The 70,781-nt window shown below is 47.2% G+C and overlaps 3 protein-coding genes, 1 long non-coding RNA gene and 1 pseudogene across 5 annotated transcripts in view; 3 read left to right on the top strand and 2 right to left on the bottom strand.

Moving 5' to 3' along the window:
* The first annotated feature begins 19,958 nt into the window (after positions 1-19,958).
* On the top strand, positions 19,959-47,967 carry LOC136405159 (zinc finger protein 343-like). Of its 2 annotated transcripts, none has more exons than XM_066384246.1 (5): positions 19,959-20,123; positions 20,551-20,804; positions 20,985-21,043; positions 23,263-23,389; positions 45,291-47,967. In XM_066384246.1, exons 2-5 carry the CDS (start codon positions 20,702-20,704, stop codon positions 46,745-46,747), a joined length of 1,746 nt encoding a protein of 581 aa, XP_066240343.1. In that variant the 5' UTR covers positions 19,959-20,123; positions 20,551-20,701; the 3' UTR covers positions 46,748-47,967. The 2 variants fall into 2 exon arrangements, with proteins under 2 accessions (XP_066240343.1, XP_066240344.1); XM_066384247.1 differs by lacking the exons at positions 19,959-20,123; positions 20,551-20,804; positions 20,985-21,043; positions 23,263-23,389 and adding exons at positions 39,431-39,507; positions 40,164-40,416; positions 40,597-40,655; positions 44,040-44,166.
* LOC136405700 (histone-lysine N-methyltransferase PRDM9-like) lies at positions 27,278-28,492 on the top strand. Its single transcript, XM_066385176.1, has one exon. It carries the CDS (start codon positions 27,278-27,280, stop codon positions 28,214-28,216), a length of 939 nt encoding a protein of 312 aa, XP_066241273.1. The 3' UTR covers positions 28,217-28,492.
* A 1,616-nt stretch (positions 47,968-49,583) lies between the features above and the next one.
* LOC136405177 (uncharacterized) lies at positions 49,584-59,993 on the top strand. The gene is made up of 3 exons (XR_010751477.1): positions 49,584-49,643; positions 59,234-59,464; positions 59,562-59,993. It is a non-coding gene; the product is annotated as an uncharacterized lncRNA (long non-coding RNA).
* Positions 56,716-67,126, bottom strand: LOC136405151 (zinc finger protein 343-like; annotated as a pseudogene).
* Positions 67,127-69,917: 2,791 nt separating this feature from the next.
* Positions 69,918-70,781, bottom strand: part of LOC136405166 (zinc finger protein 343-like) — a 17,681-nt gene continuing 16,817 nt past the window's right edge. The window contains exon 6 of the mRNA XM_066384257.1: positions 69,918-70,781. This exon is cut by the window's right edge and continues 2,039 nt beyond it. The gene's annotated coding sequence lies outside the window, so the exon portion shown is untranslated.

The following is a 70,781-nucleotide window of genomic DNA, read 5'->3' as shown; positions in this document are numbered from 1 at the left end:
TCTGAGGACTTCTTTTGTGGTTGGGTCTCTTCCCTCTGAAAGCCCCCTCCCCTCCCTTCTCAAAAACCTGTTTCTTATTCACCACTACCACTCTCTCTCTTCTCCCGTGCTGGCCAGGGGCTCCTTCCTTCTCCACTGTGTTTTTAAGCCTCTCCTCCATCATGCCATTCTCAGCCTGGCATTGGCTCTTACACCGGTTTTCAGAACGTCCAACCCTAATTTTCTTGCAAGAAGTTCTGGCCCTGTCCTGCCTTTGGCTCCAGCATTTCCTGCAGGATCTGGGTGCCGGGCTCCCCACGAGCCCTCCTCCTCTTATTCCCAATCCCCGAACCCCCTATCCAGAACCTGTGAACACAGCACTTAAAGTTTTTAACGGTCCCAACTAGTAAAAACAGGCCAAGATTCTTTGGCAAGCCCACATGCAGCAGAAGGTAACGCTCCAAACCCTGGTTCTTGTGGCAACCCTGAGACCAGCAGAGCCACCAGCAGCTTGCTTTAAGTGTGGCAAGCAGGTTCATTGGTCCCAGCAGGGCCCCTGCAGTGGCTGTCCACTGAGCCCTGCCCTGACTGCAAGCAGCCCAGTCACTGGCAGAACAATTGCCCCTTTGAGCAACAGGCTTTTCCTTGGCGCCTCTACGTGGAGGACAAGCTGCCCAAATGGGAGGCCAATTCAGCCAGGTGGGTGTATCTCTCAAACTCCTAGGACACAACCTGGACTCAGAGAATCCAGGGTATGCTGCAACGAGTGGGTAAGTCCATCTCATTTCTTGTGGACACAGGGGCTACCTTCTGTTTTGCCATCATACTCTGGACCTCTAGTTCCCTCACAGGTCTCGGTTATGGGAATGGATGGGACCCCTTCCTTTCTCCTTCTTACACCACTCCTGACATGCAGTTTTGCCTCAAGCTTGCCTCCTTACAGGACCACTGGCAGTCAGAACCACTGGACCCCATTCATCTTCAGCTTACCAAAAGGCTGGACCCTACAAATCCCCCTATTACTCCTCTTTTTTTTAAATCCTCACAGGACCACATCCACGAAGTTTCTCCAATCACAGCCACACAGATGTTCCTCCTGACACCCCTCAAGGCCACGACCTTCCAATCTCCCCCTCCCCACAACGCCCCTAATCAGCAGGAAGTAGCCAGACAAATAAACAGCACCCCTTTTCTATTTAACACAAAAGGTCAGAATATAAGGTCGGTGAATAATGGGGGATGGTCACGTGGGGAACCCAGACCCGTGAACTTTGGCTAGGACCGCCCACAACCCAAGCACACCAAAAGAAGCTTCACGGGAACCCTTTGGAAAAAAGTGACCGTCTGCCAGCCAGTGAGATTTTACCACATCATATTAGCTCGCCTTCTCTAGAGGGGCCCTTTAAATATCTCCCACGCGGTTTAATCCTTGCGACTTCCCTGGCCTCCATCTCCTCCATCGTTCTTTCTTCAGGGCCAGGGAACCTTGCCAGGCGGGATGCGCTGTACTCAATAAAGCCTTTTGTTATTCCACACTTGGTGGCTCTGGCCCCTTCCTTCCTTCTCGGCGGGGAAAAATACCTTACAGGTATAAAAAGGTTGACTACTCCTGCTGTAGATAGTGCATTTTTCAGAAAGGACACAGTCTCATAACTGACAGCTCTGAACAGACGAGGACAGATTAGAACAGGGGTCTCCAAACTTTTTACACAGGGGGCCAGTTCACTGTCTCTCAAGACTGTTGGAGGGCCAGACTATAAAAAAAAACTATGAACAAATCCCTATGCACACTGCACATATCTTATTTTAAAGTAAAAAAACAAAACGGGACAAATACAATATTTAAAATAAAGAACAAGTAAATTTAAATCAACAAACTGACCAGTATTTCAATGGAAACTATGGGCCTGCTTTTGGCTAATGAGATGATCAATGTCCGGTTCCATATTTGTCACTGCTAGCCGTAACAAGTGATATGACGTGCTTCCGGAGCTGGGACGCATGCATCCCACGTCACCGGAAGTAGTACTGTATGTGAGCGACGCTGCTACATACAGTACTCCAGGAGCACAGGATATGGATGCTGACCACCAATGAAAGAGGTGCCCCTTCCAGAAGTGTGGTGAGGGCCAGATAAATGACCTCAGGGGGCCGCATGTGGCCCGTGGGCCGTAGTTTGGGGACCCCTGGATTAGAACGGTAAGAGCTCTGGGAATAGTTCACTGGGGATCAAGAAAATTTATATCAGACAATGGGCTCAGAGGAGACTTCCTGGAGACAAAGAAACCTGAGCCTACACCTCAGGGAGGCTGAGTCCACTAAGTAAACATGGGGAGAAGGCTGGAGAGAGAGAGGCAGGGAGGGGTTTACCTCGAGGAGAAAATGCGAGGTCTAGGAGGGTGGAACTGTCTACTGGAGTAATGAGGAAGACAGAGATGAGTCTGAAGCAGTGGGCAAGGGCCAGGTCCAGGCACCTCCATGCTTAGACCCTCCTTAGAGCTTCCCTGTTCATCTAAGGAAACACTTCATGTGTCTCTATCATGTGGAAGGAGGAGTAGGAGAGAGGAGACTCATTATAATTTGGGGGAACCTGGCTTCCCCACATCCCCATTCAGTTTCTACATCGTGTCCTGTACTCTGTTGTTAAGCCACAAGCTGCCTTGGAGAGAGGAAATCGATTGCACAGCACCCACAGTGGGGTGAGCGATTTGCATTCCTTCCATGGTTTTTCTGCTAGAAACATAGGCTGCCCACAGGGGTGGGCCAGTAGCATGAAGCCACACTTCACAAGGCACGCAGAGAAGGAGGCATGTGTGCTAGTTTAGCTTAGACACAGTGAGTTACCCTGGGTCACGAGAATGGAAACACATGCAAAATACAAGAAGAGCCTCGCAGCCTGCGTGCTGGACAAAAGGACTCGGAAACCCTAAAATGCTTTATCTGAATAGAACACTGGAGAGAACTGTCTGGACCAGAAAGAAACCTCAGGAGAGACTGCCTCAGAGACCTCTGGAAACTGTAGGCTTACCTTTAAAACCCTGGTAAACCCAGATTTCTTTCCAGAAATATTGGATGTTTTATACTTGAGTATCTAATAAAAGAGATGGGTAGACCTGGCTGTAAAGCCAGCAGCCAGGGCCACCATCAGAGCAGCACAGCTCATGCAGGTTCGCATTGGATTCGGACAGTCGGTAAAGAAACAACGGAGCCAAAAGCTTATGGGCCATAGTCTTTAATCCTAGCTTGCACTCGGCAGGCGAGCAAAAACACACAGTGGGCTCCAAAACCCACTCACATTCAGTGCTCACAAAGCTACTGACTTATCCGAGTTTCCTAGAATAAAAGGTTTCTAGCTCACCAGACTTATTCACCTCTGTTCCCCATCTGCTTCCTTCTCCAGCGTCAAACTGCACAAACTGGCCTTTCACTCAATACTCTGCCATCTTGGCTGCTTCTCCTGGCCACATGGCCTCTTTCTGCTCTCTGCTCTGCTCCCTCTGCTCTCTCATGCTAATCATCCCAGGAACCAAGAGCGCAAACTCTCGTTCTGCCCCCATTTTATATTGTAGCTTCACAACCTCTAATCCAATATACAAAATAGGGAAGTCTCTAATACAAAGTCACTTCTCTGAAGAATGATTGGATTGTACCACCCCACATCAAAAAGGGTGGGAAAGGCTTAATCCCAAAACCAAGCCTCAGGCTACAACGATCCTGCCTGCCCCCAACACACATTAATATCTCCTGGGCAACGGCCTCCACGTGGGCAGTGCCATCTTTAACAAAGTGAGCACAATACATTTTATCTGCCCAACACTGGCCCCTCTGTTCAGTTGGTTAGAGCATCGTGGAATATGCAAAAAGGTTGTAGTTTTCATCCCCAGTCAGGTTACATACAAGAATCACCAAGGAATGCAAAGAGAAGTGGGACAAGTTATCCATGTTTCTCTCTCTCTCTCTCTGTCTTTCTGAGTTCCACTCTCTCTCTCTTTTCTCTAAAATCGAAAGATGAAAAGTTTGAAAAACGGGTCGGCTGTCACTAGAGTATACAATGTTCAGGTATATTAAACTCTTGGTTTAAGTTCTCTCTGTTGTGGCCAGTGAGAGGCAGAGCCTCCAGGGTTTCTGGGAATTGTAGTTCTTTCACAAATGATCGGGGAGACCACATGGACCTCTGTCTGTAGGTCTGGTAAGCATGGGCTGCGGGGGTGACTACCGTGCTGGAAGGAGGGACGAGAGAGGCAGTTCGTCAGGTTAGGAGCGGTGCTGCGGAGCTGGTGGATTGGCCCAGGTGGATTGAAGGCTGGTGTGCAGTAGATGGAATGGGAAATGGCGGGAGGTTTCAATCTGGAAGCCAGGACACCGCCCCAGATGTTTATTTAAGAACGGGTGAGTGGCCTGACCAGGTGGTGGTGCAGTGGATAGAGCGTCGGACTGGGATGCGGAAGGACCCAGGTTCGAGACCCCAAGGAAGCCAGCTTGAGCATGGGCTCATCTGGCTTGAGCAAAGAGCTCACCAGCTTGGACCCAAGGTCGCTGGCTCCAGCAAGGGGTTGCTCGGTCTGCTGAAGGCTCGCGGTCAAGGCACATGTGAGAAAGCAATCAATGAACAACTAAGAAGTTGCAACTCACAACGAAAAACTAATGATTGATGCTTCTCATTTCTCTCTCCGTTCCTGTCTGTCTGTCCCTGTCTATCTCTGCCTATGTAAAAAAAAAAAAAAAAAAAAAAAAAAAAAAGAACGGGTGAGTGGGTTATGACTCATCTTCATTGGAGTTTCTTCTTTTTTTTTTTTTTTTACAGGGACAGAGAGAGAGTCAGAGAGAGGGATAGATAGGGAAACAGACAGGAATGGAGAGAGATGAGAAGCATCAATCATCAGTTTTTTGTTGAGACACTTTACGTGTTCATTGATTGCTTTCTCATATGTGCCTTGACTGCAGGCCTTCAGCAGACCAAGTAAACCCTTGGTCGAGCCAGCGACCTTGGGTCCAAGCTGGCGAGCTTTATTTTTTGCTCAAGCCAGATGAGCCTGCGCTCAAACTGGAGACCTCGGGGTCTCAAACCTGGGTCCTCCACATTCCAGTCTGATGCTCTATCCACTGTGCCACCGCCTGGTCAGGCTTCATTGGAGTTTCTGAGTAGTGGGGCTCTTCCAAGGTCTTTCTGTCTCCTGCTGAGGCTGGTGAGCAAAAACTCACATATAATTTTTTTTATATATGTATATACTGACAGAGAGTCACAGGGAGGGGTATATATGGACAGACAGACAGTAAGAGAGAGATGAGAAGCATCAATTTTTAGTTACGGCACTAGTTGTTCATTGACTGCTTTCTCATATGTGCCTTGACCGGAGGGGTGGGTTGGAGGGGGGCACTACAGCAGGCCGAGTGGCTCCTTATTCTAGCCAGCGACTTTGCTTCCAAGCTGGTGAGCTTTGCTCAAACTAGATGAGCCCATGCTTAAGCTGGCTACCTTGTTGTTTTTTATCAGGGTCCTATGGTGTCCCAGTCCTTCGCTGTATGCACTTTGCCACGGCCTGGTCTGGCTCATATAATTTTTTGGAGGAGCTGGGATGATTCTGGGACATACAATTTCCATAGGGAGATGGCTGCAGACATGAATCTTGGATGGTTAATTTGTGCTCTGGGCACACGAGTTCAGCCAGAGCTAAATAGACAGGCATTCCCTGTGGTGGGTGGGGTGCAGAGCTGACCACATAGCCACCCTGCTTTTGACAAGTGAACACCTACTAGGTAATAAATATATGAATTTACCAGAAATTCCAACTGCCCTTTGGTTGTTCCGCCTGACTGCCTGACCTCACCCTTACTTACCGGATAATCAACCCTGAGGCAGAAGAGTTCCAAGAAGCTGATCGACCACCCTAAAGAGGAGCATTCCAGAAAGCTGAAACCGTACATCTGCAGGAGTTGACATACAAGAACTTCTGACTCAGTACATCTTCAGGCTCTCCCAAACCCTATAAAAATTTGCCCCCTAGTGTGTACCGGTGCCCTTCTCCTTGGAGAAGTGCCCGGTAGAGTTCCTTCCTTTTTTTCAGTAAGGCCTGTTACAATGGTCTTTTTGGACTCCCATGGATTCCAACATTTGGTACCAAAACCCAGGACAGGGTACTAACTTCCTGGACGATCCCTATAAAGCCAGTAGTCAGGGCCAGGGCCACCATCACAGCAGCCCAGCCCATGCAAGTTCGCATTGGATTCGGACAGTTGGTAAAGAAACAATGGAGCCACAAACTGGTGGGCCATCATCTTTAATCCTAGCTTGCACCCGGCGGGCAAGTAAAAATACACACTGGGCTCCAAAACCCACTCACATTCAGTGCTCACAAAGCTACTGACTTATCCGAGTTTCCTAAAATCAAAGGTTTATAGCTCACCAACCTTATTCTCCTCAGTTCCCCATCTCCTTCCTTATCCCAGATACAAACTCTACACAAACTGGCATCTCACTCAGCACTCCGCCATCTTGGCTGCTTCTCCTGGCCACATGGCCTCTTTCTGCTCTCTGCTCTGCTCCCTCTGCTCTCTCATGCTAATCATCCCAGGAACCAAGAGAGCAAACTCTCGTTCTGCCCCCATTTTATAGTGTAGCTTCACAACCTCTAATCCAATATACAAAATAGGGAAGTCTCTAATACAAAGTCACTTCTCTGAGGCATGATTGGATTGTACTGCCCCACATCAGAAGGGGTGGGAAAGGCTTAATCCCAAAACCAAGCTCCAGGCTACAAGGATTCTGCCTGCCTTTAGCCCACCCCCAACACACATTAATATCACCTGGGCAACAGCCTCCTCATGGGCAGTGTCATATTTAACAAAGTGAGCATAATATACTCTATCTGCCCAACAATCCCTCTTTGCTGTCCCAATGAAGCCTGGACAAGCAATTGTAGTTTGATTGGCCAGCAGTCTAACATTGTCCTGAACCCCTGCCGGACCAGAAGGTAAGGAGTTTCTCCCTTCTCCTTTCCTGGTCTGCTTCTCTTTTCCACAGATTTTTCTCTTGTCAGACTGTTCTTTCTGATACACCTCAGCTTTTGAGGTGTTGGACTTTCAGTCTCAGTAGACTGCACGAAAAAACTAGGTGCCTAGCAAAACCTCCCCACTCTTTCTTTTTTTCTCTCTCTCTCTCTCAGAGCTCCCTGACAGGTGGTGACAACTCCCCCACACGAAGATTTTCTCCTCTTGGGACAGTGACAAAATGTGGGGAAGCCCCTCTTGCTCACCTGTCTCCACTATGGGCTCTTCAGGGTCTAAGCCTTCTGACCAGACCCCTCTAGGATGTCTCACAAAAAACCTCACTAAGTTGGGCCTCTCTGACCTTAAGCCAAAAAAACTCATTTTGTTGCTGTGAGTCGGGGGCGCAGAGAGAGAGATCAGCAGATGAAATCATCATGGACTAGCAAAGGACCACCGCTCGCTCAGGCAAATGGCCCCGAGTTTGCGCTGTGTCCTACTTTTATTCACAAGACTTCAAAAGCTCGTTTACTGAGAAATTGGCATAACATCAAGCATAACTTTTACTTAAAGATACATGGAGTACACCTGCATGATAGCCTAATAATAATATAATATAAAAAAGCATTAATTGCTATTGCTTCTATGGTTCCCACAACATTCCTCTCTTTATCTCAAGGGATAACCTTGAAAGAAACAGATATATTATGAGAATGTTTTACTGAGAAAAAAGTCCATCAACTGCCTTCAGTCACATAGACCTGTTTCAGTGACCCGCCTTTAAGTCACAAAACAGTTCTCTTGGCAAAATATTCTTTTCTTATTGGCTGTGTTCCCATCCAAGGCCATGCAATGGATTATTCCACTACATCATTTTGTTTTGTAATGGCATGGCCACAATAAAAATCAGACAATGACTCCCATTGGCCGGAAAACGCGACATTTGATTACAATATTCTGAGGGACCTAAATAATTTTTGCCACCGGATTGGAAAGGTCTCAGAGATTCCTTACATGCAGGCTTTCTTCGCCCTTCACTCCTGTCCTTAATTTCAGTGCCACTTGTTCTACACGCAGGCCGTTTTTAGTCAGAGAAACCTCACCTAAAACCTCCGCTCCTAATCTTTCCTTCTTCATGGACTCCCAGCTCTCTTCTCCACCTGCCTGACCCCCGAGGGCACACCTCTTTTGAGACCCCTCTCTGGTCCCTTGGCAAATCTCTGCCACTTGAGTTTCTACCCTCCAGAAAGCCCCCTCTCCTCGCTTCTCTGAATCCTGTTTCTCATTCACTTGCAAATACCAGTCTCTCTTTCTCCTCCCCTGCCGGCCAGGGCCCCTCCCTTCTCCACTGTGTTCTTGAACCCCTCCTCCGACCTCACAGAAGCGCAGCTCTGTCTCTTTTTCTTCTTTGACCCATTTCCCCCTTCCCACCTGCTTCGGCTTCAGCTGTGCCCTTCTTTTCCTCATTCTCTCTCCTCTCTTCAGAGCTCTAAATTTTCTTTACTCCTCTGACCACATGGCGCCACCACCAGCACTTTAACTTCCTCCTCCTCCTCCTCCTCCTCCTGCAGATTCTGACCCTCCTTCTATCTATCCAGCTGTTCACACTGTCCATCCATCTGTTTTCTCTCTTCCTCCCCTCTATGCTGACAACTCCCTGCCATCTCGAAAAACTTAAAAAAAAAGCAGAATTGTTTATTAAGCTATGTGAGTAAGTAATCCATCTTATCTCTTTGTTGGTTAGAAAATATCTCTAGTATAATTTAATTGAAACCAGTAAAGCGTGCTCATTAAATTCCTTCATTCATTATTTCTATGACTGTGTCTGTTTCTAAGGCCTTAAACCAATAATTACCAACCTCTTAAATCAAGGCTTACTCATCCCCATGGATTCTCCTTGAAATACCCCCATCCTTTCTGTTCAAAAACCTTCAGGGGGTACCTCATCAGGCGGTGGTGCAGTGGATAGAGCGTTGGACTGGGATACAGAGGACCCTGGTTCAAGACCCCGAGGTGGCCAGCTTGAGCACAAGCTCATCTGGTTTGAGCAAAGCTCACCAGCTTGAAACCAAGGTCGCTGGATCAAGCAAAAGGTTACTTGGTCTGAGGAAGGCCCATGGTCAAGGCACATGTTAGAAGGCAATCCATGAACAACTAAGGTGTCGTAACAAAAAACTGATGTTTGATTCTTCTCATCTCTCTATGTTCCTGTCTGTTGGTCCTTATCTATTTCTCTCACTGACTCTCTTTCTGTCTCTGTAAAAAAAAAGAAAGAAAGAAAGAAAGAAAAATGAGTAATATGCTGATGATTAGAAGAGGACCTAGGGTAGGGGCAACCCAGGTGAGGATGGGTGACTGCCATTAGGAGTTAAGCGGGTTGTAGAAGGAGAAATTCTTATGCACTTTTCTTCCATCAGGCAAGTCTTATTGAACATCATTGCTTCCTGCTTTAACTCACTCTAGCAGCAGGTTCCTGGTGGGAGGGACAGGAGCAACAGGAGGATCTGCAGGGCCCAACTTTTAATGAGTCAGAGATTTTTAGGGCCCAGTGGTTCCGACTGCCAGCCGTCCTGCATGGGGGCAGCTTGAGGCGAGAGACATGGTGACAAGGAGTTTGCCCAGGAGACTGGCTGCAGTAGGAGTAGTCAGTATTACCGTATGGGGTGCAGATGGGAATTGGGAGGGATTCTTCAAGCGGATGTGAACGGGTGAGTGGTAGGTCGCTACTACAGGGGTAGAAGTGTCCCAGACTTGAGGGTTGACAATATCTGGTGGAATAGGGGGTGTGACCGGGTTAGGGTGATCTGTGGTAGTGGGAGAGCCTTCAGTCAGGAGTGGTAGAAGTAAGTGGGAAGATGTTGTCAGCTGGATAGTGGATTCGAGACTTTGTAGAATGTCCTGACCCAGAAGGGGTACAGGGCATGAGGGCATAACTAAGAAGGAGTGTGAAAGGAGATTTCGTCTAAACTTCATGTCAGGGGTGGCATGCAAAGGGGAAAAGAAGGGGTCCCATCCACTCCCATAACCGAGACCTGTGAAGAAACTAGAGGTCCAGAGTGTGATGGCAAACAGCGAAAGTAGTCTTTGTGTTCACAAGAAATGAGATGGTCTTACCCGCTACCTGTAGCATTATTTGGGGCGGGGCGAGGGTGATGGGGGTCTTTAAGTCCAGGCTGCGTCAGTCGTCCATGAGATTGAGAAGTTTGAGTGATGGTTCTGCCTGGCTGGCTTGGCCTCCCATTTGGGTGGCTTGTCCACCACATAGAGGTGCCGGGGAAAAGGCTGTTGCCCAAAGGGGCAATCGCTCCACCAGTGACTGGGCTGCTTGCAGTTATTGCAGGGCTTAGTGGGTGGTCTCGTGCAGGGGCCCTGTCAAGCCCAGTGCTACCACAAGAGCCTGGGTTTGAAGCATCACTTTCTGCTGCATGAAGGCCTGGTGAGCAGCCTCGGCCTTTTTCTCTTGACCATTAAAATTTTTAAAAGCCGTATTTATCAGCTCTCGAATAAGGGTTTCAGAGCCCTTGGTATAGGCGGAGGGATTAGAGGAGTGGGAGCCTAAACACTTCCATTGCAGACAGGTCAGAGAAGGAAAAAGGAACTTGAACTAAAACAACTCCTTCTGCTCCGGCAACCTCATGAAGAGGACAGAGAAGGTTGTCTCCCTCTTGTGGCTCAGAGCAGGCTCTGTTGTGAGCACTGACAGGGGAGGAGAGTAAGGAAATGGTATTTGCAGGTGAGTGAGAAACATTCGGATCCAAGGGAGAGGAGGACTCTGATAGGACGGAGGGGGTCACGCAGGAGGGGTAGAGATTTCCTGCGGGAGGTCAGCAAAAAAGGAATGATGAGAAGGTTGAGGTTTCTCTGGCCACAAGGACCTGTGCTGTAGAGCAGGCAGCACAGAGATTAGGACGGGAGTGCAAATACCCAAATATCAGAAGCCCTGAATGTAAGGACTCTCTGACCATTTCCCAGTTCTCTGGCAATAGTTCTGTATATTGAGGAGGATGTTAAAATCGGAAGTCCCTTCGGGAAGCCACCTGGTCTCGTTATCCAATGGGTTCTGTGTCCTGACCACAGTGGAGAAGAACAGTTTCTTCTTCTGTAAAAAGGGAAACATTCCAGATAAGACACCACAGCGACATCCCTGAGCCAGGTTTAAATTTCTGTGCCCCCCCCCCATGGCCTCCCTCAGTCTCAGAGTGACCAGAGATGAGAATTGGCATCCTGCAACTCAACTTCTGGCCACTGGATGGTTAGGTAGAGTGGGAGTGTCTGGGACGTCTTCATGGGCACTCGGAACAGATAAAGGTCCCTAACGCAGCTGCGATTATGAACAGGGAGTTTCAGCAGAAAGAACTGAGGGGAGGCTGGAGGCAGGGGACTCACCTCACCGGGATCCAAAGTGAGTGGGAGGTCAGAGGTCCTGGCGCTTCCTTGGAAGGGAAGGGGAGGAGAGCAGTCCTTGCGGACTTCTAACTCCTCCCAGGTTTTGGCACCAAAATGTAAGGTATTTTCCCAGCCGAGGAAGAAAGAAGGACTTAGGCACAAAGTTTGGAATAGCAAAAGCTTTATTCAGAGCTCATCCCGGATGAGATTCTCTGTTCTGTGAGATTGGGGCCAGAGAAGTGGCACGGATTCTTCTGCACCGGGCTGGGGGCGGGGGCGCAGGTAATTTATAGGGTCGGTAGGGTGATGATGAGTTAATATGATTTGATGAAATTTCATTGGCTGACAGTCTTTTTTTTAAAAAAGTACTTCTGGGAAGTTTCTTTTGGCGGGCATGGGTGTGGGCAGTTCCAGCCAAAGTCCCGGACCTGGTTTCTCACATGACCTTCCCTTATTTCCAACCGACCTCACAAACAGTATTTAAAAAATATGTGAACTTGAACTCAATTGAATATGGGACATAAAGGTCACAAAAAAAGAAATGGTTGAGGGAATGACCTAGTTATTGACTCTGGGTTGAGAGGTCCTGCCCTAGCGTCCCCTAAACTGGAAAGGATGTTCTTTTTTTTTTTTTTTTTTTTCATTTTTCTGAAGCTGGAAACGGGGAGAGACAGTCAGACTCCCGCATGCGCCCGACCGGGATCCACCCGGCACGCCCACCATGGGGCGATGCTCTGCCCATCCTGGGCGTCGCCATGTTGCAACCAGAGCCACTCTAGCACCTGGGGCAGAGGCCACAGAGCCATCCCCAGCGCCCGGGCCATCTTTGCTCCAATGGAGCCTTGGCTGCGGGAGGGGAAGAGAGAGACAGAGAGGAAGGAGAGGGGGAGGGGTGGAGAAGCAAATGGGCGCTTCTCCTGTGTGCCCTGGCCGGGAATCGAACCCGGTCCTCCGCACACTAGGCCGAGAAAGGATGTTCTTAATCACTTCATTGCCTGCCTAGTTAATTATTCTAAATGTAGTGACCTTTCTTTGTTTCTAGAAGCTATGCAGGAAGGGCCCTCATAAAAAAGCCTCCAGCCAAACTCTTCCCATAAAAACTGGTAGAGCTCAGACACACCCGAATGGGCCGTTCTCTCTAGAGGACTCTTCCTTGTAAATTACGCATGGTGGGAGGCCCATTTTGCAGCCCTGGGTAAAACTTTCTGCTCTGGTTATGTGTTCTTCCAGGTTTTGGTGATATTTGTACATACTTATGATTCTATTTTTACTTTCTTTTTTAGTTTATTGTTTTAAATATCTATTACTTCACCTGACCAGGCAGTGGCAAAATGCATAGAGTGTCGGACTGAGATGCAGAGGACCCATGTTCAAGACCCCGAGGTCACCAGCTTGAGCGCAGGCCCATCGGTTTGAGCAAAGCTCACCAGCTTGGACCCAAGGTCGTTGGCTTGAGCAAGGGGTCACTCAGTCTGCTGTAGCCCCACGGTCAAGGCACATATGAGAAAGCAGTCAGTGAACAACTAAAGTGCCACAATGAAAAACTAATGATTGATACTTCTCATTTCTCTCTGTTCCTGTCTGTGTGTTTCTATCTATCCCTCTCTCTGACTCTCTCTGTCTCTGTAAAAAAAAAAAAAAGCAGGTGTGGCAGGAGGGCGCTTGTTTTCATGAGACCAGGAGTGACTGCCCTGCAGCCCTGTTGTGGCTTCTCTTACCAAACTTTCTTTCTCCAGCAGAATTGACACCAAAAATGGACCCCCACTGCTTCCAACTTTCGACCTTGTCCCGGAGCCACTGCCCAGCCAGCAGGTGCTTCCCATGTGCTGGGTCATGTGTGCCGTATATCTGGGGGATTTGGGCCTGTGGCTTCAGGAGCGGACATCTTATTTTCAAAGTTGCCAGAGAGAAAACACAGAAGGTGAAGGCACAGAAGGCAGCTTGAGACATTTTCTTCTGTAGACTGAGGAGGGGGAAACCTTAGGTGCGTTCCATTGTTCACCTAGAGGACCTTCTAGGGAAGGTGATGCAGTGCTAGAAATAGAGCCCAGCTCAGCCTAAGGGGTAAGCCCTGTGCAGACAGAAAAAAAGAAGAAAGGAATTAGAAACCCCGATATCCAGATCTGTAAGTTGTAGTGAGGATGAACCAGACTGCTCTGTGGAATCAAACATTATGACAGACAGGGTGAACCCTCAGGGGAGAAGCCCTACATTTCCAGGCAGTGTGGGCAAGGCTTCACACTTAAATCACACCTCATTAGACACACATGGGTGCACTTATTGACAATGAATCCTTTCTTTTGTAATGAGTGTGGCCAAAGATTTGGTGATAAATCAAAAGCCACAATACACCAATGGACTCATTTAGGGGAGAAGCCATTTGTGTGCCTGGAGTGTGGATGAGGATTTAGTGCTAAGCCAAACCTTAGGGTACACAAGAGGACTCACTCAGGGGAGAAGCCGTACCTGTGCTGTTAGTGTGGGCAACTCTTTGTCCACAAGTCATCTCTTCAGTTTCACCAGAAGAACACTCATGGTACATGTAAGCTTTCAGGGAGTGTGGGCAGAGCTTCACACATAGTTCAGACTGCATTCGATCACAGAGATCTCACTGGGTAAAGCAGCCCTACCTATGCCAGAGTGTGGACAAGAATTTGGTCCTAAGTCACACCTCAGGAGACACCAGATGACTCACTCGGAGGAGAAACCCTTTGTGTGCCCAGAGTGCTGATGTGGATTTGTGGATAAATCAGACCTTGGGGAACACCAGTGGACTCACTTGGCAAAGAAGCCCTCCCTGTATCCAGAATGTGGATGAGAATTTGGTGATAAGTCTGTCCTCAAAGTTACCAGAGGGCTCTCTCGGGGAAGAATCCTTACATGTATGGTGGGTGTGGATGTGGCTTTAGCCAGAAAGCACCACTCCTTAATCACCAGAGGACGTATTGAAGGAGAAGCGTGATATTTGAAGGGAATGTGGGTGAAGCTGTAGCTACAAGTCAGATGTCATCAGACACCTGAGGACACACGGAGGGGGGAAACCTTGCATATGCAGGGATCTTGGTCAAGACTTCAGCAAACTGTGAGACCTCATCTTACACAAGAGAGACACCAGACTGTCTATGTGTGATTGTGTAGTATTGAACCTGTAGAGATGTGTCACTTATCATGCACGAAGGACAAATTCACCAGAGGAATTGCATGTATGCAGCATGTGGGTAACTCTAGCCATAAGTCAGCCCCCATTACACCAGGAAAATGCTCTTAGGGAGGAAGCGTGTGGGCAGGGAATGTGATTGAGGCATTAGCAATGAGTCAACATTGACTGGACACCAGTGGCCTACAGGCAGGCACATGATGGCATACTCAGGGAGGGACCGTGTGTTTGCAGGGATTTTGGAGAAGTGTCTTGTCATGAAGGTTTTTTCTCAAACCATCTGGAAATCCTTCTCTGGGGACGTTGTGGAGCTCTGCCCAGATAACCTTATTGCAGGACTCACACCCCTGCAGCTGCTGATAACTGCTGCTAATGGCCGTGGTGATAAATTCTTCTCTAAAACCTGCTCTCAGCCACAGGGAACAGGCCCTTTAATCGGGGTAGCTCCTGGCCAGTGACTGATTGAGATGGGCACAAGCTTACAACATTTGTTTAGGGGATACACAAAAACATTAAGACTTTCAAGGGCAACACAATCCAAGACATTTACAATCTTTCAGGGTTCATCATTCCTCCCTTGCCTAGAGTTATGTTACTCTCAAGATTCCAGGAAGGGGGAAGAAACTACAATCAATGCAAGGTGGTATGTAAATTCTGCCTCCCATTGAAAGAGAAGTTTCTCAGTTAACCTTTATTTTAGGTTTAAAACTAAATGACACATTGTTCTTGCGAGCCAGAAACTTCTACATTCTTCTCCCTCCTCCCCAAAGAAAGGATGGGACAGGAAAGCCTGACCTTTTCTCCGTAGAATATCAATATTAATTTTGCAGCTTTTTGGTATAAAGTAATGTACCCCAGATTCTGAAAGGCACCGTACCTCACTTCATCGAGTTCATGTAGAGACACCCAGTTCAGATAAATTTTGAAGGGTTTTATTAAAGGAGGATATTTTAGGGCCTGACCTATGGTGGCGCAATGGGATAAAGCATCGACCTGGAACACTGAGGTTGCCGGTTCGAAACCTTGGGCTTGCCTGGTCAAGGCACATATGGGAGTTGATGCTTCCTGCTCCTCCTCCTTCTCTCTCTCTCTCCCCTCTCTCTAAAAATCAATAAATAAAATATTTAAAGGAGGATATTTTAAATATGCCAGATACATATGGCTGACATGGGGCATTTGCAGGCTCAAATTGTGCAGTCACCAATATAGATAAGGGGCTGGTTTATATACCCTTGATCACACACAGGCAGGCGAGAGCATGACATTATGACACAATCATCAACAAGATTATAATATTTGTCTAGGGAATATACAGAAATATTAAGACTTTCAAGGTAACACAATCAAGGATATTTTCAAATCTTTCACAGTTCCTCTTCCCTCACTACCCTAGAGGTATTTTACTCACAAGATTTCAGGAAACAGAGGAACTACAATCAATGCAAGGTGGTGTGTGAATTCTGCCTCCTATTGAAGGAGAAGTTTCTCTGTAAACCTTTATTTTAGATTTAAAAGTAAATGATCCATTGTTCTTGCAAGCCAGAAACTTTTACATTCTCCTCCCTCTCCTTCCTAAAGGAGGGATGGGGCAGGAAAGCCTGACCTTTCCTCCCAGAATATCAATATTAATTTGCAGCTTCTTGGTACCTTACAACAACTACAATATTTTAGTCTTTCAAGCATCTGAAAAGGACTTCACATTCACAGCCCAGGTTTTCTGCCTGAATCCAACCCATGAGAAAATACAATCTCAAAAAAATCTAGTAGATTTTTGGGGAAATCAGAGCCTTTCTATAGAGACAATGATCGAGTTTCCAGAAGGGAAGAAATTCCTAGGTCACCAAGTCCTGGATTGTTGCTTCTCCTAAATGATGACTCCCATTGGCTGCTGTGAAGGCTCCATCCCCTGGGGTTTTTTTCTCCTAATCTCTACTCAGGTCTCTGCTGAATACCTCTCATCTTCATCAAGACATCACTGTTCTTTAACAGTCTGTTCAAGCCTTGAATTTTTCATGGAGGCTTCATAGGCATACTCCCTTCAGGGTGTTGTATTCTATTTTATTTATTTATTTTTTTACAGAGACAGAGAGAGTCAGAGAGAGGGATTGATAGGGACAGACAGACAGGAACGGAGAGAGATGAGAAGCATCAATTATTAGTTTTTCGTTGCGACACCTTAGTTGCTCATTGATTGCTTTCTCATATGTGCCTTGACCGTGGGGCTATAGCAGACCGAGTAACCCCTTGCTCAAGCCAGTGACCTTGGGTTCACGCTGGTGAGCTTTGCTCTAACCAGATGAGCCCACGCTCAAGCTGGCGACCTCGGGGTCTCGAACCTGGGTCCTCAGCATTCCAGTCCGATACTCTATCCACTGCGCCACCGCCTGGTCAGGCCAGGGTGTTGTATTCTAGATGCAAGTCCCTTAGCTATGACCTGTCCTCCAGCCATGAATTATTGACTTGAGCCTGTTAGGTACGCATAGATTTAAAGACTCATAAATAAACCTTCAATATAGAGTCCCCTTATTTTTCCAATCCAAGGATGCTGCTTGTATACATTATCCTGCTAATTGGTCCAGGATAGCTCATTCTTACACCAGGTGTTGTTGTTTTTTAGCCCAAAGGCCTGGTACTTTGGCCCTTTCCTACTCTCCCTTCCTCTTAGCCCACATGGTCCAATTTGACAGTTCAACAATTGAGAAAACAATTAATGAAAAATTAAGGTGCAGAAGAAAGAAGTGATTCTTCTTATTTCTCCATTCCTCTCTCTCTGTCTCTGTCTCTCTGTCACTGTGACCCACAAAAGTTGTTTTTTGAGACTGTAATAAGAACTTAATTCTCTTTACAGAAAAATGTACATAAGAATATACATGGAAGGTCCTGCATTCCACTTTTAGGAGTACTTATTCACGATTTCCAGGGAGAGAACCTTAGTTAGGCTTTCATTGAAGTTTACAGGTAAACAGGGAATAAAGTCAGGTGATACCAGGTTGATAAACAAAGCAGAGGTTTAGGTGAAACCCAGGAAACATGGTTGAGTGTAAAAGTGAATTTTTCTGGTAAATACAGTCTTGAGATTTTGGTGGCTTCAACATGGAAACACCGAGAAAGGGGTAACAGGAAGGGAGTGCAAGAATAAACATTTCAGGGGAACACAGCTACTCACAATGCCCATGGCTGTCTCTCAGCAAGATCCCTGGGCATGTAAGCAGAGTGCAAAAGTGGCAGGAGATACTCTTATTAAAGCCCGAAGAAGCCTGACCAAAGCAGTGGTGCAGTGAATAGAGTGTTGGACTGGGATATCGAGGACCCAGGTTTAAAACCCCGAAGTCACCAGTCTGAGTGCAGGCTCATCTGGTTTGAGCAAATGTTCTCCCGTTTGGACCCAAGGCTGCTAGCTTGAGCAAGGGGTTACTCGATTTGCTGAAGGCCCACAGTCAAGGCACATATGAGAAACAATCAATGAACAACTAAGGTGTTGCAATGTGCAACGAAAAACTAATGATTGATGCTTCTCATCTCTCCATTCCTGTCTGTCTGTCCCTGTCTATCCCTCTCTCAGACTCTCTCTCTCTCTCTATCCCTGTCTATCCCTGTCTCTGTAAGAAAAAAAAAGCCCGAAGAGTTGAAGTAATTGAACAGAGTCCAGTGAGTAATGTTCTTGATCATCTCTTCATTGGAAATCTGGAAAAGAGGTTGGAGATGTGGGGATGGAAGGAAGAGGGTTGGTACAAATGTTTCTATAGGAACAACAAAAGCACCATTCCATTCAAACTTGCCACCTCATCTCCATTCTGGCCCTGAACTAATTGCCACCCTCCAACAGAAGGTAACAATTGGCTGAAATGCTTGAGTCTTTTATATAAAGTTATCTTCCATCCATTCATCACCCATCATCCATCCAGCAAATCATTAATTTTTTCAAGACTATTTTCAGTGACTACTCTGAACATATAAGGCAGCAATGCCACAGTAGATGGTGCATTCCTCAGAAAGATTAGTCTCCTAAGTGACAGCTGTGAACAAAATAGGACAGAATAGAATAAGTACTTTGTGAAATTTTCTCTGAGAATCAAAGAAATACCTATCAGACAAAGGGACTAGAAGAGATTTCCTGGAGGCAAAGAAATTTGAGCCTACAGCTCAGGGAGGATTAGTCCTCTAACCAAACATGGGGAGAAGGCTGGAGAGAGAGGGAGGGAACAGTTTACCTCGAGAAGGAAATGCGAGGTCTAGGAGGGTGGAACTGTCTACTGGAGTAGGAGGGAAACCAGAGATGAGTCTGGAGCAGTGAGCAAGGGCCAGGTCCAGTCACCTCTGTGCTTAGACCCTCCTTAGAACTTCCCTGTCCATCTCAGGAAACACTTCATGTAGCTCTATCACGTGGAAAGAGGAGTAGGAGAGAGGAGTCTCATAATTTGCGGGAACCTGGCTTCCCCAAGTCCCATTTCAGTTTTCACATCGTGTCCTGTACTCTGTTGTTAAGCCGTCCTGCATTTCTCTGCCATCAGCTGACTTGGAGAGAGGAAATCGATTGCACAGCATCCACAGTGGGGTGACCCCTTTGCCATTTGTGGTTGTCCGACTAGTAACGTGGTGCTGCCCACAGGGGCGGGCCCTTAGCACGGAGCCACACTTAGTAGAGGCGCACGGAAGGAGGCATGTTTGCTTTCCTGCTTAAACTCTGAATTTCGCTGCGCCATGAGCAGGGAAAAACATGCCAAAGCGCAGAACAGTCCCGGAGGCTGCGCACTAGAGTTACTGGACTTTCCAAGCGGAAATGCCTTCTCCGCATAGAACCCGGGAGAGGACTGCCGTACAGGAGAAACTTCAGGAGACGCTCTGCAGAGTCTTCTGGGAACTGTAGTCTTTCCGGCGATTGGAACCGAGAGAAAAGACTTCATTTGGGAATCATTGTCTGTTTTATACGTGGGTATCTTAAGAAAAGAGATGGGTAGAGCTGGCTGGTTTTTTTTAGGTAGTTGAAGCATCGTGGGAAATTCCAAGATTGCAGTATTAATCTCAGTCAGGATTCATACAAGAATCAACCAATGGATGCATAAGTAAGTGGGACAAATCCATGTTTCTTTCTCTCTCACTCACTCTCTCTTTTCCTGCCTTCCATTCTTTCTCTCTAAAATGAATCAATAAATATTGGATACACAGGTCGGCTGTCGCTACAGTATATGATGTTCAGGTATATTAAACTCGTGCTTCAGAGGTCGTTGTGTTGCGGCCAATGGAAGGCAAAAAAAACCCTCTAGGAATTCTGGGAATCGTAGTTCTTACTCAGATGAGCCGGGAGCCCACGTGTACCTCTGCTGCTGGTTCCAGTGAGCGCGGGTTGCCGTGGTGACTACCGATCTGGGAGGAGGGACGGGAGAGGCGGTGCGTAGTGTTAGGAGCCCTTGTGGCAGCTGTTGGTTTGGACACGGGATGAGTGAGGCTGGTGTGCGGTAGAAAAAAAACGGGAAATGCGGAAGGTTTCATTTTTGGACCCAGGACGCGGCTCCAAAGTTGTATATTTAGGGGCGGGGAAGTGGAGTGAGAGTCAGTTTGTTCGGAGTCCCTGAATTGCGGGGTGCACCTGGGGTTCTATCTTCTCCCACTGTACCGAGTGAGCAGGAACTCTCATATCATTTTTTGGGAAGAAGTTGGGATGATTCTGGTCTGTTTAATTCACATAGGGAGGTGGCTGTAGACGTGCATCCCCGAGTTTACTTGGGCTCTGGGCACACGAGTTCAGTCAGAGCTAAATAGACAGGCGTTCTTGTGGTGGGTGGAGGTGCAGAGCCGACCACATAGCCCCCCTGCTTTTGGCAAGGGATCACCTACTTGAGTCAAGCGTGTGTGAATGGTTGTGGGAACCCCGGACTGAGTGTGAATATAGAGTTCTGGTTTTTGGGCTTGTTTTGTTGGGGCTCAGTATGGCCCAAGTCTGTGCGTGATTGGAGATACAGTTGGGGTGGGAGCTCTCAGGAGCTGCAGTGCCTGATTTGTACAGTAAGGAGTGTGGAAACGTCACATTGCTGCTCCACCCGCAGGTGCTGGCTTCGTGGAAACACAGAGGACTTTCACAAGGACGGTTCGGAGAAGTCACCTGGGGCAGGTGCAGAAATTGATCCTGTGATGAAATAATGTCTACGTGGCTGGGAGGTAGCATTTCAGGGGAAACAGTGGTCTGACTTCGATGCCATGACGTTGCCTGATCCTTCGGCCTTGGGAGAGCAGGACCGGGAGGAGAACAGGGAAGACGTGGAGACCATGAAGAATCTGACCCTAAATCATGAGGCTAAAGGTGAGAGTTGTTGAGAGTCTGGAGAGGTGAGGAGGAGGAGTAAGGCTCCGGGCTTAGCTGAGAGCACTGTAGTGACCCCAGCTGAGTAAAGGGACTGCTCCCTCTGTCCTGGGCTCCGAGGAGCTGCTCCCCGGGGCATTCTGGGAGGCCTGCACCCTCAGAGCTTTGTTCTTCCCCTAGGTCTGCCTTCCAACTGCACTGACTCGCTCCAAGAAAAGGAGGGAAAGCCCAAAACACTGGTGAGTTTGAGTTACATTTTTTCCTTTTTCTCTGAAATGCTGGCTCATTTTCCAGGGAATAGGCAAAAGGGATATTCTTTTTCTTGGGAAGGGAAAAAGCAATCAACATTAGACACTTCATGCCTGTGTCAGGCAGCATGTTTTAGAATGACTCCTGCATTTGTTTTATTTTCTTTGTTGGAAAATCTACACATGATGTGTAAAACCCAGGAAAGTGCCAAATATAAGTCATATTTTTAAAGAACTGAGATTATTAAAATTTTAAATGTAGTATTTAATTTTACTTCACACTACTAAGATACTGTCTTTTGCAGTGAACATCTTTTTACTTTTTAAATTTTTGAAAAATTAGTGAAGCAGAGCATAGTATTTAAAAAATATGTCAACTTGTACTCAATTAAACATGAACAGTAAGGGTCACAAAAAAAGTTATTTTTTCAGGAATGACTGAGTTATTGACTCTGGGTAGAGATGTCCTGCTGTTGTTTCCCCTAAACTGGGAAGGATGTTCTTAATCACTTGATTGCAGGCCTAGTTAATTATTCTTAATGCGGTGACCTTTTTTGTTTTTAGAGGCTATGCAGGAAGGACGGTCATGGAATAGCCTCCAGCCAAACTTTCCCATAAAAACTGGTAGGGGCTCAGACAGGCCTGAATGGGTGGTTCTCTCTAGAGGACTTTTACTTACAAATGCACACGCTGGGAGTCCCAACTGCAGCCCTGGCTGAAGCTTCCTGGTCTGGTTGTGTGTTCTTCCAGGGTTTGGTGAGATTTGTACATACTTATAATTTTTTTTCTTTCTTTTCTAACCTGTTTTTTAAACAAGGTATTACTTTAAGACTCAGGCTGATGGTTTTGTTTTGTTTTTTGTCTGATGATGTGTACAGCTACAACCCGGTCGGATGTTTTTTTGGTGTGGTAATTGTTTCATTGATTCTTTTTCATTTTATTTTATTTAAAGTTACATAAGTCGTTCTGGGAGAATAGCCAGGAGAGCCCTGCTATAAAGAGTGTTATTTCTGGAGGGGAGGGTCAGCATGACTGTGCTGTCCAGGCCTCTCCTCCTGATTAGCTACATATTTGGGGGCAGTAGCCTTTACTGAACTCGCCAAGAGGAGTCAGAAAACGTGAACAAGTGACGAGAGTCACATCCTGAGGAGGGAACTGGGTGGGTCTCCAGAGTTCCTACAATGTCTTGCCTAAAATGCTCAGTATATAGCAAAAAAAAAAAAAAAAAAAGAGTATTGAAGGGGAGAGATGCAGAGTGAGAAAGAAAATAAGATAGAACATACAAATATAAGAATGAGAGGAAGTCTAAATAAATTTTTCTGTTATGTAAAATGAAGACAACTTTTCAGTTCTATGCTGAGTTACAATCTCCTTGGAATGTACATTCATCCCTCCCTTACTGGTTATGAGTTCTGTGTTGGGCAATTTGCTGTGGACACCAAGTCCCTTTCAAATTGGAACTTTTCTGCCCGTCTAGAACTCTTTCATCTCAGTATTCCTCCACAGTGCGTCCTCACAGTCATCTTCCTGAGCACCGCTTCAGGTTTCAATTTCTTTTTTTTTTTTTTTTTTTTTGACACAGGTGGAGAGTCAGAAAGGGACATATAGGGACAGACAGGAAGAGAGAAAGATGAGAAGCATCAATTCTTCATTGCAGCACCTTAGGGTTCAATCATTGCTTCCTCACTTGTGCTTTGAGGTGGAGGTACAGCAGAGCAAGTGGCCCCTTACTCAAGCCAGTGACTTTGAGCTCAAAGCAGCGACCATGGGGTCATATCTATGAACCCACGCTCAAGCCAGTGTCCCCATACTCAGGCTTTGGAGCCCACGCTTCAGCTGGATGAGCCTGCTCTCAAGATGGCGAGATTAGGGTTTCAGACCCGGGTCCTCCGCATCCTAGTCCCACGCTCTATCCACTGTGCCCCTGCCTGGTCAGGCCAGGTTTCAAGTTGATTCATAAATCACTTCTCCAAAGAAATCATAAATGTCCAGGGACCAGGAACGGGTGTATGTGTTGACTCTGTGCTCCTTCAATTTCAATACAAAGTCATGATCGTGGGCAGTAGAATTTGGTACATAGAAGTGTGTACTTGGAAACAAACTGGACCAAGTTTTTGTAGATCCGAACCCTCCAGGGTGATGATATTTACTCATCATGCTTGAAAAATTGATGGTGACTTGCTGTTTATTAATGGATTGCTTCTTTATAGGTACCGATCACATTCAGGGATGTGGCCGTGGTCTTCACAAAGGAGGAATGGAGGAGGCTGAGCCCTGCACAGAGGAGCCTGTACAAGGAAGTGATGCTGGAGAACTACAGGAACCTGCTCTCGCTGGGTGAGGCTGTGTTCTGTCCTTCCTTACTGCGGTAGCGGGATGGACCCCCTACCGTGGCCAGAAAATGTTCTAGACACTTAGAGCCACACAGAAGTGAAGGAATAGCAGCCCCGCCAATGGAAGCTTACTTTTCATGATATATTGAGACAAATAAGAATAAAGTAGCTTCCCGAGCAGGGATAAGATGGTACGTTAGACAGTGATAAGCACTTCCTAGTCAAAAATAATGATTAAATGAAGCAGGATAAAGGAGTATCGATTGTGACAGAGCAGCAGGCTAAATTCGGAATCAGTGAGGAGATAACGTGAACAGGGACGTAATGTGGTGATGGAGTTAGACTCTCTGTGAAAGGAAATAGCATTTCAGGAACAGATGTGTTGGTGCTTCAGCCTCAAAGAAGGGATGTCCCTTCCGGGGTAAATAATTGTAAGGAGCCTGACCAGGCGGTGGCGCAGGATAGAGCGTCGGACTGGGATGCCGAGGACCCAGGTTCGAGACCCCGAGGTCGCCAGCTTGAGCGCAGGCTCAGTTGGTTTGAGCAAAAGCTCACCAGCTTGGACCCAAGGTCACTGGCTCAAGCAAGGGGTTACCCGGTCTGCTGAAGGCCCGCGGTCAAGGCACATTTGAGAAAGCAATGAATGAACAACTAAGGTGTCGCAATGAAAAACTGATGATTGATGCTTCTCATCTCTCTTCATTCCTGTCTGTCCCTGTCTATCCCTCTCTCTGACTCTCTCTCTGTCTCTGTAAAAAAAAAAAAAAAGAATTATAAAGAGGCCGGTGGGACTGGAAGTGCTGTTTGCATGTGGGAGAGTAGAGAGAAACGTCTTCTGCAACCATCAGAGGTTTGTGTTTTACACACTGTTTTTTGTCTTATTTAGAAATTTACATTGATTCTTTAATCCTAGGTTGATAAATATTTTCTATTACAACATTACCCTGAGTCAGCCATTGTCCACTTTTTCTGTAAAGGGCCAGAGAATAGTTATTTTAGGTGTTTTGTGGGTGATGCAATCTCTAACCGCTCTAAACTCTCCCTGTTTCGGACGCTACGTGGATAAATAAGTATGATTTTGTCTCAGGAAGACTTTTTCTTTGGACACCAGAGTTTGAATTCTATATCAGTTTTATGTGCTATATACTATCATTCTTTTGACTTGTTTTCATCATCTTAACAATTTAAAACTGTCCTAGCCTGTCAACTGTACAGAGAGAGAGAGGGGAGGATGAAATAGGTCTCGAGCTCTATTTCTCCCACCCCTTGTTCTAGGTCAGTGCTGTGCTGTGCAAATACAGTGTGAGCCACAGGGATGATTAAAAGTTTTCTAGTAACTACGTTTTTTAAATGGTAGACATAAAACGGTAAAATTCACAATCTTATGTCGTACAATATTTCCAAATATTTCACGCATATTGAAAATATTTTTAAAAAATTTCTTTTAGTTTTTTTTTTTTAAGTGAGAAGCAGTGCGTCAGTGGGAGAGATTCCCAATGGGGCCCTGACTTGGATCAACCTGCAAGGCCTGTACCAGGTGATGCTCTGCCCCCCTGGGGCCGTGGCTTTGTTGCCAAGCAGCAGAGGTACTTGAGCGCTAGAGGCGAGGCCATGGGGCCATTTTCATCCTCCGGGTCCCAGTTCCTTCAATGGAGTCATGGCTACAGGAGATGAAGAGAGAGAGACAGAGAAAGAGAAGGGAGATGGAGAGGTGTGGAGAAGCAGATGGTCGCTTCTCCTGTTGCCCTGACCAGAAATCGTACCCGGGACACCTACATGCTAGGCCGACGCTCTAGCACTGAGAGGACGGGCCAGGGCCCAATGCTCATGTCTTCTATCGCCTCTTGTTCAGCACTGTTAGTTTTGGCATCTTATTTATTTATTTATTTATTTATTTGTATTTTTCTGAAGCTGGAAACGGGGAGAGACAGTCAGACAGACTCCCGCATGCGCCCGACCTGGATCCACCCGGCACGCCCACCAGGGGGCGATGCTCTGCCCCTCCGGGGGGTCACTCTGCCGTGACCAGAGCCACTCTAGCGCCTGGGGCAGAGGCCAAGGAGCCATCCCCAGCGCCTGGGCCATCTTTGCTCCAATGGAGCCTCGGCTGCGGGAGGGGAAGAGAGAGACAGAGAGGAAGGAGAGGGGGAGGGGTGGAGAAGCAAATGGGCGCTTCTCCTATGTGCCCTGGCTGGGAATCGAACCCCGGTCCCCCGCACGCCAGGCCGACACTCTACCGCTGAGCCAACCGGCCAGGGCCTAGTTTTGGAATCTTAGAAAAGACCTCCCTCTATTTTGGTGTGGTATTTTTATGTGTGTATGACAGAGACAGAGAGAGAGAGAGAGAGGGACAGATAGGGACAGACTGACAGAAAGAGAGAGAGAAATGAGAAGTAGCAATTTTTTGTTGTTGCACCTTAGTTGTTCATTGATTTGTCATATATGCCTTGATTGGGGGGGCGGTGACAGTAGAGTGAGTGACTTCTTGCTCAAGCCAGTGACCTTGGGCACAAGCCAATGAACCTTGTACAGAGCAGATGAGCCCGTGCTCAAGCTGGCAACCTTGGGGTTTTGAACCTGGGTTCTCTGCATCCCAGTCTGATTATCCACTGCGCCAGCGCCTGGTCAGGCTGGGTCTGGTATTCTTAAAGAAGAAGGGGGAATGAAGTAATGAGGAAACCACATTGTGGCTTTTAAAAACCTGTTTCAAAGTCGCAGTAACTTTTCACCAATCTCTGTTGGCCCAAGGAAATTCTGTTGGCAACTGTGATGTCAGTGTGGTGAGATTGGTCTGGGTGCAGGGTTCCAAAATCCTGAAACATGGACCGTATGTTTCTTGTCCATGGCAGAAGTCACAGTACCTAATAGAGAACTTAGTACTTAGAAATTATTTCTTCTAAGTATTTGTTTGCAGATGGGCAACCTGAAATTCAGATTCAGTTGTTATAAACTCTGTTCAACCGCTGTGTAATGTACCGTTTCATTTGTTTGGAAGTCCTCCTGATCAAGTAACTATTTCTGTGTTGAGTTTTTTATTGTTTTGATTTTTTTAAATAAGTACACTCATGAAGAATATTTCCACATAGATCATAGAGACTGTCACCTCCAAGTACAACAGAAGTGTAAACAGGGCATCAGTGGGAGGGTCATGGCTTGGCTGACTTACTAGAAAGAAACAGCTGGTGGTATTGAAGCTATTTACAGGGCAGATTGCTTACGTGGAAGGTGCCCAGTCTGAGTGACATGTAGAAGATGTTTCTGGGATGGTTCCACTGGATTGCCATAGAAAAGGGACTGTGTAGAAACAAAACGTAAAGAAATCATTAGTGGAAACAAATGATGTTGTACACATATGATTAAAACAGGTGTGGCAGGAGGGCCCTAGTTTACCTGAGAGAAGGGGGGACTCCCTGCAGTCATTTGGGGGCTTCTCTGACCGAACTTTCTTTCTCCAGCAGAATCAAAGCTAGAAACAAACCCCTGCTCCTCCTGCCTTCTGGGTTTCTCCAGGAAGCCACTGCCCAGCCAGCCGGTGCTTCCCATGTGCACAGACATGTGTGACTTCTATCCAGGGGATTCGGGCCTGTGGCGTCAGGAGCAGATGTCTTTATCTCCGAGGTGCTGGAGGGAAATCACAGAAGGTGAAGGCAGGGAAGATGGCTGGAGACTTTCATTTGTGCAGATGGAGGAAAGGGAAACCTCAGGCGCATTCTGCAGCCCACCCCAAGGACCTTCCAGAGAAGGTCATGAGGTGCTAGAAATAGAGCCCAGCTCAGTCCAAAGGGTAAGCCCAGTGCAGACAGACAAGGGGAGGAAGGAATTAGAAATCCCGAGATCCGGAGCTGTGAGCTGTAACGAGCTTGATCTCGACAGCAGCCTGGAATCAAACGTTATGACAGACAGGGTGACCCTCTCAGGGGAGAAGCCCTACGTTTGCAGGCAGTGTGGGCGGGGCTTCACGTTTCAGTCACACCTCCTCACACACCCTGAAGTGCACTTGTCCATGGAGAATCCTTTCCTGTGTGAGGAGTGTGGCCAAAGTTTTGATGATAAATCAAATGTCACAATTCAGCAGCAGACTCACTCGGGGAAGAAGCCCTTCTTGTGCCCAGACTGTGGACGAGGATTCAGTGATAAGTCAAACCTCAGGAGACACCAGAGGACACACTTGGTGGAGAAGCCCTTCGTGTGCCCGGACTGTGGACGAGGATTTGGTTGTAAGTTAGACCTCAGGAGACACCAGATATCTCACTCGGGGGAGAAGCCCTTCGTGTGCCCTGAGTGTGGACGAAGATTTCGTGATAAGTCATACCTCAAGACACACCAGAGGACTCACTCGGGCGAGATACCTTACTTGTGTGATCAGTGTGGGCGATGCTTTGTTTACAAGTCATCCTTTCAGTATCACCAGAGGAAACACTCACAGGACACGCACGCTTTCAGGGAGTGTGGGCAGAGCTTCAGACATAACTCAGACCCCATTCGGTCGCAGCTAACTGAGTTGGGGGAGAAGCCCTTTGTGTGCCTGGAGTGTGGACGACAATTTAGAGTTAGTTCAAAACTCAGGAGGCACAAGTGGACTCACTCAGGGGAGAAGCCCTTTGTGTGCCCGGAGTGTGGACGAGGATTTCGTGATAAGTCAGACCTCAAGACACACCAGAGGACTCACTCGGGGGAGAAGCCCTACTTGTGCCCTGAGTGTGGACGAGCATTTGGTGATAAGTCAGGCCTCAGGAAACACCGGAAGACTCACTCAGGGAAGAAGCCTACATGTGCCCTGAGTAGTGCGAACAAGGATTTCCTGATAATCCAGCCCTCAGGAGACACCTGAGGACTCACTCAGGGTAAAACTCTTGTATGTGTGGTGAGTGTGGATGAGGCTTTAGCTGGAGAGCAGCACTCCTGAATCAGCAGAGGACATATCGAAGGACAAGTGTGATATTTGCAGGGAATGTGGGTGAAGCTTTAAATACACATCAAGGCCTGACCTGTGGTGGCGCAGTGGATAAAGCGTCGACCTGGAACGCTGAGGTTGCCGGTTCAAAACCCTGGGCTTGCCTAGTCAAGGCACATATGGGAGTTGATGCTTCCTGCTCCTCCCTCCCCCTTCTCTCTGTCTCTCTCTCTCTCCTCTCGAAAAATTAATAAAAGAAAAAATTAAATATTAAAAAAATTTTTAAAAAAAATAAATACTCATCAAATGTCATCAGACACCTTAGGACACAAGGAGGGGGGAAGGTTTGTGCATGCAGGGACCTCGGTCAAGACTTCAGCAATCAGTGAGTCCTCATCTTACAGCAGAGACACCACCGTCCGTGTGTGTGTGTGTGTGTGTGTGTGTGTGCGTGTGAATAGTAGCGTGCAGGTAGCTCTAGTTGTAGGTCAGCCCCTATTGCACAAGGAGGAGGCACTCAGGCAGGAAGCGTGTGTGCAGGGACTGAGGGTCAGGTGTGAGCAATAAGTCAGCATTGACCGAACAGCCAGTGGCCAACGGGCAGGCCCATGAGGGCATACTCAGGGAGGGGCCATGTGTCTGCAGGGGGTGTGGACAGGGATCCTGTGATCATGCCTCCCTGTTCTCATGCGGTGGGGAGATCCTTCAGTGAGGATGTTCCGGAGCTCTGCTCAGATCACCTGATCAGGACCCACACCCTGCAGCTGCTGATAACTGCTGCTGATGGGCAGGGTGATGAATTCTTCTATAGGACCCCCTCTTAGCCACAGAGAATGACCTCTTCTCACATGGTGTTTTCTGGGCCATGACTGATTGAGATGGGGAGATAAAACCTCACCCCTTGACTCTGTTGGGTTCAGAGGCTCATCCTGGGTCCGAAGATGCTTGTGAGTTGTCATTTGTGAACACACTGCCGGTCAGCTTTTCTCTCTGCCCATTCCAGTACTCATTCACCAATAAACTACTGTAACTCCAGTGGCCCCGGCCACCATCACAGCAGCCTGGCCAATGCAGGTTCGCATTGGATTCGGACAGTCCATAAAGAAACAACAGAGCAAAAAGCTGGTGGGCCATCATCTTTAATCCGAGATTGCACCCGGCAAGGAAGTAAAAACACACACTGGGCTCCAAAACCAACTCATTCAGTGCTCACAAAGCTACTGACTTCTCCGAGTTTCCTAGAATTAAAGGTTTCTAGTTCACCAGACTTATTCACCTCTGTTCCCCATCTCCCTCTCTCTGTACAAACTCGGCACAAACTGGCTTCTCACTTAGCACTCCACCATCTTGGCTGCTTCTCCTGGCCTCCTCCACGTGGCCTTTCTCTGCGCTCTCCTCTAATGCTAATCTCAGGAACTGAGAGAGCAAGCTCCTGGTCTGCCCCACTTTATAGTGCGGAAATCAAAACCTTTTAAACCAATATACAAATAGGGAAGTCTGCAATACAGTCACTTCTCTGAGGCATGATGGGATTGCACCACCCCACATCAAAAAGGGTGGGAAAGGCTTAGTCCTAAAACCAAGCCGCAGGCTACAAGGATCCTGCCTGTCCACAGCCTGCCCCCAACACATTAATATCATGTGGGCAGTGCCATCTTTAACAAAGTGAGCATAATATATTTTATCTGCCCAACAACTACTCAATTCTCCATCCATTGTCTCTCCAGGGACTCCACTCTGAGACACCTTAAATGTATAAGGAGTATAGTCACAGCTATGGCTATAAACCACCCCTCACAAATGCCAGCGTATATGTTCTATGTGTGTGAGATGTTTCCTGGCACAAACCAGGGAAAATCTCACCTCAGGATACGTCATAGAACAGCTGCTTTGTAAGTAACTTGCGATCTAACTTTGAACCCTCTATGACCTGATTGGGAAACTTTAGTTTACAGCCCTGAGTGAATGTGTTTTGGATGCAACACTGACACAGTGAGTGACTGATGTTTGTCAGACTCAAAACATCATCCTGAAAGGCCTTTAGAAAAGTAGCTTAGGACAGTGGTCCCCAACCTATTTTGGGACACAGACTGGTTTAATGTCATAAAATATTTTCATGGACTGGCCTTTGGGTCAGACGGATAAATGCACAAAATAAAATTATGTGACCGGTGTAAAAACTGGCATTTTAAAATATAATTGTCAAACTTACAAGACGAGCATCAAGAGTGAGTCTTGGATGTAACAGGGAATCTGGTCATTTTAAAAAAATAAAATATTGTTGTAAGGCCAGTAGCCAGGGCTACTATCACAGCTGTTTGGCCCATGAAGGTTCACATTGGATTCTGACAGTCGGTAAAGAAACAATGGAGCCAAAAACTGGTGGGCCATCATCTTTAATCCTAGCTCGCACCCGGCGGGCAAGTAAAAACACACACTGGGCTCCAAAACCAACTTAACATTCAGTGCTCACAAAGCTACTGACTTATCCGAGATTCCTAGAATCAAAGGTTTCTAGCTCACCAGACTTATTCACCTCTGTTCCCCATCTCCTTCCTTCTCCCTGCACAAACCCTGTACAAACTGGCTTCTCACTTAGCACTCCACCATCTTGGCTGCTTCTCCTGGCCTCCTCCACGTGGCCTGTCTCTGCTCTCTGCTCTTTAATGCTAATCTCAGGAACTGAGAGAGCAAGCTCCCATTCTGCCCCCCATTTTATAGTGTAGATTCAAAACCTTTAATCCAATATACAAAATAGGGAAGTCTCTAATACAAAGTCACTTCTCTGAGGCATGATGGGATTGTACCACCCCACATCAAAAAGGGTGGGAAAGGCTTAGTCCCAAAACCAAGCCCCAGGCTACCAGGATCCTGCCTGCCCACAGCCCGCCCCCAATACACATTAATATCACCTGGGCAATGGCTTCCACGTGGGCAGTGCCATCTTTAACAAAGTGAGCATAATATATTTTATCTGCCTAACACCCACACTAGCCCCATCTTCACATCAGCACAAAGGCCCTCATTCATTCATTCTTTCCCCTTATCACCGGATCTCCCTCCCCTGTAATCCTGTTGCCTTTGTTCTTGTAAAGAAGTTTTGTCCTCTGCTCAGTAAAAGCTGTGAGAATCAGGGCTCCGGAGGTCTTCATTGCCTGTCCCTGGAGGCCTCTCCCTCTTCCCCTTGCAATCAGTTTGTGCCTTGAGTAGGTTTTTTTCACTGCGACGCTGAATGTTAGCAGTTTCGGTTGGGCTGCACTATTACACTACATTTGGAGAAACTTTAGGTGGCCTGGGAGGGACTCTGTGAGAGGCTTTAACAGTCACACCTCATAGGGCACCAGGGGACACTCGGGGCAAAGACAGACATGAGCAGGGTTTGTGGGTGGAGCTTTATCCTGTTGTTTCTCCTCAACCTTGCAAGAGGACATTCTTTTTTAATTTTATTTTTAAAATTATTCCTATTATTTATTTATTCATGTCAAAGAGACAGAGAGCGATAGTGGGGATAAACAGGAAGCATCAATTTCCATATGTGCCTTGACCAGGGAAGCCCAGAGTTTCAAACCAGTGACATCAGCATTCCAGGTCGAGGCTTTATCCACTGTGCCACCACAAGTCAGGCCAAAAGGAGATTCTTGTTCCCAGGAATCACTACCTCAGTTATCAGTCACCTTTGAGGGGCTTTCTGAAGTCTTCACCCCAACCTCCTCCCCTGTGAGAGGGAGGATGTAACTAGCTACTTACATAGACATGTTTATTTTTTCACTTTTTGTAATTGGAATAAAGAAATAAAAGGTTTCATTTAAGTAACATAGAATGACCACGTCTATGTCTTTGTCAGGTAAACAAATGTTTTTAGATTTGCTCCTTTGTATTGGGGCAGCGCCCTGTGTGTATAGTGTATGGAAGGATGTAGGTGGTTCCCTCAGGAAAGTAAATTACAGACTGAGTTGACTTCCTGCTTGGGAGGGAGGAGTGTTTCCTATTGTTTGCTGTAGAAAGGTTTATTTCCTCCAGCCTGCTTAGCTACAGAGTGCATAGGGAGAGAGAGTGCTCAGTGCTTAGGAGCCCTGCTGAGTTTTGTGGGGGCCCAGGACTCCTGTAGAGCCTGAGAATGAGTCTGGGTTTGGGAGCCTTGAGTGAGAGGGAAGGGGTCTCCCCTGCCTGTTTGCTCTTCTCCATTGAGACTGATAAACAGAATGACCCACCATTTCCTGTCTCCACTGTTCCTTTACCTTCTGCCGGAATCCAATGTGAACCTGCATCTGCATGGCCATGTCCGGGGTCACCAGCTTTACAATTTTCATACACAGTTCATCCTCATGCTTTCTTGTCCTTCTGTTCCAGTAAAGTCTTTCATGAGCTCAGTCTGTGCCCCTTAGTCACACATGCATCTGGAAAACAGTTCACATTCACAGCCCAGGATTCCTGCATGAATCCAACCCCTGAGAAATAAATAAGTCCCAAATAAATCTGGTAGATTTGTTGGGGAATCTGAGCTTTTGCATGGAGAGGGTGATCGAGTTCCCAGAATGGAGGAACTTTCCAGGTCACCAAGACCTTGATTACTGCTTCTCCTAAATGATGACTCCCACTGGCTGCAGTGAAGGCTCCATCGCCTGGGTTTTCTTCTCCCAATCTCTACTCAGGTCTCTGCTGAATACCTGTCATCCCCATCAAGACATCACTCTTTCTTTTTTTTTTTTTTTTTTTTTTCCTTTTTCTTTTTTCTTTATTCATTTTTAGAGAGGAGAGAGACAGAGAGGGAGAGAGAGGAGAGAGAGAGAGAGAGAGAGAAGGGGGGAGGAGCTGAAAGCATCAACTCCCATATGTGCCTTGACCAGGCAAGCCCAGGGTTTCGAACTGGCGACCTCAGCATTTCCAAGTCAACACTTTATCCACTGCACAACCACAGGTCAGGCCAAGACATCACTGTTTCTTAAAGTCTGTTCTAGTTCTCCTTTTTCTCAGACCCTTTATTGGTACACTCTCTTTAGACTTCCACATTCTAAGGGCAGAGCCTTTATCTGTGACCTCTCTTCCCATCATGAATCATGGCTTTGGGCCTCTTAGCTTCTCATGGGTTTAAACACTGATAAATACAGCTTCAATGACAAGTCAGCCCTGGCCGGTTGGCTCAGCGGTAGAGCGTCGGCCTAGCGTGCAGAGGACCCGGGTTCAATTCCCGGCCAGGGCACATAGGAGAAGCGCCCATTTGCTTCTCCACCCCTCCGCCGCGCTTTCCTCTCTGTCTCTCTCTTCCCCTCCCGCAGCCAAGGCTCCATTGGAGCAAAAAAGATGGCCCGGGCGCTGGGGATGGCTCTGTGGCCTCTGCCCCAGGCGCTAGAGTGGCTCTGGTCGCAGCATGGCGACACCCAGGATGGGCAGAGCATTGCCCCCTGGTGGGCAGAGCATCGCCCCATGGTGGGCGTGCCGGGTGGATCCCGGTCGGGCGCATGCAGGAGTCTGTCTGACTGTCTCTCCCTGTTTCCAGCTTCAGAAAAAAAAAAAAAAAAAAAAAAAAAAAAAGAATGACAAGTCACCTCAGTTCTCCAATCCAAGGGTCCTGCTTAGACACAGCATCCTACTAATTTGTCTACGACAGGTTTGTCATACCCAAGGTGTTATGTGTTAGTCCAAAGGCCTGGCGTTTTGGGCACAGCCTTTTCTACTGCCCCTTCTTCTGAGACCAAGTAACCCAATTTGACAGTTCTACAGATGAGAAAGCAATTGATGAACAACTGAGGTTTGGGAATGAAGAACTGATGTTAGTTGGCAATGGGAAAAAGTCATGTGAGGAACCAGGTCCAGGAACTTTGGCTGGAACCGCCCACACCCATGCGGACCAAAAGAAACTTCCCAGAAGCCCTTTGAAAAAGAATGACCATCAGTCAGCCAATGAAATTTTGCCACATCATATCAACCCGACCACCCTACCGACCATATAAATTACTCCCTCGCGGATGAATCCACGTGACTTCCCTGGCCCATTTTGCGGATCAGAGAACCTCGTCCGTGATGCGCTCTACTAATTAAAGCTTTTACTATTCCACACTTCGTGGCTACGCCTTTCTTTCTTCCTCAGCAAGGAAAATACCTTACATTTGGTGCTGAAACCTGGGAGGAGCTTGAAGCCCACTGGGGCCACTCCTCTCCTCTCCCAAGGAAGAACCAGGACCTCCAACCTCCCACCCACTTTAGCACATGATGCGGTGAGTCACCTGCCTTCAGCCTCCCTTCAATTCTTTTCTATTTTTTATTTTATTTTATTGTATTTTTCTGAAGTTGGAAACGGGGAGGCAGTCAGACAGACTCCTGCATGCGCCCGACCGGGATCCACCCAGCACGCCCACCAGGGGCTGATGCTCTGCCCATCTGGGGCGTCACTCTGTTGCAACCAGAGCCATTCTAGCGCCTGAGGCAGAGGCCACAGAGCCATCCTCAGCGCCCAGGCCAACTTTGCTCCAATGGAGCCCAGGCTGCGGGAGGGGAAGAGAGAGACGGAGAGGAAGGAGAGGGGGAGGGGTGGAGAAGCAGATGGGCACTTCTCCTGTGTGCCCTGGCCGGGAATTGAACCCGGGACTGCTGCACGCCAGGCCGACGCTCTACCACTGAGCCAACCGGCCAGGGCCACCTTCAATTCTTTTTGCTGAGACTCCCTGTCTATAATCGCAGCTGTGTCAGGGACCTCTTTTCCATTCCGAGTGTGTGTGTGCTTGTGGAAATGTCCCAGATACACCCACTTTACCTAACCGTCCGGTGGCCAGAGCTTGAGTTGTGGGATGCCAGTTCTCATCTCTGCTCACTCAGAGGCTGAGGTTGGCCCTGGGGCCACAGGAATCTAAACCTGACTCAAAAACACTCCTGGAGTGCCTTATCTGAATCTCTCCCTCCCTAAAGAAGAAGAAACTGATCTTTGTCTCCACCATGGCTGGGCCACTATACTCACTGGATAATCAAACCAGGTGGCCTCTTGAAGGGACTTTTGATTTTACAATAATACCCTCACCAATTTAACTATTGCCAAAGAACTGGGAAATGGTTGGAGATCCCTTACATTCAGGGCTTCTAGTATTTGCACTCTCATCCTAATCTCTGTGCCGCCTGCTCTACAGCGCAGGTCCTTTTTGGCCAGAGAAACCTCTGCTTCTAATCTTTCCTCCTTCACTTTCCCCCTTGAGAAACTCTCTCCCCCTCCTGCCTGACCCCCGGGAGTGACCCTCTCTCGGGACCCCTCTCTGGTCCCTCTGTGGACCTCTTCCTTGAAGAAAGCCCACCCTCCCCTGCTGGTCAGAAGCCCCTCCCTTTGCTGTGTTCTTAAGCCCCTCCCCTGTCAGGCTCTCCTCCGCCAGCCATTGGCCCTCACACGGGTTTGCAGGGCTCCTGACCCCATGGCCCAGCCCCGGTTTTCTTGCAGGAAGGCCTGGCCCTGTTCAGCCTCTGGCTCCGGCGTTTCTGGGTGGATCTGGGTGCTGGGCTCCTCAGGAGCCCCCCTCCTCTTCTTCTCACCTCCAAACCCCTATCCGAGACCTAATGAACACGACGTATAAAGTTTTTAATGGTCATAACTAGTAGAAAAAGTCTGAGGCTGCTTGCCAGGCCCGCATGCAGCAAAAGGTAAGTCTCCAAGCCCATGCTCTTGTGGCAGCCCTGAGGCTGGCAGAGCAACAGGGGGTAGGCATAGGAGGTGCCCTACCCAAGTCCGGACCCGCAAAGAGGAACCCCATCAGAAGTTTGCATTAAATGTGTCAAGGAAGGTCACTGGCCCCAGTAGTGAGTGCCCCTGCCTGAGGCCACCCACTAAGCCCTACTCTAACTGCAAGCAGCCCAGTCACTGGCAGAGTGATTGCCCCCTTTGGGCAACAGATTCTTCCTCAGCACCTCTACATGGAAGACGAGCCACCAAATAGGAGGCCAAGCCACCCAGGCAGGCCCATTGCTCAAATTTCTCAACCTCATGGACAACTGACACGGCCCAGACTTGGAGACCCCCATCACCCTCGCCAAGCCCTGGGTAATGCTACAGGTAGCAGGTAAGACCATCTCATTTCCTGTAGACATGGGGGCTACCTTCTCTGTTTTGCCATTGCACTCTAGACCTCTAGTTCCCTCACAGGTCTCGATTATGGGGGTGGATGGGACCCCATATGATAATATTGACTACTTCTACTGCAGCCAAGCTCCTAGGGCAAACACCTTGGTACCATGTCTCTCGCCTCAAGCTTGCCCCCATGCAAGACCACTGGCAGTCGGAACCACTGGCCCCTACCCATCTCCGGCTCACTGAAAGGTTGGGCCCTACAGACCCTCCTTTGGCTCCTGTCCTTCCCACCGGGAACCTGCATTCAGAGTGAGGTGAAGCAGGAAGCAATGCTGTTCAATAAGACTGGCCTGATGGAAGAAAGCATCAATGTCCTCAACTGTCTGCAAGAGAAACTGCACAAGGGCCTCTCTTCCTACAGCCCGTTTAACTCTTGATGGCAGCCACCCATCTTCACCTGGGCTGTCCCTATCCTAGGTCCTCTTCTAATTATCAGCATATTACTCATATTTACTCCTCTTTTTAAAATTCTTACAGGATCGCAACTGCGAGGTTTCTCAAATCACGGTCAACCAAATTTTCCTACACCCATATACACAACTCCCATCAGAGCCACCACCTTCTGACCTCCCCTACCCACAATGCCTCTAGCCAGCAGGAAGTAGCCAGATGAATACTGGCACCCTTATCTAACATAAAAGGTCAGAATGTGAGTTCGGTTGGCAATGTGGGAAGGTCACGTGAGGAACCAGGCCCGGGAACTTTGGCTGGAACAGCCCACACTCACGCACGCCAAAAGAAACTTCCCAGAAGCCCTTTGAAAATAACGACAGTCTGTCAGCCAATGAAATTTTGCCACGTTATATCAACCCAAACATCCTACCGATCCTATGAATTAACCCCCAGTGGAAGAATCCATGTGGCTTCTCTGGCCCCCTTTCGTGGAACAGAGGACCTTGTCCGGGATGCGCTCTACTAAATAAAGCTTTGACTATAAAACTTATAATGCTCCTTGCAGAAAAATGTACAGATGCATATACATGCAAGGTCCTATATTCAACCTTTGGGAGTATTGCTTTATTCATGATTTCCAGAAAAAGATACTTAGGCACTCACTGAAATTTGCAGGTAAACTGGTAATAACTTCAACCAATAGCAGATTGACAAACCAAGCAGAGAGAGGTGTAGGTGGACCCAGCAAACGTGGGTGAGTGTAAAGGTGGAATGTTCCCGAGAAATACTGGCTGGACATTTTAGTGGCTTCAACACAGAAACACCAAGAAAGTTGTAATAAGAAGGGAGTGCAGGAATAAACATTTCAGGAGAGCACAGCTACTCACAACGCCCACGTCTGTCTCCTAGCAAGAACTCCGGGTAAGTCAGCAGTGTGCAGGGGTTCCCAGGAGACACTCTCGTTTCAGGCTGAAGAGTTGTAATAATTGAACAGAGTCCAGTGATTGATGTTCTTGATCGTCTCCACTGGAAAGCTGGAACAAAAGATGGAGATGTAGGTTTGGGAGGAACAGGGGTGGTCCAACTGTTTCTGTAGGAACAACAATAAAGCCACCATCTGCTACAACCTTGCCACCTCATCTCTGCACTGCCCCTGAACAGAGAGCCATCCCCCCACAGAAGGTGGCAAATGGCTGCAGTCTTTCCATCATTTCCATGAAGTTATCTTCATGCATCCATTTATCCATCATCCATCCAATCATTTTTTTTTCTCAGAGAATAATGTTTTCAGGGTTTATTCAGGACATATAAGGCAGCGCTGCCAGAGTAGATAGTGCATTCTTCAGAAAGATAACAGTCCCTTAAGTGACAGCTCCGAACAGACTAGCACAGAATAGAATGGTAAGAGCTCTGGGAAACATTCTCTGGGGATCAAGGATATTTATATCAGACAATGGGGCTAAAGGAGCCTTCCTGGAGCAAAGAAATCTGAGTCTACAGAGCAGGGAGGATGAGTCCACTAATCAAACATGAGGGGAAGAGGGAGCGAGAGTCATGGAGAAATTTATTTCTAGGAGGAAATGCGAGGTCTAGGAGGGCGGAACTGTCCACTGGAGAAGGGGGAAGCTAGAGATGAGGAGGGAGCTGTGGGCAAGGGCCAGGTCCAGTCACCTCAGTGCTCAGACCCTCCTTAGAGCTTCCCTGTCCATCTCAGGAAAGAATTCATGAAGCTCTGTCATGTGGAAGGAGGAGTAGCGGACAGAAGCCTCATTATAATTTGGGGGAACCTGGCTTCCCCACGTCCGATTTCGGTTTTCACATCGTGTGCTGTACTGGGTTGTTAAGCCGTCCTGCATTTCTCTGCCACCAGCTGACTTGGAGAGAGGAAATCGATTGCACAGCATCCCCAGTGGGGTGACCGCTTTGCATTCCCTGAATTTCCTGCTAGTAACGTGGGGCTGCCCGCAGGGGAGTAGCACGGAGCCACACTTAGATGGCGCTCAGGGAAGGAGGCGTGTGTGCTATTCAGCTTAAACGCAGTGAGTTACCCTGGGTCACGGGAAGGGAAAAACTTGGCAAAGCGTAGAACAGCCCCGCAGCCTGTGCGCTAGACAAGCTGGACTCGGAAACCAGATACGGCTTTTCCGCACAGAACCCGGGAGAGGACCGTGGAAGACGGTATAAATCTCAGGAGATGCTGCCGCTGAGACTTCTGGGAACTGTAGTCTTTCCGATTGAAACCCTGAGAACAGACTTCTTTCCCGAAATATTGTCTGTTTTATACATGGATATTTAAGGAAAAAGATGGGTATAGCTGGCCGGTTCGTTCAGTTTGTTAGAGCATCGGGAGTGTGCAATAAGAATGCAGGTTCGGTTCCCAGTCAGGGTACATGCAAGAATCAACCAATGAATACATAAATTAGTGGGACAAGAAGTCCATGTTTCTCTCTCTTTCCCTCTCTGTCTCTCTGCCTTCTACTCTCTTACTCTAAAATCAATAAATAAAAAAATAGGAAAAACAGGTCGGCTGTCACTACAGTATGTAGTGTTCAGGTATGTTATACTCGTGGGGAGGAGGTCATTGCGTTGCTGCAGCCGAAGCCTCCGGGGATTCTGGGAATCGTAGTTCTTGCGCAGATCACCCGGGAGGTCACGTGGACCTCTGCTGCAGGTTGCGGTGAGCGGGGGCTGCGGGTTGACTACCGAGCTGGAAGGAGGAATGAGAGCGGCGGTGCGTAGGGTTAGGAGCCGTGGTGGCAGCTGGACCCGGGATGAGTGAGGCTGGTGTGCAGTAGATAGAACGGGAAGTGCGGCAGGTTTCATTTTTGGAGCAGGAACGGGGCCCAGACGTGTATTTTCGGGGGGAAATTGGGATGAGACTCAGCTTCGTCGGAGTGTCTGAGTTGCGGGGCGCTACCGGGGTCTTTCCGACTACGCTGGGGCTCGTGAGCAGAAATTCTCATATCCTTTTTTTTTTTTTTTTTTTTAAGTTGGGTTGATTCTGGGCCATACAATTCACATAAGGAAGTGGCTGTAGGCGTGCATCTCCGAGGTTTATTTTAAGGACTCTGGGGACACGAGTTCAGCCAGAGCTAAATCGACAGGCGTTCCCTGTGGTGTTTGGGGGTGAGAGGCCGACTATATAAGTCCCCCTGCTTTTGGCAAGGGGACACCTACCTGGGTCATCCGTGTGTGAATGGTTGTGGGAACCCCGGACTGATTGTGAATATCGAATTCTCGGTGTTTTGGCTTGTTTTTCTGGGGGTGACTCTGGCCCCACTCGTTGAGTGAGTGGGGATGCGGTTGGGGTGGGAGCTCTCAGGACCTGCAGTGCCTGATTTGTACAGTAAGGAGTGTGGACACGTCACGTTGCTGCTCCACCCACAGGTGCTGGCTTTCTGGAAACACGGTGCACTTTCACAAGGAGGTTCGGAGAAGTCACCTGGGGCAGGAGCAGAAGTCAATCTTGCAATGAAATAAGGTCTACCTGGCCGGGTGATAGAATTTCAGGGCAAACACTGGTCTGCACCTGAGGCCTTGACGTTGCCTGATCCTTTGGCCTTGGGAGAGCAGGTTCTGGAGGAGAACATGGAAGACTTGAAGACCATGGAGAATCTGACCCTAAATCATGAGGCTAAAGGTGAGAGTTGTTGAGAGTCTGGAGAGGTGAGGAGGAGGAGTAAGGCTCTGGGCTTAGCTGAGAGCACTGTAGTGACCCCAGCCGAGTAAAGGGACTGCTCCCTCTGTCCTGGGCTCCGAGGAGCTGCTCCCCGGGGCATTCTGGGAGGCCTGCACCCTCAGAGCTTTGTTCTTCCCCTAGGTCTGCCTTCCAACTGCACTGACTCGCTCCAAGAAAAGGAAGGAAAGCCCGAAACACTGGTGAGTTGGGGTTATTTTTTTCCCATTTTTTCTGAAATGCTGCCTCATTTTCCAGAGAATAGGCAAACTGGATATTCTCTTTTCTTAGGAAGGGAAAAAGCAATCAACATTAGATAGTTTATTCCTGTTTCAGGCACCGTGTTGGTCAGTTTAGAATGACTTCTGCATTTGTGTGTTTTATTTTCCTTGTTGGGAAATATACCCACAAAGAAAACCAGATAGAAGTTGACAGAAGAAATTTGACTTTGGGTGATGAGTATGCAACTTAATTAAATGTCAAAATAACCTGGAGATGTTTTTCCTGAATTATGTACCCTGATTTATTAATGTCATCTCATTAAAATTAATTTTAAAAAAAGAAAATATATCTGAGAGTGTAATAACCCAGGAAAGTGTAAATTATAAGGAATATTTTAAAAATACTGAGATAATTAAGAATTTTAAATGTATTCAATTTCATTTCACATCACACTAGCTAAAGATAGATTTTTTTGCAGTGGACATCTTTTTACTTTTTTACTATTGAAAATTTTTTTTTTTTTTACAGAGACAGAGTCAGAGAGACGGATAGTTAGGGACAGACAGACAGGAACAGAGAGATGAGAAGCATCAATCATTAGTTTTTCGTTGCGACACCTGGTTATTCATTGATTGCTTTCTCATATGTGCCTTGACCGTGGGGCTACAGCAGACCGAGTAACCCCTTGCTCGAGCCAGCGACCTTGGGTCCAAGCTGGTGAGCTTTTGTTCAAACCAGATGAGCCCGCACTCAACCTGGCGACCTTGGGATCTCAAACCTGGGTCCTCGGCATCCCAGTCCAATGCACTATCCACTGCGCCACCGCCTGGTCAGGCACTATTGAAATTTTTGAACGAGAAGCAGAGCATGGTGTGAAGGAACAGTATTAAAAAAAATATGTGAATTTGAACTCAACTGAATATGAACAGTAAGGATCACAAAAAAAGGGATGGTTTTAGAAATGACTGAGATATTGACTCTGGCTGAGAGGTCTTGCTGTAGTTTTTTCTAAACTGAGAAGGATGTTCTTAATCACTTGATTGCCAGCCTAGTTAATTATCCTGAATGTGATGACCTCTTTCATTCCTTGAGGCTGTGCAGGAAGGTCCCTCATGCTATATAGCCTTCAGCCAAACTCTTTCCATAAAAACTAGTAGTGTCTCAGGTACACCTGAATGTACATTTCTCTCTAGAGGACACTTCCTTGCAAATGCGCAGGGTGGGAGGCTCGTTCTGCAGTCCTAGGTGAAGCTTCCTGGTATCCTTATGTGTTCTTCTATGGTTGGGTGATATTTGTACATACTTATCATTCTTTTTCTTTCTTTCATTCTTAGTCTATTGTTTTAACTAGCTATTACTGTAAGACCCAGGCTGATGTTGTTTTCATCTAGTGTTGTTGTATAGCTCATCCTTGTGTTGATTCTTTTTTTTTTTTTTTTTAGTACTTAAGTTTACAGAAGTAGATCAGGCAGAACTGCCAAGTGAGCCCTGCTAAAAAGACAGTCATTTCTGGAGTGGGAGGTGTAAGGTATTTTTCCCCGCCGAGAAGAAAGGAAGGGGCCAGATCCACAAAGTGTGGAATAATAAAAGGCTTTATTGAGTACGGAGTGCATCCCGCCCCACGAGGTGTCCTAGCCCCGGGGACACAGGCTAGGCAAGTCTCAAGGGGTGACCCATGTGAGAGATATTTAAAGAGTTCCTAGGGTGGTCGAGCTAATATGACGTGGTGAAATCTCACTGGCTGACGGAGGTGTCACTCTTTTTCCAAAGGGCTCTTGGGAAGTTTCTTTTGGCACACTTGGTTGTGGGCGGTCCGAGCCAAAGTGCCCCCATTATCCACCGACCTAACTAACAGGAGGGTCAGCGTGATTGTGTATGCCCAGGCCTCTCCTGCTCATTAGCCACATATTCGGGGGCAATAGTCTTTACTGAACTCACCAAGACAAGTCAGAAAACATGATCAACTAACGAGAGCCACAGCCTGAAGCGGAACTTAGGTTGGTCTCCAGAGTTGGGATAATGTTTTACCTAAAATGTCCAGTGTTTAACAAAGACAGTGTTTTGAAGGGGGAAACACAGGATGAGAAAGGAAGGGAGGGAGGGAGGAAATACGAATATGAGAATGAGAGGAAGTCAAAATAAATTTCCCTGTTATGTAATACGAAAATAGCTTTTCAGTTCTGAGCTGAGTTACAATGGCCCTTGATGATACATTTATCCTTCCCTTATAGGTTATGAATTGTGTGTCCGATGATACATGGTGGACAGCAAGTCCCCTTCAAAATAAAACTTTTATGCCTATCTGTAACTCTTGCATCTCAAAATTTTTTGATAGTGCATCCACAAGGTCACGTTCCTTTATTTTTAGGGTGACAGAGAGAGAGTCAGAGAGAGGAATAAATAGGGACAGACAGACAGGAATGGAGAGAGACGAAAAGTATCAATCATCAGTTTTTTGTTGCAATACCTTAGTTCATTGATTGCTTTCTCATATGCGCCTTGACCGCGGGCGTCCAGCAGACCAAGTAACCCCTTGCTTGAGCCAGCGACCTTGGGTCCAAGCTGGTGAGCTTTGCTCAAACCGGATGAGCCCGCGCTCAAGCTGGCGACCTCTGGGTCTCAAACCTGGGTCGTACGCATCCCAGTTGAATGCTCTATCCACTCTGCCTCCACCTAGTCAGGCTCAAGATCACGTTCCTGTTTCAGGTTTCAATTTTTTCTTTACACAGACAGAGAGAGAGAGTCTGAAAGAGTAACCGATAGGGTCAGACAGGAAGGGAGAAAGATGAAAAGCATCAATTCTTCATTGTAGCACATCAGTGTTCATTCATTGCTTACTCACTTATGTTTTGAGGTGGAAGGTATAGCAGAGCAAGTGACCTGTTGCTTAAACCAGTGGACTTGGGCTGAAGCCAATGACCAGGGGGTCAAATCTCTGATTGCACACTCAAGCCAGTTAACCCGCACTCATGCTGTTGACCCACGCTCCTGCTGGATGAGCGTGAGCTCAAGACAGCGACATTGGTGTTTTCAAACCTGGACCACTGTGTCCCAGTCTGATGCTCTATCCACTGTGCCCTTACCTGGTCAGGCCAGGTGTCTAACTTATTGACAAAACACTTCTCCAAGGAAATGATAATTGTCCAAGGCGCAGTAATGGAATGTATGTGTCGGCTCTCCACCCCTTAGATTTTAATACAAAGCCATAGTCATGGCCAGAAGAATTTGGTACAAAGAACTGTGTACTAGGGAAAGAACTGGACCAACTTTTATAGATCCAGACCCTCCAGGGCCACAAGATTTGTTCATCGTGCTTGGAAAATTGATGGTGACTTGCTCTTCATTAATGAATTGCTTCTTAATAGGTACTGATCACATTTAGGGATGTGGCCGTGGTCTTCACAGAGGAGGAATGGAGGATGCTGAGCCCTACGCAGAGGAGCCTGTACAAGGAAGTGATGCTGGAGAACTACAGGAACCTGCTCTCGCTGGGTGAGGCTGTGTTCTGTCCTTCCTTACTGCGGTAGCGGGATGGACCACCTACCGTGGAACAGAAAATGTTCTAGACACTTAGAGCCACACAGAAGTGAAGGAATAGCAGCCCCTGCCCATCAGGGCTTACTTTTCCCATTTTTTTGAGACAGTTAAGAAACAAGAAGCGTCCCGTGCAGGGATAGGATGGTATGTTAGATGGTGATAAGCATTTCCTTGTCAAAAATAGTTATCAAGTGAAACAGGATAAAGGAAATCTATTGTGACAGGGCGGCGAGCTGAATTTGAAATCAATTATGAGGTAACAGGTGACCAAAATCATAATGTGGTGATGGAGTTAGGCTCTGTGTGTCTAAGGCAAGCGCATTTCAGGTGGAGACGAGTTGGCGCTAAGGCATTAAGGGATGGATGTCCCTCCCAGGGGTAGGGAATTGTAAGGAGGCCTGTGGGAGTGTGAATGCCATTTGCACATGGAAGAGTAGTGAGAAAGACCTTCTGAAAGTTTCAGAGATTTGCCTTTCAGAAGCTCTTTTTTTCTCTTTTTTAAGTATTTGTTTGTGGATAAACCTGAAATTCAGATTCAGTTGTTATACACTTTGCTTAACCCAGGGGTCTCAAACTCGCGGCCCGTGGGTTTGAGACCCCTGGTTTAACCACTGTGTAATGTACTGTTTCCTGTGTTTGGAAGCCGTCCTGATTAAGTAACTTTATGTGTTCAGTATTTTTTTTTTTTGAATAAGTGATATCAGGAATGAGATTTCCTCGTGGGTCATAGAGACTGTCACCACCAAATACAACAGGTATAAAAAAGGCACCAGTGGGAGTGTCATGGCTTCTCTGACTTACAAGAAAAAAACAACTGGTGTACTGAAGGGATTTACATGGTAGAATGCATACCTGGAAGGTGCCTAGTCTAAGAAGATGTTTCTGGGATGGTCCCCCTAGATTGCCATAGAAAAGGGACTGTGTAGAAATGAACATAAAGAAATAATTGGTAGAAACAAATGATGTTGCACACATATTATTAATAGCAGGTGTGGCAGGAGGGCCCTAGTTTTCACAAGACCAGGGGGGACTCCCTGCAGCCCTGTTTGTGCTTCTCTGACCGAACTTTCTTTCTCCAGCAGAATCAACACCAGAAATGGACCCCAACTTCTCCCAACTTTCCACCTTATCCGGGGAGCCACTGTCCAGCCAGCAGATGCTTCCCATGTGCTCGGACATGTGTGACTTCTATTCGGGGCATTCTAGCCTGTGGCATCAGGAGCAGACATCTTTTTTTCAAAGTTGCCGGAAGGAAAACATAGAAGGTGAAGGCAAAGAAGGCGACTTGAGACATTTTTTTGTGATGACAGAGGAGGGGGAAACCACACGTGCATTTCATAGTTCACCCCGAGGACCTTCCGGGGAAGGTCATGTGGTGCTAGAAATAGAGCCCAGCTCAGCCCAAAGGGTCACCTCTGTGCAGATAGACCAGGGGAGGAAGGAATTAGAAACCACAATATCCGGAGCTGTGAGCTGTAGTGAGCTTGAACCAGACTGCAGCCTGGAATCTAACATTATGACAGACAGGGTGACTCTCTCAGGGGAGGGTCCCTATATTTGCAGGCAGTGTGGGCGAGGCTTCACACTTAAGTCACACCTCCTCATACACCCTGAAGTGCACACGTCCATGTTGAATCATTTCCTGTGTGATCACTGTGGCCAAGGAGTTGGTGATAAAACAAATGTCACAATACAGCAGTGGACTCACTTGGGGGAGAAGCCCTTCTTGTGCCCAGAGTGTGGACGAGGATTTGGTGGTAAGTCAAACCTCAGGACACACCAGAGGATTCACTCTGGCGATAAGCCCTTTGTATGCCAGGAGTGTGGACAAAGATTTGCTTTTAAGTCAAAACTCAAGCTACACCAGAGGATTCACTCTGGGGAGAAGCCCTATGTGTGCCCTGAGTGTGGACGAGGATTTGCTTTGAAGTCAACACTCAAGATGCACCAGAGGATTCACTCCGGGGAGAAGCCCTTTGTGTGCCCAGAGTGTGGACGAGGATTTGCTTTTAAGTCAAAACTCAAGACACACCAGAGGATTCACTCAGGGGAGAAGCCCTACGTGTGCCCTGATTGTGGTCGAGGATTTTGTGTTAACTCACACCTCAGAAGACACCAGTTGACTCACTCAGGGGAGAAGCCCTACATGTGCCCAGAGTGTGGACGAGGATTTCGTGTTAACTCACACCTCAGGAGACACCAGATGACTCACTCAGGGGAGAAGCCCTACATGTGCCCAGAGTGTGGACGAGGATTTTGTGATAACTCAGATCTCAGGAAGCACCAGAAAACTCACTCAGGGGAGAAGCCCTACGTGTGCCTAGAATGTGGACGAGGATTTTGTTTTAACTCACACCTCAGGAGACACCAGATGACTCACTCAGGAGAGAAGCCCTACGTGTGCCCAGAGTGTGGACGAAGATTTTGTGATAACTCACACCTCAGGACACACCAGAAAACTCACTCAGGGGAGAAACCCTTTGTGTTCCCGGAGTGTGGACAAGGATTGTTTTCACGATTTATTCAAGACATATAAGGCAGCAGTGTCACGGTAGATGGTGCCATCCTCAGAAAGATTACAGTCACCTAAATGAGAGATCTGATCAGGCTAAGATTGAGTAGAAAGTTAATTCTCTGGGCAATTTTCTCTGGTGATCAAAAAAATTCCTATCAGACCGTGGGCCCAGAGGAGACTTCCTGGAGGCAAAGAAATCTGAGCCTACACCCCGAGGAAGATGAGTCCACTAATCTATCATGGAAGGAGGGTGGAGAGAGAGGAATAGAGCAATTTACCTCCAGGGGAAATGCGAGGTCTAGGAGGGTGGAACTGTCTACTAGAGTAGGGGGGAGACAGGGAAGAAGATGGAACTGTTGGCAACGGCCAGGTCCAGTCACCTCTGTGCATAGACCCTCCTTAGAGCTTCCCTGTCCATCTCAGAAAACACTTCGTGCAGCTCTATCACGTGGAAGGAGGGGTAGGAGAGAGGAGCCTCATTATACTTTGGGGGAACCTGGCTTCCCCACGTCCCATTTCAGTTTTCACATCGTGTGCTGTACTCTGTTGTTAAGCCATCCTGCATTTCTCTGCCACCAGCTGACTTGGAGAGAGCAAATCGAGTGTACAGCATCCACAGTGGGGTGACAGCTTTGCATTCCCTGATTTTCCTGCTAGTGACGTGGGGCTGCCCGCAGGTGCGGGTCAGTAGCTCGGAGCCACACGTAGATGGCGCTCACGGAAGGAGGCGTGTGTGCTATTCAGCTTAAACGCAGCGAGTATCTCTGTATCACTTGAAGGGAAAAACATGCCAAAGCTCAGAACAGCCTCTCAGCCTGCGCGGTACACAACTTGGACTCAGAAACCGGAAATGCCTTCTCCGCATAGAACCTGGGAGAGGACCGTGGGAACCCGATAAAATTCTGGTGATGCTGCTGCAGGGTTTTCTGGAAACAGTAGTCTTTCTGATTGACACCGTGGGAACAGACTTCTTTCCAGAATTACTGTCTATTTTATATTGTGCATCTTAAGAGATGGGTAGAACTGGCCGTTTGTTCAGTTGGTTAGAGCATCGTGGGATATGCCAAGTTTGCAGTTTTGATGCCCAGTTAGGGTACGTACAAGAATCAACCAATGCATGCACAAATAAGTGGGTCATGAAATCTATATTTCTCGCTTTCTCTCTTTCTTACACTTTTTCTGTCTCTGTCTTCCTGCCTTCCTCTCTCTCTCTCTCTCTTTAAAATTAATAAATAAAAAATTTAGAAAAGTGGCCTGCTATCATTGCAGAAAGCAATGTGCAAAATATATTGAATTCGTGGTTTGGAGGCCATTGTGTCCTAGCCAATGGGATGCGAAGCCTCCAGGGATTCTGGGAATCGTAGTTTTCGGTCAGATGAGCCGGGAAACCACGTGGACTTCTGTGCTGGTTCCGGTGAGTGCAGCGGCCCGGACAAACTACTTACCTGGAAGTAGGGGTAAGATCTGCGGTGAGTGGAATTAGGAGCCGTGGTGGGAGCTGGTGGGTTGGACCCGGGATGAGTGAGGCTGGTGTGCAGTAGATGGAACGGGAAGTGCGGGAGGTTTCGTTTTTGGAGCGGGGAGGCGGCCCCAGACGTATTTTAAAGCGAGGAAATGAGTTGAGGACAGATTGTCCTGAGTCCCTGAGTTGCGAGCCCCTACTGAGGTCCCTCCTCTCCCTCTGGAGCAGGTGCGCAGGAACTCTCATATCATTTTTTGGAGGAATTGGGCTGATTCTGGCCACACAATTCATATAGGGAGGTGGCTGCAGACGTGCATTCCCGAGGTTTACTTGGGCTCCCGGCACGTGGGTTCAGCCAGAGCTAAATAGGGGTTCCCTGTGGTGGGTGGGGGGGTGCAGAGCTGACCATATACCCCCCTGCAAGGGTACCTGGGTCATGCGTGTGTGAATGGTTGTGGAAACCCCGGACTGAGTGTGAATATAGAGTTCTGGGTGTTTTTGCTTTATTTTTCTGGAGGTGACTCTGGCCCAAGTTGGTGAGTGAGTGGGGATGTGGTTGGGGTGGGAGCTCTCAGGACCTGCAGTGCCTGATTTGTACAGTAAGGAGTGTGGAAACGTCACATTGCTGCTCCACCCGCAGGTGCTGCTTCGTGGAAACACGGGGGCTTTCACAAGGATGTTTCAGAGAAGTGACCCGGGGCAGGAGCAGATATCGATCTTGTGCTGAAATAACGTCTACACCAGACTAGTCAACCTTTTTATACCTACCGCCCACTTTTGTATCTGTTAGTTGTAAACTGTTCTCACCACCCACTGGTTCCTCAGTAATGGTGATTTATAAAGTAGGGAAGTAACATTACTTTATAAAATGTATAAAGCAGAGTTACAGCAAGTTAAAGCATATCATAATAATTACTTACCAAGTACTTTATGTCGGATTTTTGCTAAGTTACTCTATTAGTATGTAATCGCGGTGCCTTTTGATTGCTCTGCTACAGCCCACCATGAATTCTGGAACGCCCACTAGTGTTCAGTAAGGACCAGGTTGACTACCACTGGTCTATGCAGCCAGGATGTAGAATTTCAGGGAAACACTGGTCTGACCCCAGGGCAGTGACATTGCCTGATCCTTCGGCCCTGGGAGAGCGGGACCGGGAGGAGAACAGGGAAGACGTGGAGACCATGAAGAATCTGACCCTAAATCATGAGGCTAAAGGTGAGAGTTGTTGAGAGTCTGGAGAGGTGAGGAGGAGGAGTAAGGCTCTGGGCTTAGCTGAGAGCACTGTAGTGACCCCAGCTGAGTAAAGGGACTGCTCCCTCTGTCCTGGGCTCCGAGGAGCTGCTCCCCGGGGCATTCTGGGAGGCCTGCACCCTCAGAGCTTTGTTCTTCCCCTAGGTCTGCCTTCCAACTGCACTGACTCGCTCCAAGAAAAGGAGGGAAAGCCCAGAACAGTGGTGCATCGGGGTTACGTTTGTTCATTTTTCATTATGAAATGCTGGCTCATTTTTCAGAGAATAGACAAACAGGATATTCTATTTTCTTGGGAAGGGAATAAGCAAGCAACATTAGACAGTTCATGCCTGTGTCAGGCACCATGTTGATCAATTTAGAATGACTCTTATATTTGTCTGTTTTATTTTCCTTGTTATGAAGTCTACACAGGTTTTGTAGACTTTTGAGCCCAGGAAAGTGCAAAATATAAGGAATGTTTTTGAAAAACTGAGATTATAAAAAATTTGATAATATATTTAATTTCACTTCACATCACACTAGCTAAAGATACTGTCTTTTGCAGTGGACATCTTTTTATTTTTTTATTCTTGAAAGTTTTGAGTCAGTGGAGAAGCAGAGCATAGTGTGGAGAACAAGTATTTTCCCTGCTGAGGAAGAAAGAAGGACTTAGCCACGAAGTGTGGAATAGCAAAAGCTTTATTCAGAGTGCATCCTGGGTGAGGTTCTCTGGTCTGTGAGACGGGTACCAGAGAAGTCAGGCTGATTCTTCCATGCAAGTGCGGGGGGTGATTTATAGGGTCGGTAGCGTGATGGCGAGTTAATACGACATGTCAAAATTTCATTGGCTGACAGACAGTCGTTCTTTATCAAAGAGCTTCTGAGAAGTTTCTTTTGGCCGGCATGGGTGTGAGCGGTTCCAGCCAAAATCCAGGACCTGGTTTGTCACGGGACCTTCCCCCATTGCCAACCGACCTCACATTCTGACCTTTTTTGTGAGATAGGGGTGCCGGTATTCATCTGGCTACTTCCTGCTGGTTAGGGGCGTCGTGGGGAAGGGAGGTCGGAAGGTGGTGGCTCTGAGGGGAGGCACGTATATGGATGTAGGAGCATCTGATTAACCGTGACTCGAGAAACCTTGCGGTGCAGCCCTCAAAGAATCTAAGGAAGAGGAGCAAATATGAGTAATATGCTGATAATTAGAGGAGGACCTAGGATAGGGGCAGCCCAGGTGAGGATGGGTGACTGCCATCAGGAGGTAAGCGGGTTGTAGGAGGAGAGATACTGGAGCAGTTTCTCTTGCAGTCGGTTGAGGACATTGACATTTTCTTCCCTCAGGAGAGTCTCATTGAACAACATTGCTTCCTGCTTTAACTCACTCTGGTGGCAGGTTCCCGGTGGGAGGGACGGAGGGACGGGAGCAACAGGAGGATCTGCAGGGCCCAACCTTTTAGTGAGTCAGAGACGGGTGGAGTCCAGTGGTTCCGACTGCCAGCGGTCCTGCATGGGGGCAGCTTGAGGCGAGAGACATGGTGCCAAGGTGTTTGCCCAGGAGATTGGCTGCAGTAGGAGTAGTCAGTATTACCGTATGGGGTCCAGATGGGAATTGGGAGGGATTCTTCAAGCGGATGTGAACGGGTGGGTGGTAGGCAGCTACTACAGGGGTAGAAGTGTCCCAGACTTGAGGGTTGACAATATCTGGTGGAATAGGGGGCGTGACCGGGTTAGGGTGATCTGTGGTAGTGGGAGAGCCTTCAGTCAGGAGTGGTAGAAGTAAGTGGGAAGGTGTTGTAGCTAGATACTGGTTTTGAGACTTTGTAGTATGTCCTGACCCAGGAGGGGTACAGGGCATGAGGGCATAACTAAGAAGGAGTGCAAAAAGGGGAATCCGTTCAAACTGCATGTCAGGAGTGGCATGCAAAGGGGGAAAGAAGGGGTCCCATCCACTCCCATAACCGAGACCTGTGAGGTCCAGAGTGAGATGGCAGAACAGAGAAGGTAGTCACATGTCCACAAGAAATGAGATGGTCTCACCCGCTACCTGTAGCATTACCCGGGGCTTGGCGAGGGTGATGGGGGTCTTTGAGTCCAGGCTGCGTCAGTCTTCCATGAGGCCAAGGAGTTTGAGTGGTGGGCCTGCCTGGCTGGATTGGCCTCCCATTTGGGTGGCTTCTCCTCCACGTAGAGGTGCTGGGGGAAAAGCTGTTGTCCAAATGGGGAATCGCTCCACCAGTGACCGTACTGCTTGCAGTTAGGGCAGGGCTTAGTGGCCATGATAAGTAGATCATGGAGAATGACCATGGGAGTCCAGTCAAAAGGACTGTCATTCTGGATGGGGAGGGTCAGCGGGATTGTGCATGTCGGAGGCCTCTCCTGCTGATTAGACACATCATCGGGGGCAAAAGACTTTACTGAATGTCCAAGATGAGTCAGAAAACATGAAGAAGTGAGAGGAGCCACAGCCTGAGCAGGGAGCTGGGTTGGTCTCCAGAGTTGCTACAGTATTTTACTTAAAATATCCAGTATTTAACAAAGAAAGTGAATTGAAGTGAAGAGAAGCAGGGTGAGAAAAAAAAAAAAGAACGTTCAAATATAAGAGTGAGAGAAATTTTAAATAAATTTTCCTGTTATGTAAAATGAAAACTTTCCAGTTATGTTGCTGGAGAGAAAACACAGAAGGTTGTTGTGGTTCAGCCACAACAAGTATATACCGGGGTCCTAAACAGGAAAAGGTATGGAATTGAAATAAATTATAGACAGTGCCATATATATATATATATAGTTTTGGGAGGACGCCACGGCAAACAGTCTCTACTATTTCTTAGCTGTAACCCCACACTCCTAGAAGCACATTTACTTTTATTCATAGGAAAAAATGTGATGCATTAGCAATTCAGTTAAGTTTCCAAGGCTACTCAAAGACAACCCTCACCAAACCATCCAAATCTACTTTATACTAATAAAAAAAACTAGCTTCCAGCCTCCTCCAGAGAACATGGGTGAGACAAATGAGAATCAGGTATAGCTCTTTGCTAACTAGGCAAATGAGGTGGGATTTGGGCCCAGCACCTCTGCCCAGATTGCAAAAATACTCTATTTATTCGATCCCCAACATATTCCTCTCTCTCTCTCTCTCTCTCTCTCTCTCTCTCTCTCTCTCTCTCTCTATATATATATATATATATATATATATATATATATATATATTTTTTTTTTTTTTTTTTTTTTAAACTTCAATTCGTGTGCTGTGATTTATACTCAATCTGAATTCCCATGTTCCGATTTGGAGGCAGACTGGAAAAATATAAAATGAATGACAAAATTGAAATAGCCAATGCTAACAGATACTGTAACAAGTGTTCTAACACAATTTAGTGGTTAAGGCTTATTAGATTATCAAGCAGTCTCAACCAACACAAGAGGATCTACAAGAAAATTCTTACAGTCTTAAATGTCCTTAACATGTTAATGTAATTTCACCAAGTTCATGTTGACACCATCATCGCTTCATATTATTTGTAAGTGTAACCCAACCCCACTTCAGTCTGAGAACTGTCCCAAGGAGCAGGAGTCACACACATTCAGGGAAAGCCCACAAGGCACTAGAGTTGTGGTCACATTTCCACACTTTGCAGCTTGAGTCCAAGTCCCAATGACCACTGCTTCTAGCTGGTAATGGTTGAGATAGACTAGTAAAGCCATCTGCAGCATGTATAAAGATGGAGCTTCCGTTTTTTTTTAAACTGGAGAGATGAACCCAGGGTGCCTTTTTCTCAAGCTCTGCAGCCGTGGCATGGTAAAGAGAACCTTGGGATAAAGTATGCTGGGTGGCAGAGGTAAATTCATCTAAATTAGGAGCAGGTCCCAGCCTAAAATAGGCATGGAACATTAAGGCAGGAGGAATAAAGGAAACACTATATATTAAAGCAGCAGAAAATAAGACAACACCCACAGAGATCTTTGAGGGATGAATAAAAATCCAAATATTCAAGGAAGGCATAGTAAGTGGCCCTTGTGTCCACAAGAAACAAAATCACCTGCTACTTGGAAGGAATTCCTTAAGCTTGTCCACAGTGACGTGAGATGGAGCTGATGGTCATGGACACCTTTAGCCTTCACTGGCAAGTCCCAGCAGGCTGGGCAAGGTCAGGTCACAGGTGGTCGGAGCATGGCTGGAAGAGACTGAACCCTCCCTTAGAGGAGTGAGGGGGCAGCTTACCTTCCAGTGTCCCTTTTTTTTTTCCACAGCAAAGGTATGTCCCTGGTAGGTGCAGAGAAGCCTGGCAGGCTTTAGCTCAATGATTTTTCTTTTCCACTCTTGAAGCAGGGCCCTGATGAGTCCTATGAGGCCCCTTTGGGGTATTGGAGCCTTTGAGGGTGTATGCCAAGAGCTGGTATTTTGCCTGATTTCTTTTGGGCTTTGTCTGTCTTTTCTTTTCCTCTTGGTCATTACAGACCTTAAAAGCCATGCTCAGAAGATCTCACCGAGGGTTTTTGAGGGCCCACATCCACCTAGGTAAACTTTTTTTGTATATCTGTAACTATTTAGAAAAAGAGAAAACAGCATTACTAGCTAGATAAAAAAAAAGGGGGTAGAAGTTTGCAAAAAAAAAAAAAAAGTTTGCCGTCTCCTGTACATCAGCATTCAAAAGAAATTTTTTAAAGTAAATAGATTTGCAGGAGTTCCAGGACATGACTCCCCCCCCCTCTTTTTTTTTCTTATATTATTTACAATTGACCCTTAAGCATTTGTTGAGTACACTCCACAACACCTTGACCTCAAAAACTGCAAGAAACACCCATCTCAATGCCAACCTCCAACAAAATACAGCAAATGCACTTTCAAGCAACATTTCCACACCCATCAAAACACTTCGACCCAATCAATCCACAGGTAATTCAAAGAGTACAAGAATGTATACCTTTGTTAAGCAAATCCACCCTGCTTCAAGCTTTGTGGCTGCAGCAACTTCAGCTTGGAGCAGTTTGGCCAAATTAGGAAGTCTTCAGGATCTACATTTCATTTTATTTAAATTTTAATGAGCATGCTTTACTTATTCTAAAAAAAATTTTTTTTAATTTGTAGGGGTGATATTTTATTTTTACAATATTAGAGCCAGCATTTCCAATTTTTGCACGCATAAATTTAATTCAGGCCTTGAAGACAGACACATTTAGACATTAAACAAAGACTTCGCATACAATTACACAAACCAAGAGTGAAGCCCAGAATTTTAGAGATTAGAATGTGGCCTACTTGATCTTACATAGGGCCATTTTAATAGAAATGTGGTAAGGATAAATACTAAACAAATCTCTCGTGAAAAATCTCAAGTCGGCCATATGAGATTTTTGTTTAGGCATATCCAAACAGGCTCCCCCTTCGCTCTCTTTCCAGGCACAGAACAGGAAAGAAATAAAATAATCTAGAACAGGGGTTGGGAACCTTTTTGCTGAGAGAGCCATGGACACCACATATTTTAATTTTTTTTTTTTTTTACAGAGAGAGAGAGGGATAGACAGGGACAGACAGACAAGAATGGAGAGATAGGCATCAATCATTAGTTTTTTGTTGCGCGTTGCAACACCTTGATTGTTTATTGATTGCTCTCTCATGTGTGCCTTGACCGCAGGCCTTCAGCAGACTGAGTAACCCCTTGCTCGGGCCAGCAACCTTGGGCTCAAGCTGGTGAGCTTTTCCTCAAACCAGATGAGCCCTCACTCAAGCTGGCAACCTTGGGGTCTCAAACCTGGGTCTTCTGCATCCCAGTTCGACGCTCTACCGCTGAGCCAACCGGCCAGGGCCTAGGTTTCATTTCTTTAACCCTGTCGGCAGGAGTTGCAAGAGTTCCCTTTCAGGGCTTGCAGATGACCAACCGCAAAGAAATGTCTGACGGCAGTATCCAAGAAGTCCTGGGTGACTGAAGACAATCCTTTGTGTAGCAGCCAAACGGCTAACGCCACACCTCCCTTCCCACTCCCCCTGCCCCAATCTTTAAAGCGCGGTGTTAGTCTGTACCCGACGCCGCTTTTCCCTCACGACACAGCCCGGCAGGTTCCCTTTCAATAAAGTCTGCCCACTGGTCTTTTCGGACTCCGATTAATTCTAACACTAAGCACTGAGCACTCTCTCTCTCCCTCTGCACTCTGTAGCTAAGCAGGCTGGAGGAAATAAACCTGTTCTACAGCAGCAATAGGAAACACTCCTCCCTCCCAAGCAGGAAGTCAACTCACAGTGTGCAATTTGCTGTCCTGAGGGCAGCACCTGCAGCCTTCCATAGACTATACACACAGGGCACTGCCCCAATACAAAGGAGCAAACCTAAAAACATTTGTTTTCCCAACAAAGACATAAAAGTGGTCATTCTTAGGTTACTTAAATGAAACCTTTTATTTCTTTATTCCAATTACAAAAACTGAAAAAATAAACACAGGTCTATATAGTAGCTAGTGCCATCCTCCCTCTCATACAGAGGAGGGGAGGGTTCAAGACTGCTGAAAGCCCCTCAAAGGTGGTTCATAACTGAGGTAGTGATTCCTGGGAAGAAGAATGTCCTCTTTGAATGTTGAGGAGAAACAACAGGATAAAGTTCCACCCACAAACCCTGCCACCATCCATCTTCTCCTCGAGTGTCCCCTGGTGCCCTATGAGGTATAACTGATTGCTAAAACTCCTCACAGAGTCCTTTGCTGGTCACTTAAAGTTTGTCCTAATGTAGTGTATAGTTTTGCAGCCCAATCAGCACTACCAGTATCCAGCGTTGCTGGAGGGGGTGGGGACCTACTCAAGACACAAACTGATTGCACGAAAAAGAAGGAGAGGCCTGCAGGGACAGGCAATGAAGTCTTATCCATAGTAACTACACAGGTAACGATTCTGTCCCAAGTACGTCCTCTGGTGTCTCCTAACTTATCATCAAATCCTCGTCCATGTTCTAAGCACACGTAGAACTTATCCCATGAATGAGTCCTCTGGTGTCTCCTGAGGGCTGACTCATCACCAAATCCTCATCCACACTCAGGGCACAGGTAGGGCTTCTCCCCTAAGTGAATCCTATGGTGTATCTTGAGCTTTGACTTACCACCAAATCCTAGTCCACACTCCAGGGACACGAAAGGTTTGTTGCCCGAGTGAGTCTTCTGGTATGTCAGAGCAGGGGTCACCAAATCTTTACACAGGGGGCCAGTTCACTGTCCCTCAGACCGTTGGAGGGCCAGACTATAAAAAAAACTATGAACAAATCCCTATGCACACTGCACATATCTTATTTTAAAGTAAAAAACAAAACAAAACGAGAACGAATACAATATTTAAAATAAAGAACAAGTAAATTTAAATCAACAAACTGACCAGTATTTCAGTGGGAACTATGCTCCTCTCACTGACCACCAATGAAAGAGGTGCCCCTTCCAGAAGTGCGGTGGGGGCCGGATAAATGGCCTCAGGGGGCCGCATGCGGCCCGCGGGCCGGAGTTTGGGGACCCCTGGTCTAGAGGAATGACATCACCAAATGCTCATCCACACTGGGCACATGTAGGGCTTCTCCCCCAAGTGACTCATCTGGTGTCTCCTGAGGAGTGACTTATGAACAAATGCTCGTCCACACTGAAGACACATGAAGGGCTTCTCCCTTGAGTGAGTCCAGTTTTGCCTCCTGAGGAGTGACTTATCACCAAATCCTCATCTACACACCAGGTACACAAAGGGCTTCTCCCCCGAGTGAGTCCACTGCTGTATCTTGACTTTTGATTTATCACCAAATCTTTGGCCACACTCATCACACAGGAAAGGATTCTCCATCAAGGAGTGCACTTCAAGGTGTCTGAGGAGGTGTGACTTAAGTGTGAAGCCTTGCTCACACTGCCTGCAAACTTAGGGCTTCTCCCCTGAGAGGGTCACCCTGTCTGTCGTAACGTTTGATTCCAGGCTGCAGTCTGGTTTGAGCTCAGTACAGCTCACAGCTCCAGATTTCGGGGTTGCTTATTCCTTCCTCCCCTTGTCGGTCTGCACAGGGCTTTCGACTTGGACTGATCTGGGCTCTATTTCTAGCCCCACATGACCTTCTCTGGAAGATCCTCTGGGTGGGCTGCAAAATACACCCGAGGTTTCCCCCTCCTCCGTCTACACAAACGAAAGTCTCAAGCCATCTTCTCTGCCTTCACCTTCTGTGTGTTCCCTCCAGCAACTTTCAGAAAAAGATATCTGCTTCTGACACCACAGGCCTGAATTCCCTGAACAGAAGTCACACGTGTCCGAGCACATGGGAAGCACCTGCTGGCTGGGCAGTGGCTCCCGGGAGAAAGCCAGAGGGCAAAGGAGTGATGGTTTGTTTCTGGCTTTGACTCTGCTGGAGAAAGTTTGGTAAGAAAAGCCCCAACATGACTGCGGGGAAATCCTCATCCACACTCCAGGCACACGGAGGGCTTCTCCCGAGTGAGTCATCTGGTGTCCCCTGAGGACTGACTTATGACTAAATCCTCAAAAACACTCAGGGCACACAAAGGGTTTCTCCCCTGAGTGAGTCTGCTGGTGTCTCCTGAGGTGAGATTTATATGCAAATCCTCGTCCACACTCCAGGCACACATAGGGCTTCTCCCCTGTGTGAGTTGTCTGGTGTCCTCCGAAGAGTGACTTATGACTAAATCCTCGAAAACGCTCAGGGTACATGAAGGGCTTCTTCCCAGAATGAGTCTGCTGATGTCTCCTGAGGTGTGCTTTATTTGCAAATCCTCGTCCACACTCCAAACACAGGTAGGGCTTCTCCCCCAAGTGAGACCACTGTGGCTGAATGCGGTCTGACCTACGTCTGAAGCTCTGCCACACTCCTTGAAAGCGTGCATGTCCCGTGAGTGTTTCCTCTGGTGCAAGAGGAGGGATGACTTCCGGACAAAGCGGCAATCACACTCACCGCACACGTAAGGCTTCTCCCCAGAGTGAATCATCTGGTGTGTCCTGAAGGTTGACTTATAACCAAATCCTCGTCCACACTCAGGACACACGTAGGGCTTCTCCCCTGAGTGAATCCTCTGGTGTCTCCTGAGGTCTAACTTACAAGCAAATCCTCGTCCACACTCAGGGCACATGTAAGGCTTCTCCCCTGAGTGAGTCCTCTGGTGTCTCCTAAGGTGTGAGTTATCATAAAATCCTCGCCCACACTCACGGCACACATAGGGCTTCTCCCCCGAGTGAGTCATCTGGTGTCTCCTGAGGTGTGAGTTGTAACCAAATCCTCGTCCACACTCACCACACAAGTAAGGCTTCTCCCCCGAGTGAGTCCTCTGGTGCTGCCTAAGGTCTGACTTATAAACAAATCCTCGTCCACAGTCTGGGCACAAAAAGGGCTTTTCCCCCGAGGGAGTCTGCTGCTGTATCGTGACTTTTGATTTATCACCAAATCTTTGGACACACTCATCACACAGAAAAGGATTCTCCATTGACGAGTGCACTTCAGGGTGTGTGAGGAGGTGTGACTTAAGTGTGAAGCCTCGCCCACACTGCCTGCAAACGTAGGGCTTCTCCTCTGAGAGGGTCACCCTGTCTGCTATAACGTTAGATTCCAGGCTGCAGTCTGGTGTGTGGTCACTACAGCTCACAACCCCGGATCTCGGGTTTTCCAATTCCTTCCTCCCCTTGTCGGTCTGCACAGGGCTTACCCCTTGATCTGAGCTGGGCTCTATTTCTAGCACCGCATGACCTTCTCTGGCAGGTACTTGGGGTGGGCTGTGGAATGCTCCTGAGGTTACCCTCTCCTCAGTCATCACAACTGAAAGTCTTAAGCCATCTTCTCTGCCTTCATCTGTGTTTTCTGTCCAGGACCTTTGAGAAAAAGATGTCTGCTCCTGATGCCACAGGTCCGAATCCCCTGGAGAGAAGTCACACATGTCCGAGCACATGGGAAGCACCTGCTGGCTGGGCAGTGGCTCCCGGGAGAAGGTCGAATGGCAGAAAAAGCGGAGGTCTGTTTCTGGCTGTGATTCTGCTGGAGAAAGAAAGTTCAGTCAGAGAAGCCCCAGCAGGGCTGCAGGGAGTCCCCCCTTCTCTCAGGTAAACGAGGGCCCTCCCGCCACACCTGTTATTAATCATATGTGTTCAACATCCTTTGTTTCCACTAATGATTTCCTTATGTTCCGTTTCTACACAGTCCCTTTTCTACGGAAACCCAGAGAACCATCCCAGAAACATCTCCACGTCACTCAGACTGGCAGCCTTCCAGGAAAGCAATCTGCCCTGTAAATAGCTTCAATACCACCAGCTGGTTCTTTCTAGGAAGTCAGTCAAGCCATGACCCTCCCACTTGTGCCCTGTTTACACTTCTGTTGTTCTCGGAGGTGACAGTCTCTATGATCTATGTGGAAATCTTTTTCATGACTTTACTTATTAAAAAAAAAAACTGAACACATAAAAAGTTACTTGATCAGGAGGGCTTCCAAACACAGGAAATGGTACATTACACAGTGTTTAAACAGAGTGTATAACAACAGAATCTGAATTTCAGGATGCCCATCTTTATAATTTATTTATTTATTTATTTATTTTTTACAGAGAGAGTGAGTCAGAGAGAGGGATAGACAGGGACAGACAGACAGGAATGGAGAGAGATGAGAAGCATCAATCATTAGTTTTTCATTGCACGTTGCAACACCTTAGTTGTTCACTGATTGCTTTCTCATACGTGCCTTGACCGCAGGCCTTCAGCAGACCGAGTAACCCCTTGTTGGACCCTGCGACCTTGGGTTCAAGCTGGTGAGCTTTTGCTCAAACCAGATGAGCCCGTGCTCAAGCTGGCGACCTCGGGGTCTCAAACCTGGGTCCTCTGCATCCCAGTCCGACACTCTATCCACTGCGCCACCACAGGTTAGGCTGGATGCCCATCTTTAAACACATACTTAGAAAATAATGTCTAAGTACTAAGTTCTCTATTAGGTAACTGTGACTCCCACCATAGACAAGAAAGATGCTGTTCACTGTTTCAGGATTTTGGAACCCTGCGCCCAGACCAATCTCATCACACTGACATCACAGTTGCCAACAGGATTTGCTTGGGCCAACAGAGATTGGTGAAAAGTTACTGCCACTTGGAAACACGTTTTTAAAAGCCACAATGTGGTTTCCTCATTGCTGCTTTCCCCTTTCTTTTTGAAGAATACCAGACCCAGCCCGACAGGGCGCTGGTGCAGTGGATAGTCAGACTGGAATGCGGAGGACCCAGGTTCGAAACCCCAACGTTGCCAGCTGGAGCGCGGGCTTATCTGCTTTGCACAAGTTCACTGGCTTGTGCCCAAGGTCGCAGGTTTGAGCAGGAAGTCAGTAACTCTACTGTCACCACCCCCCTAGGTGAAGGAATATATGACAAAAAAAAATCAATGAACAACTAAGATGCAGCAACAAAGAATTGATGCTTCTCATCTCTCTCTTTTCCTGCCTGTCTGTCCGTATCAGTCTCTCTCTCTCTCTCTGTTTCTCTCTATCTCTGTCACACACACAAAAAATTCCAGACCCAAATGGAGGCAGGCTTTTTCTAGAATTCCAGAACTGAAAGAGGTGAACAAGAGGCAACAGAAGACATGAGCATTTGGCCCTGGCCTGTCCTCTCTGTACTAGAGCGTTGGCCTGGAGTGTAGGTGCCCCAGTGTTGACTCCTGCTCAGGGCAACAGGAGAAGCGAGCATCTGCTTCTCCACCCCTCCCCATATCCCTTCTAGTTCTCTATCTCTCTCTTCTCCTCCTGCAGCCATGACTCAGTTGGAGGAAGTGAAACCCAGACACTGAGGATGGCTCCATGGCCTTACCTCAAGCGCTAACATAGCTTTGTTGCCAAGCAACAAAGCCATGGCCCCAGGGGGGCAGAGCATCATCACCTGGTAAAGGCCTTGCGGGTTGATCCAATTGGGGGCCTAAGCAGGAGTCTTTCTCACTGACTCACTGCTTCTAACTTAAGAAAAGATTTAAAAACTTTTTTTATATTTTCATTACGTGTGAAATATTTTGAAAGATTGTGAATTTTACCCATTCATTTCTACTTTTTTAAAAATGTAGTTATTAAAAAAGTTTAAATCATCCCTGTGGCTCACACTGTATTTGCACAGCTCAGCACTGACCTAGAACAAGGGGTGGGGAAAATAGAGCTTGAGACCTATTTCATCCTCCCCTCTCTCTCTGTACAGTTGACAGGCTCAGGACGGTGTTTAAATTGTTACCAAGATGAAAACAAGTAAAAAGAATGATAGTTCATGACACATAAAACTGATATAAAATTCAAACTTTGGTGTCCAAAGAAAAAGTCTTCCTGGGACACAATCATACTCATTCATCCACGTTCCGTCCTGGCTACTTAGGATGACAGGGAGAGAGCTCAGAGCAGATAGAGATCACATTGCCCACAAAACACTTAAAATAGCTATTCTCTGGCCCTTTGCATAAAGATTGGCCAATGACTGACTCAGGATAATGTTACAATAGAAAGTATTTATCAACCTAGGATTAAAGAATCAATGTACATTTCTAAAGACAATAAACATAGTGTATAAAGCACAAACCTGTGACTGTGGCAGAGGGCGTGTCTCACTCCTCTCCCACATGCAAACAGCTCTTCCAGTCCTACCGGCCTCCTTACAGTTCTTTACTCTCGAAAGGGACATCCCTTCCTTGAGGCCGAAGCACCAACACATTTCTTCCTGAAATGCTATTTCCTTTCACAGAGAGTCTAACTCCGTCACCACATTATGTCTTTGGTCACATTACCTCCTCATTGATTTCAAATTCAGCCCGCTGCCATGTCACAATCGATACTACTTTATCCTGCTTCATTGGATCATTATTTTTGACTAGGAAGTGCTTATCACCATCTAACGTACCATCCTATCCCTGCACGGGAAGCTTCTTCTTTCTTATTTGTCTCAATACATCGTGAAAAGTAAGCCCCCATGGGCAGGGGCTGCTATTCCTTCACTTCTGTGTGGCTCTAAGTGTCAAGAATATTTTCTGGGCCACAGTAGGTGGCCGCAGTAAGGAAGGACAGAACACAGCCTCACCCAGCGAGAGCAGGTTCCTGTAGTTCTCCAGCATCACTTCCTTGTACAGGCTCCTCTGCGCAGGACTCAGCATCATCCATTCCTCCTCTGTGAAGACCACGGCCACATCCCTGAACGTGATCGGTACCTATAAAGAAGCAATCCATTAACAAATAGCAAGTCACCATCAGTTTTCCAAGCGCAATGAATAAATATCGTTACCCTAGATGGTGTAGAGCTACAAAAACGTGGTCCAGTTCTTTCCCAAGTACACAGTTCTATGTACCAAATTCTAGTGGCCACGACCATAACTTTCTGTTAAAGTCAAAGGGGCACAGAGCTGACACATACACCCATTCCTGAGCCCTAGACATTTATCATTTCCTTGGAGAAGTGATTTATGAATCAAGTTGAAACCTGGCCTGACCAGGCAGGGGCACAGTGGATAGAGCGTGGGACTAGGACACGGAAGAGCCAGGTTCGAAACCCCAATATCACCATCTTGAGAGCAGGCTCATCCAGCTGAAGCGTGGGTTCAACAGCATGAGTGTGGGGACACTGGCTTGAGCATGGGTTCATAAATACGACTCCATGGTCACTGGCTTGAGCACAAAGTCACTGGCTTGAGCAAGGGGTCACTCGCTCTGCTGTAGCTCCCACGTCAAAGCACAAGTGAGGAAGCAATGATTGAACACTAAGGTGCTGCAATGAAGAATTGAAGCTTCTCATCTCTTTCCCTTCCTGTCTTTCCCAATTAGCCCCTCTCTGACTCTCCATCTGTGTCAAAAAAAAAAAAAAAGAAAATTAAAACCTGAAGCACTTCTCAGAAAGGTGACCTTGAGGACACACTATGGAGGAATACTGAGACGAAAGAATTCTAGATGTGCAGAAAAGTTCCAATTTGAAAGGGACTCGGTGTCCACAGTGTATCGTCCAACACACAAATCATAACCAGTAAGGGAAGGATGAATGTACATCCAGGGAGATTGTAACTCAGCACAGAATTGAAAAGTTGTATTCATTTTACATAACAGGAAAATTTATTTAGACTTCCTCTTATTCTCATATTCGTATGTTCTTTCTTATTTTCTTTTTTTTTAAAATATTTTTATTTATTCATTTTAGAGTGGAGAGAGAGAGAGAGAAAGGGGGGAGCAGGAAGCATCAACTCCCATATATGCCTTGACAAGACAGGTGCAGGGCTTTGAACCGGCGACCTCAGTGTTCCCAGGTCGACGCTTTACCCACTGCGCCACCACAGGTCAGGCTCTTTCTTATTTTCTTTCTCACTCTGCATCTCTCCCCTTCAATCCAGTTTCTTTGTTAAATACCGAGCATTTTAGGCAAAACACTGTAGCAACTCTGGAGACCAACCCAACTTCTTCCTCAGGCTGTGGCTCTTGTCCCTTGTTCATGTTTTCTGACTTGCCTTGGTGAGTTCAATAAATGCTATTGCCTGGAAGTCATGGCTAATCAGCAGGAGGGGCCTGGACATGTACAAACACGCTGACCCTCCCCCTGCAAAAATGACAGTCCTTTTATAGGGTTCACTAGGTTGTTCTCCCTGAACAACTTACGTGAGCTTAACTAGAATACAAAAAAAAAGAATCAATGCAATGATGAGCTACACAGCATTACCAGATGAAGAAAGCATTCACCTGGGCTGCAAGTCTACACAACATCAACAGACAAAAACAAAAAAAAATCAGCCTGAGTCTCAGAGTAAGAGCTAGTTAAAACAGACTAAGAAAGAAAGAAAAAATTATATGTATGTACAAATTTCACCAAACACTGTAAGGACACATAATCAGACCAGGAAGCTTCAGCCAGGGATGGGAAATGTGCCTCCCACCGTGCACAGGTGCAGACTCTTCCAATGAAGAGTCCTCCGCAGAGAACTGCCCATTCAGAGGTGTCAGAGCCCCTACCAGTGTTTATGGGAAAAGTTTGGCTGGAGGCTATTGCAGGAGGGCTCTTCCTCCAGAGCCTCTAGAACAGGGGTCCCCAAACTTTTTACATAGGAGGCCAGTTCACTGTCCCTCAGACCGTTGGAGGGCCGGACTATAAAAGAAACTGTGAACAGCCTGACCAGGCAGTGGCGCAGTGGATAGAGCGTCGGACTGGGATGCAGAGGACCCAGGATCGAGACCCCTAGGTCGCCAGCTTGAGCGCGGGCTCATCTGGTTTGAGCAAAAAGCCCACCAGCTTGGACCCAAGGTCACTGGCTCCAGCAAGGGGTTACTAAGTCTGCTGAAGGCCCGCGGTCAAGGCACATATGAGAAAGCAATCAATGAACAACTAAGGTGTTGCAATGCGCAATGAAAAACTAATGATAGATGCTTCTCATCTCTTTCTGTTCCTGTCTGTCTGTCCCTGTCTATCACTCTCTCTGACTCACTGTCTCTGTAAAAAAAACACACACAAAAAAAAACTATGAACAAATCCCTATGCACGCTGCACATACCTTATTTTAAAGTAAAAAAACAAAACGGGAACAAATACAATATTTAAAATAAAAAACAAGTAAATTTAAATCAACAAGCTGACCAGTATTTCAATGGGAACTATGAGCCTGCCTTTGGCTGATGAGATGGTCAATGTCTGGTTCCACATTTGTCACTGCTAGCCATACAAGTGATATGACGCGCTTCCGGAGCTGTGACGTATGCGTCCCGCATCACCGGTAGTAGTACTGTACCTGAGTGACACCGCGCTTGGGATGCCACCACATACAGCACTCCAGGAGCACAGAATGCATCTGCTGACCACCAATGAAAGAAGTGCCCCTTCCGGAAGTGCGGCGGGGGACGCATAAATGGCCTCAGGGGGCCACATGTGGGCCACATGTGGCCCACAGGCCTGTAGTTTGGGGACCCCTGCTCTAGAAACAAAAAAGGTCACTGCATTCAAAATAATTAACTAGATCGGCAATCAAGTGATTAAGAACATCCTTCCCAGTTTAGGGGAAACTAGAGCAGGACCTCTCAAACCAGAGTCAATAAATAACTCAGTGATTGCTGCAAAATTTCCTTTTTTTGTGATCTTTTCTGTTCATGTGCATTTGAGTTGAAATTCTCTTATTATTTAAATACTGTTCATCCACACTCTGCTCTGCTTCTCTAATTGTTCAAAAATTTCAAAAGTAAGAAAGTATAAAAATGCTACAAAAGACAGTTTAACTACTATGACATGAAATAAAATTAAACACTATATTTAAAATTTTAAATAATTTCAGTTCTTCAAAATTATTCCTTATACTTTGCACTTTCATGGGATCTACAAATCTTGGGTAGATTTTCCAACAAAAAAAATAAAACAGAGAAATGCAGAAGTCATTGTAAAACACGCTGCCTGACATAGGCATGAACTGTCTAATGTTGTTTACTTTATCCTTTCCCAAGAAAAGAGAATATTCAGTTTGCCTATTCTCTGGAAAACGAGCCAGCATTTCATAATGAAGAATGAAAAAATGTAACCCCAACTCACCAGTGTTTTGGGCTTTCCCTCCTTTTCTTGGAGCGAGTCAGTGCAGTTGGAAGGCAGACCTAGGGGAAGAACACAGCTCTGAGGGTGCAGGCCTCCCAGAATGCCCCGGGGAGCAGCTCCTCGGAGCCCAGGACAGAGGGAGCAGTCCCTTTACTCAGCTGGGGTCACTACAGTGCTCTCAGCTAAGCCCAGAGCCTTACTCCTCCTCCTCACCTCTCCAGACTCTCAACAACTCTCACCTTTAGGGGCATGATTTGGGGTCAGATTCTTCATGGTCTCCATGTCTTCCCTGTTCTCCTCCGGGTCTTGCTCTCCCAAGGCCGATGGATCACACAACCTCATGGCCCCGGAGTAAGACCACTCTTTGTCCTGAAATGCTACTTCCCGGCCACGTAGACGTTATTTCATCTCAAGACTGATTTCTGCTCCTGCCATAGATGACTTCTCCGAACCGTCCTTGTAAAAGCCCAGTGTGTTTCCAGAAAGCCAGCACCTGCAGAGGGGAGCAGCAATGTGACGTTTCCACACTCCTTACTGTACAAATCAGGCACTGCAGGTCCTGAGAGCTCCCACCCCAACCGCATCCCCACTCACTCACTGCCTTGGGTCATACTCAGCCCCACAAAACAAGTCCAAAAACCCAGAACTCTATATTCACAGTCAATATGAGGTGCCCAGAACTACTCACACACGCATGACCCCAGTACATGTTCCCTTGCTAAATGCAGGGGGGCTATACGGTCAGCTCTGCACCCCCACCCAGCATAGGGAATGCCTGTCTATTTAGCTCTGGCTGAACTCGTGTGCCCAGAGCCCAAATGAACCTCGGGGATGCATGCCTACAGCCACTCCCCTATGTGAATTACGCGGCGCAGAATCATCCCAACTTCTTTAAAAAAAAAAAAAAAAATTATATGAGAGTTCCTGCTCACCCGCTCCAGCGGGAGAAGAAAGGACCCCGGGAGCGCAGCGGGAACTCAGGGACTCCGAGCAAGCGTAGTCTCACCCCATTTCCCCGCCCCTAAATACACATCTGGTGCCCCGCCCCGGCTCCACAAATGAAACCTGCCGCACTTCCCGTTCCATCTGCTGCACACCAGCCTCACTCATCCCGGGTCCAGCCCACCAGCTCCCACCACGGCTCCTAACCTTACTCGCTGCCTCTCTCGTCCCTTCTTCCAGCTCGTTTGACCAGGACGCCGCGCTAACCGGAACCAGTAGCGGAGATCCACGTAGCCTACCGGCTCATCTGAGTAAGGACTACGATTCCCAGAATCCCTAGAGGCTTCGCCTCCTGCCACACAATGACCTGTAAATCACGAATTTAATATACCTGAACATTATATAGTGTAGTGACATCCGATCGGTTGATCCAATTTATTATTGATTGATTTTAGAGAGAAAAAGTGGATGGAAGAAAAAGAGAAAGACAGTGAGGGAGAAAGAAACATGGATTTGTGCAGCCACTGCTTGATTTTTGTATGCACCCTGACTGAGATTAATACTGCAATCTTGGCATATCCCACGATGCTTCAACTACCTTATAAAAGCCGGCCAGCTCTACCCATCTGTTTTCTTAAGATACCCAAGTATAAAACAGACAATGATATCCGACTGAAGTCTTTTCGCCCGGTTCCAATCGCGGGAAAGACTACAGTTCCCAAAAGCCTTTGCGCAGCATCTCCTGAGGTTTTCCGGTAGGACAGTCCTCTCCCGGGTTCTATGCCAAGAAGGCATTTCCGGTTGGAAGGTCTAGTAACTCTAGTGCAGAGGCTGCGGAGCTGTTCTGCGCTTTGGCATGTTTTTCCCTTTTCATGATTCAGGGAAATACACTGAGAAAAGGCAGGAAAGCAAACATGCCTCATTCCGTGCTCCTCTACTAAGTGTGGCTCCATCCTATGGGCCTGCCCCTGTGGGCGGCACCATAGCCGACAACCACGAATGGAAAAGCGGTCTCCCCACTGTGGATGCTGTGCAGTCAATTTCCTCTCTCCAAGTCAGCTGGTGGCAGAGAAATGCAGGACGGCTTCACAACAGAGTAGAGCACACGATGTGAAAACTGAAATGCGACATGGGAAAGCCAGGTTCCCTTGAATTATAATAAGTCTCCTTTCTCCTTCCACTTGATAGAGCTGCATGAAGTGTCTCCTGAGACGCACAGAGAAGCTCTAAGGAGGGTCTCAGCATGGAGGTGACTGGACTGGGCCCTTGCCCACCATTCCATCCTCATTTCTGTCTCCTCCCTACTCCAGTAGACAGTTCCACCCTCCTAGACCTCGCATTTCCCATGGAGGTAAATTGCTCTATACCTCTCTTTCTACCCTTCTTCCATGATAGATTAGTGGACTCATCCTCCCTGAGGTGTACACTCAGACTTCTTTGTCTCCAGAAGTCTCCTCTGGGCCCATGGTCTGATAGGAAATTTTCTGACCACCAGATAAAATTGCCCAGAGAATTAACATTCTATTCAATCCTAGCCTGTTCGGACCTCTTATTTAGGAGACTGTGATCTTTCTGAAAATGGCACAATCTACTGTGTCACCGCTGCCTTATATGTCCTGAATAAACCGTGAAAACATTCTCAGAAGAGATAATGATTGGATTAATGGATGGATAATGAATGGATGGATGGAAGATCATTTCATGAAAAAGACTCAAGGACTTCAGCCTATTGCCAACTTCTGTTGTGAAAATACTGGACTTGAACATACCATTAAAAAACAGTGATGTCGTCTGACCAGGTGATGGCACAGTAGATAGAGCGTCGGACTGGGATGTGGAGGACCCAGGTTTGAGACCTCGAGGTCACCAGCTTGAGCGTGGGCTCATCTGGTTTGAACAAAAAAAGCTCAGACTCAAGGACTCAAGGTCGCTGACTCGAGCTTGGACTCAAGGTCGCTGACTCGAGCAAGGGGTTACTTGCTCTGCTGAAGGCCCACGGTCAAGGCACATATGAGAAAGTAATCAATGAACAACTAAGGTGTTGCAACTTGCAATGAAAAACTAATGATTGATGCTTCTCATCTTCCTCCATTCCTGTCTGTCCCTATCTATCCCTCTCTCTGACTCTCTATATGTCCCTGTATAAAAAAAACACACAAAAAAAACAGTGATGTCTTGATCAGGATGACAGGTTTCCAGCAGACACCTGAGTAGATTGGGAGAAAGAAAACCCAGGAGATGGAGCCTTCACTGCAGCCAGTGGGAGTAACCCTTTAGGAGAAGCAGCAATCCAGGCCTTGGCAACCTGGGAAGTCGCTCCCCTCTGGAACCTTGATCATCCTTTCCATGCAAAGGCTCAGATTCCCCAACAAATCTACTAGATTTATTTGGGACTTACTCATTTCTCAGGGGTTGGATTCATACAGGAATCCTGGGCTGTGAATGTGAACTCTTTTCCAGATGCATGTGTGACTAAGGGGCACAGACTGAGCTTATGAAAGACTTTACTGGAACAGAAGGACAAGAAAACATGAGGATGAACTGTGTATGAAAATTGTAAAGCTGGTGGCCCTGGACACGGCCATGCAGATGCAGGTTCACATTGGATTCCGGCAGAAGGTAAAGGAACAGTGGAGACAGAAAATGATGGATCATTCTGTTTATTAGTCTTGTAACACAGAAGAGAAAACAGGCAGGGGAGACTGCTTCCCTCTCACTCGAGGCTCCAAAACCCAGACTCATTCTCAGGCTTTTTGGGAGTCCTGGGACCCCCACAAAACTCACAGGGCTCCCAAACACCTCAACACTCCCTCTCTCCCTATGCACTCTCCAGCAAAAACAGTCTGGGAGAAAAAAACCATTCTCCAGCAAACAATAGGAAACCATCACCCTTCCCAAGCAGGAAGGCAATCCAGTTTGCAATCTACTTCCCTGAGGGCAGCACCTGCATCCTTCCATACACTATACACACGAGGCGCTGCCCCAACACAAAGGAGCAAACCTAAAAACATTTGTTTACCCGACACAAATATAAAAGTGGTCATTCTTAGGTTACTTAAATCAAACCTTTTATTTTATTCCTTTTTAAAAAAGTGAAAAAATAAAGACATGTCTATTGAGTAGCTAGTGTCATCCTCCCTCTCACACAGAGCAGGAGGGAGGGTTCAAGACTTCTGAAAGCCCCTCAAAGGTGACTGACAACTGAGGTAATGATTCCTGGGAACAAGAATGTCCTCTTGGAAGGTAGAGGAGAAACAACAGGATAAAGTTCCACCCAGAAACCTTGCTCACGTCTCTCTTCTCCCTGAGTGTCCCCTGGTGCACTGTGAGGTGTGACTGATTGCTAAAGCTTCACACAGAGTCCCTCCCAGGCCACGAAAAGTTTCTCCAAATGTAGTGTAGTAGTGCAGCCCAGTCGGAAGTACCAACATCCAAACTCGCGGTGAAAAAACCTACTCAAGACACAAACAGACTGCAAGGGGAAGAGGGAGAGGCCTGCGGGGACAGGCAATGAAGATCTTCAGAATTCTGGGGGTTTTTTAATTAAATTTGTTTACATAGATTCTAGTGTTTCCCCGAATGCACCCCCCCTCCATCGTATTCCCCTCAACATCTCCCTAGCCCCCCTCTACATAACGCTTTTCCCCCTTCTCTTCAGGCTTATCTCTTCCTATCATCCCCTTTCCCTCTGTCCTCTTTTCCTCTGGTCCCTTTGATCTCTCCTCTGACTCAACTCCATTTCTTTGTTCACATTGTTCTTTGGATTCCTCAAATGAGTGAGGTCATATGATATTTTTCTTTCTCTGCCTTGCTTATTTCACTTAACATAATAGTTTCCAGGTCTATCCATGTCGTCGCAAAAGGTAAGATTTCTTTCTTTTTCATGGTCCCATAATATTCCATTGTGTATATGTACCACTGCTT

This window comes from Saccopteryx leptura, chromosome 5 (assembly GCF_036850995.1).
Source record: "Saccopteryx leptura isolate mSacLep1 chromosome 5, mSacLep1_pri_phased_curated, whole genome shotgun sequence".
Taxonomy (NCBI): Eukaryota; Metazoa; Chordata; class Mammalia; order Chiroptera; family Emballonuridae; genus Saccopteryx; species Saccopteryx leptura.
Note: the sequence above shows the minus strand (reverse complement) of the source record. Positions and strands in the feature narration are given on the sequence as shown.

Bases quoted from the DNA above. Each gene is read 5' to 3' on its own strand.
- LOC136405159 (XM_066384246.1), top strand. From the start codon at position 20,702: ATGACGTTGCCTGATCCTTCGGCCTTGGGAGAGCAGGACCGGGAGGAG. The intron at 20,805-20,984 runs GTGAGAGTTGTT...TTCTTCCCCTAG, and splicing joins CCTAAATCATGAGGCTAAAG to GTCTGCCTTCCAACTGCACT. The intron at 23,390-45,290 runs GTGAGGCTGTGT...TTCTTTCTCCAG, and splicing joins CAGGAACCTGCTCTCGCTGG to CAGAATCAACACCAGAAATG.
- LOC136405700 (XM_066385176.1), top strand. From the start codon at position 27,278: ATGACAGACAGGGTGACCCTCTCAGGGGAGAAGCCCTACGTTTGCAGG.